Raw genomic sequence first — 72089 nt, 5'->3', positions numbered from 1 at the left:
ACGTGCCCTGTCTCTAACAATACTTCTACAGGTGTTGAGAGCTTTATGAACAGAAACAACAACCTGACTGTTTACAAACTGCTTTAGTTCCAGCAGACTGACAGATTGTTGGCTACGTAAACATTCAATCAAAAGAGAACCATTTTGTAAACGTGTGATGTTTTTACCTCTCCACAGATACCTTGGATGCCTTTGGAGACGATGTCCATCAGAACTTCCCATGAACAAAACCAGGAATCATTTCTTAAAGTAGATATCTCTTCATCGGATGAAGAAGACATATGGCGACGTTTGCCCGTTTTAGATAAACCAGAATGAGCGTTTTTTAGCCATGGTGTATTAGTGTAATTCAACAACCCTGTCCCCCACCCGCCATGGAGTGTCAACAAGGACGGTACCGCAGTGGAAACCAGAACGCAACACCAGGATTACACTGATGTTATACTTCAGAAAATACAGATTTGAAAAGCAAAGGAATCTTAAAGAATAAGACTGGTTCGGCCCATGACACTGTTCTGAAGAACACGGAATTCAGAGGTCTATACAACAGGGCCGCAACCCACGGCAAACGGGTTGGTGGAACAAATATCTCCCCGGGTCCACAACGGGGTGAACGGCTCTCAGCGTTACCCAGTCGGTACCACTATAGCTTCACGCCAAGAAATTTCCCGGAAGTCCAAATATCATCAAAAATATAAAAGAGCCTCTCTAAACAAGATTCTGGAAAGTGCTTCAAAAGTTGATAATGTATGTTATCAGCTCCTGTAGCAGTATCATGAGCTTGATCAAGAGCAGTATGGAGTTCATGAATAGAAAATGTTTCATTATAATCTTCCCCATTATCAGAATTGAAAGTAATAGTTTTCTTTTCTTGTTGTTTTTGATACTGCTGGAATTTAGGTACATAATTAGAAGAGGAAGATTGTTTAGCGAGGGTTTCACTCAGTTTATTCGCAATATCTCCATGTTTAATATGATGGATAGTAGATTTAGTACCTTTACCTTTAATTTTCTGGACCATGTTCCATACCTTGGGCATGGGTGTCCGAGAATTTATTTTGGATACATAATTCTGCCAAGATTGACGTTTGTTCTGTTTAAAAGTACGGCAGGCTTTAGCATTTAAATTTTTATAACTTATTTAAATTATGCACCATAGGATGGCGACGGAAATAATGTTGTGCTGTTTTCCTTGCCTTCCTAGCTTGTTTGCATTCATCGTTGAACCATGGTTTCCGAATATGTGGAAACTGGTATACACTCATCAGCTATGGAGTTTAGTTCATCCGAAAAACCTTTAGTAGCAACAGGAACGTCAATAAAACGTTCAGGTTTAAATGTTTCATATAAAGCCCAGTTAGCCCTCCTAAAATTCCGCCTTGATGATGGAGGAACATCAGATGGAGTTACAGATTTTAATATAGTAGGAAAATGGTCACTTCCACAAAGGTCATCGTGGACTGACCATTCGAATTCATTTAGTGGCTCTGAATTTGTGAGTGACAAGTCGAAAGCGGAATAGATCCCTGTACCAGGGTGTAAATGTGCGTTGGAACCATCATTATGAATACATAAATCATTATCAGAACAAAAGTCCTACAACAATTTACATTTACCGTTTGCAGTTACACTACCCCAGAGTGGGTTGTGCCCGTTTAAATCTCCCATTTTAATACAGGGCTGCAGGAGTTGATCGTATAGAGTTTGAAGATCAGTTTTGTAAAACGTTGAAGACGGAGAGATATAGAGAAAGCATAGTTTAATTGCTACATGTAAAGTAATTCGCACAACAACAGCCTGCAGATGAGTATTAAGTGAAACAGTGCTATGGATAAGCTTTTGTCTGACTAGAATGGATGATCCACCAGTGGCCCTATCACGAGGAGGGGAAAATAATGATATTCATTAAAATGAGGAAGGTCAAATGTATCTGTTTGTTTTAAATATGTCTTTTGGACACATAACGCTGAAGGTGTAAAATCCTGGACTAATAGCTGTAATTCATGTAAATTAGTCCTTAATCCTCTGCTGTTCCACTGTACAACATTATAGGAATAAAATTTTAGGGGGATTTATTGGGGATCTACCCCGCAATCTTTTGGAGGGCGACAAGCTATGTACCCTAGAATGGACGTTTTCAGAAACGTCCATGTCTTCAAGAGACCCATATTTATTAAACAATTGAATTCGATTTTGTGACCCTTTCAAGCATCAAAGCTTAGGCTAACGTTTACTTTTCACCGTTTGATGACTATCAGCTGTCGATTGAGATTTGAGTGTGATTGAGATGCTAATTTGTGATAAGAAGAAGGCTTGGATGTACTAGGAAGTGATTCCTCAGTCTGAGATGATATAAGTGAGTGAGTTAATATGTCACATCGGCATTATCTCAGCCATATCGTGACGAGAACGTTTAATACTGAAGTGAAATATATCGATACTATAAAAACCTGTCAACGAGGGACAGTAAAACAACTAGAATATCACAAGTATGATTAAAACTAGTGTGGAAAGTTAATACTAATATCACTATTCGGACAATACAACATAAAATCAGGCTATAGATTGCCAACAACCGAAGGTAGATCACCATACTAGGGACCATGGGGACTTACACTACCTTTGCTACCTGCATGGACCCTAGTTGGATTTACATCATCCCCTCTGCTGTTAGCAATTTAGACACATCTAGCCAAAAATTAAAAATACACATATATTACGATTAAAAACAGTGGCAGTCTAAACGTACAGGAAACGTTTTGGGACTATTTTACGGTACTTCAACCCCCTTTGAGGGTACAGCCACTAACAATTCAAGTTACTAATCTAAACTACCATGAATTAAAATGCAGCTATATACAGAACATAATAATCAAAATTCAAAGATGAAATCAATTTCTTTTAAAAATCCAAGAATGAAATGAGAACTTACGGTGTTAAAAAGATCCTTAATTGTTTTTACATTGAAATATTTATCCCTTATGATGGAGAATTCAACACAGTCAAGCAGGATATGCTTGATGAGATGATATAACAGGTATGATATGTTACTTTACAGCTAGACTCAAATGATGTTTTTGCTACTGTAGCATAACTTTCTGGAAGATCAGATCTCACTACCAGCTTTTTTGCCTCCAAAAAGGTGATATTTTGAGTACATTTTATTTTGCTGATCTCAATTTGCTCTTTCCAAAAAGGACACTGTTTAGAAAATGAAGAATGGTCGCCTGAACAGTTGGGAGCATTTTTTAAAATCACTAGTACAGTCTTCTGTTGTGTGTGTTTTCTCACCACAGTAAGCACACACAACAGACAATGTGCACTGTTTCCATATTTTTGGCATTTAAAACACGTAAGCGGGTTGGGGATGCAGGTGTCAACTTGAATGTGACACTAGCCTGCCTTTACTGATTTGGGCGCGTTTTTTGAGAGGAAAAAGTAAACAGGTATGTTTCGTTGTTTATATTTGTTCGTTCTCATTGTTTCATTGTTTTTCTGAGTTGAAAAGCACTTGACATAAAGTACACCTTGATCCTTCATTTATGATACTATATCAAGGTCTAACATATTATCATCATACAAACAATCGATCATCACGATCTCTCAGGATACCTTTGCTTGTGTTGAACAGGGCCAATATCAAGTGGACGTTTTGTTTTGTTTTGTTTTGTTGTTTTTTTTTGGGGGGGGGGATTTCATAAGCCATGATTATTGGAATATGGTTCATCATCCGAGCTCCCCACTCACCATGGAGTCTCACAAGGACACTGCTAAAAACAAGTGGGTCTCCAACTTGCAGCACCGATGATAATCGGCCCATGAGCCTTCTGGGCATATGACTCTAGGTAAAGTTCCGAACTTCCAAAATGCATTTCAAATCATATATATATCAGGTGTCTTTCTTGCATTGCCGGTTCCATGTCACCAACGCCAGTCTCTATGCAGTTTATATCCTAGGTCACTGTCACCTATACACACACAACATACAGCCTGTCTTGTAGTTTAGTAGTTTATCCCTGAATGTGTTTCAACATATAAGGCACAGATTCTGACAGGTTTATCAGCAGTCTGTGCGCTACTATTTACTGAACTGACTTCGAAGCTGTTTCGTTTGAAACAAGTTGGGAAGTCTTATCAAAACTGTATCTCGACGGTGTAAACACGACTTTTTCACACGAGAAATGTGCCCCAAATATATATATAAGTGTGTGTGTGTGTGTAATCCATGCCGTAGTGGTGAGTTAGGGAAACAGAACGTGTTTATATACCCGATTGCCCTCAAACACCAGGATCCCTTCCTCCACCGACACGGGTCTTAACCCACGGCAAACGGGTTTCCCATTTCGGCCGCTCCTTACAACCAGCAATGGGGTGCTATGGACCTTGCTTACCAGGGTCAACACTGTGGTTGGCGAGCTCTTGGCGTCACCCAGCACCTACCACGAGAATTTGGCTCTCCACAGGAAACTTAAGTGTCTTCATAGTAAAATATTTGTAATATAATTTACTAAGGACTAAATTTACTAATGTACCAGTGCCTCTGATTTGCCTGTATTCGTCTTGTTTGAACACTATGAATTCTTGAAGGTATTATTTTCACTTTCTTTCAGGGCATCCTGTTCTCCATTTTGAATGTCATTATGTCAGGCAGGAGTAATCAGATCTACATATTAGATGTAAATATCTTACCTAAATTATTCAGGTTCATCGGATTTGTTGTAACACGTCACTGAGTTAGATACTTTGTTATTCCTTGCCGTGAAAAATAGATGATATGTTCGCAAACCACTGCATAATCTAACTTAAATTGACAGACAATTGTTACGGTTAACATTTTGCTGTGACAAAATGTGTAAGAAATCCCCTCAGAACCAGCACAATATAACACTGACAAGTCTAAAATATTCAATACTATACATTGTCCAAAGAGCAAGATACATCGATTCACGATAAAGGCTTCCAGTACAATGCAGCTGATTCAAACTTAAAGTAATGGATCACAAATATACTAGGAGCACACCAAAGTCTTTCTGAGAAACAGTTCTATAAAATCTTTCACGGAGTGAGGTCAGTCTTGGATGTAGGTCCATGTTGACAATCATGCAAAGAGGCACACAAATGTAGATAGGCCGAATGGTGACACAACCCCAGTATTACTCCGAGTGTAATTCCGTGCGTGTGCCCGTTAACAAAACAACCAGCCTATATGTACACAGTCACTGATTCTTCAGCATTCCAGAAAAGAATGGATCCCTCGCGATCGACGTCATGTTGACCAACACAAAACACACAAAAGGGGGCAACTCTAAGGCCTTAAAGATGTACTGCTAAAACACTATTGCCGTGATACGAAATGATATCCATCATAACTATCACATAAAACTTTAAACATTGCGACCCAGTAATAACTATCACTTACAGTAACAATACAAATTAAAAACAAACAAAAACAAAACACTGTCGTAACACAATGTGCTCACGGAACTAGATTTAGCTCCCAGTATGGTCATATTGTGTCCTTTGTTTAGTAGCCCATTTCAGGTATTGAAAATACAGTTTAAGTTTACAGTGCACTGTTTGTTACCCAGTCATACATAGAAAAACAATACCTCTGCCTGACCGTCCAGAGGTATAAAACTTGACAAAGTTCTCGTTTGGTTTTCAGTCATTATGCTTATATCTAGATATGTATAACATGAGGTTATTTCTATTGGGTCTTCTTTTTCAGCCGAATACATAATGGAACTCTGTTTCCTGTCCGATGTTTGCTGAACAATATGTTGTCATTATCACACGTGAAGTTCAGTTAAACATTTTGGCCGAATTACCTTGTTTGCAATATCCCCAAACACAAAGAAACAGATCTGAAAAGACAGGACTAAAATTGGTGCCCACGGTGATATTACCAAATGACACATAGATAGCAAAGATGAGGGGGTGTGGTATTTCACAAATTGTGTCTTGAAAACCTTTGAAAAAAATCAGTTTTTTACATTGTTCCCCCAAAACGAGTCATTTCTGTAAATTGAGTACAGCAAATCATTTGAGAAACCACATGATGTTATCGAATGTGACGTGACAGGTGTTCCTATGCAACAGTGCTTTGGGTATAGTACATTAGTTCCATTGTCATTCAGAGGGTCAGGGCTATGCTATCTTAGTCAGCAGATTTCATGAGTGAGTGAGTGAGTGCGTGAGTGAGTGAGTTAGCATTTAACGTCACATCGGCAATATTGCAGCCATATCGTGACGAGAACAACCTAAATCACAATGCATACCAAAATTATCAGAAATTAAAACCATGTTGACGAAGAACACTAAAACAATATATCACAATTAAAACTAAAACCAGAGTGGAAAATTAAAACTCATATCATTATATACAATATAAAAATGGGCTATAGATTCCCAACAACTGAAGGTAGATCACCATACTAGGGACCATGGGGACTTATAGTACATTTACTTCCTACATGGAGCCTAGCTGGATTTACACCATCACTTCAGGTGTTAGCTATTTAGACACATTTAGCCAAAAAAATAAAAATACATATATAATTAAAAACAGTGGAGTGTTTAAATATACTTTAAATGTTTCGGGACTTACGTACAATCTCAGGAGGACAATAATTTTATGGTACTTCAACTCTCATAGAGGACACAGCCACTAACAATCTTAGTTACTAATTCAAACCTGCAACCATAAAGTATATATCTATTTACAAATCAGTTAATCTTTTTCTTTTAAGAATGCAATAATTAGATTAGGACTGTTATTGTTAACAAGATCCTCCATAGTTTTTTTATTTAAAATATGTATCCCTTGTGATGGAATATTTAACACAGTCAAGCAAGACATGCTTGACCGTGATTCTTTCATCACAAAGGATACAAAACGGAGGATCGTCACCCTTCAATAGGCATTCATCTCGTATGGCCACTACGAGGCCAATACCAATACATCGTCAGTTGATGACCTCTTCAAATCTGGACTGACAACCCAAGTGGGTATAACCAATGTAAGGTTTTAGTGCATGTAATTTAGTTACACCCTCTCGGGTATCCCACTTCTTTTGCATCAGATCACGGATATAAGATATAATAGTAAGTCGATATTTTTTGTTAACAGTGGATGTTTACAAGATATGTTATAATAGCCTGAAGACAAGAAAAAGATTATATTTTGTTTATACTTAGGATGTCTCTGAATATATTTAAGAGATGTTAGTATTGCGTTTGCTTCAGCTGTAAAAATAGAACTATTATCCGGTAATCGAGAAGATATTGTTCTGTATCCAACGACAGTGGCACAAGCCACTGCGCCATTATCCTTGGATCCATCTGTAATTGCTATACTTACTTTTTAATTGATTGTATTCTTGTTTATGTTGTAGTTCGTTAGTTTCTGATTTTTTAAAACTGTGTCATGGTTAGGTCAACTTCTGGCCTAACTAACTGCCAAGGAGGAGAAGAAAGAAGTATTGAGGGAGCTATACTTTCCAGCTCAATGCCGGCAGGAGGAATAAATGGGTTAATTGTGAGCCCAAGAGGCGGAACAACAGAAGATCTTTCGTCATACAAATCCTCATAAAGAGGACTAAACTCACAGTCAAATGAAGGATTAGACTTATTACAATATACTTTTGTAATATATTGTAAACAGAATTCTATTCGGCGTTGGTGAAGAGAAACCTCATCCGCCTCAATGTAAAGATCCAATACAGAGCCTCAGACCTTGATGGTGAACTGACTCTAACAGTTTTAAGTTGCTTTTACAGTCTCCACCATATACAATGGAACCATAATCAAGCTTCGAGCGAACAAGTGATCTGTATAGGTGGAGGAGGGTCAGTGGATCCCCTCCCCATTTTCAGTTGGAAACAACTTTTGATAATCCATTGCCTTCAAGCATTTATTTTTTAGATATTTAATACGCGGAAGAAAAGTTAAATGAGAGTAAAACATTATGCCCAAGAACTTAGCCTCCTTGACAACTTTGATGGCAGTGCTATTTAAAAACAGTTCTGGGTCCTTATGTGGCTTACATTTTCTACAAAAGTGGATGCAATTGGTTTTTTAATTTAAAGCCATTGCAGTTGCCGTTCAATAGTATGCATATTTTCGCCGCGACAAGAAATATTAAAATCATCCACGAAAAGCGATCCATCTATTGAATCATTAAAAACCTTGGATTGATCTTCATGCTAAACAGTGTAACAGACAAAATAATGCCTTGTGGGACATCCTCACTATAATGATCAGACAGGGTTGAACCCACTCGGACTTGAAATTGCCTGGCAGTCAAAAAGTTGGATATGAAACGGGGCAAACGTTAATCCCAAATCATGTAAATCTCTTAAAATACCATATTTCCACGTAGTATCAAATGCTCTCTTTAAATCGAAAAAGATTGACACTGCATGTTGTTTATTAATTATGGCATTTTAACCTAAAATTCTAAAGGCACAAAATGATCTACTGTACTTCTGTTTTTACGGAAACCACACAGTATATCGGTTATTAGGTTATTGGTTTCTAAGTACCAAACTAATGGATTATTGATCATGCGGTCCATGGTTTTGCAAACGCAGCTAATGAGTGAAACTGGTCGATAATTTGAAGGATCGGTAAGATCACGTCCGGGTTTAGAAACAGGAACAGGAACAATTATAGCATCACGCCATGAAGAAGGAAATTCCCCGGATGTCAAAATACTAACAAAGACATGTAAAAGTATCTCTAAACAGGATTCCGGTAACTGCCTCAGGAGTTGATAATGTATGTTATCAGCTCCTGCAGCAGTATCGTGAGCTTGGTCAAGAGCTTCATTAAGCTCATAAACAAAAATAATTCATTATAGTCTTACCCATTATCTGAATTAAAATTAATAGTTTTCTTTTCTTGTCGCTGTTGCTACGTTTGAAATTTAGGCACATAGCTAGAGGCCGAAGTGTGTTTAGCTAAAGTTTCACCTACTTTATTTGCAATTTCTGAAGTATCTGTTAATATTTCACTTCCATTTTTAAGTGGATGGATGCCGGGTTTAGAACGTTTACCTTTGATTCTTTGTACCATTGTCTATACCTTTGAAATAGGTGTTCGTGAACTTCGTAGTTTTGCCATGTTATTTTGTTTAAACGTGCAACGAGCTTTAGCATTTGAAATTTGAAATTGATTTAGGTTGTGAACTGTTGGATGGCGGCGGAAGTATATTCTTCCACCTTCTTTCTTGCTTTTCTAGCTTGTTTGCAATCCATGTTAAGCCATAGTTTATGAATATGTGGAACCGCAGAGGACTTTGGGATACACTCATCAGCAATTACGTTCAAATCATCAGAAAATATCTGAATAGGATCAAGGACATTCATAAATAAGTCCGGTTTCAATCTTTCACGACATAAGGTTTGAAATAAAGACCAATTGGCCTTTGTGAAGTTCCATCGTGAGGATGATGGAGAGCATCATAGGGGTTTATACCAGAAATAATAATGATCACCGCCACAAAGGTCGTCATGGACTGACCATTCAAATTCGTTACATAAAGTGGAAGCAGCTACAGAATAGTCCAGAGAAGAGTATGAGCTGGTTGCAGGATGAATATATGTGTTTGTGCCATCATTATAAATGCTTAAATCATTGTTTGAGATGAAATCATCAAGTGTCTTTCCTTTTGCATTGGTGCTATTACTACCCCAGAGAGGATTATGAACATTGAAGTCTCCCATGATAAAGAAAGGTTTGGGAAGTTGGTTATGGAGAGCCTGAAGATAAGACTGCCTTATAGAGGAGTGAGTGAGTGAGTTACTATTTAACGTCACATCGACAATGTTTCAGCCATATCGTGACGAGAACATTTAATACTAAAATGTAAGATATGTATTTCATAAATAAGCCTGTCGTCAAAGGACAGTAAAACAACTAGAATATCACAGTTACAATATGAAACGAGTGTGGAAAGTTAAAACTAATATAACTATCTGGACAAAACAATATAAAAACAGGCTATAGGTCTCCAAGAACTGAGGTAGATCACCATACTAGAGACCATGGCGACTTACAGTACTTATGCTACCTGCATGGACCCTAGCTGGATTTACGTCATCCCCTCAGCCGCTGGAATTTGTATGAAATGCTAGCCAAACTTAAAATAACGTGAATACTACGATTAAAAACCTGGTAGACTTATATTTACATCAAATGTTTTTGGACTTACGTACCCTCTCAGGAGGACAATATTTTTATAATGCTTCAACCCCCTTTGAGTGAGTGAGTGAGTGAGTTAATATTTAACGTCACATCGGCAATATTGCAGCCATAGCGTGACGAGAATGATTAATTATAAAAATACAAATGAATTGATAGAACATACAGTGTAAAACCCTGTCAACGAAGGACAGTAAACCTAAGTAGAATATCACAGAGTAGAAGGTAAAACTAGTGAATAGACCTAAAACAACGTATCTAGAGAGGACAGTACAATATAAAAATGAGCTATAGGTTGCCAACAAGTGAAGGTAGATCACCATACTAAGGACCATGGGGACTTACAGTACATTTGCTTCCTGCATGGACCCTAGTTGGATTTACATCATCCCTTCAGCTGTTAGCAATTTCGACAAATCTAGCCACAAAGTAAAAACACACTTATTCTACGATTAAAAAGATGGAAAACTGAAATTTACTTCAAATGTTTTTAGACTTACGTACCGTCTCAGGAGTACAATTATTTTACGGTACTTCAACCCCCTTTGAGGGTACAGCCACTAACGATTTGAGTTACTATTTTAATCTTCCAATTTTAAAATATTTATCTTTTTACAGTTCATTTAACAAATCTAATTCCTTTAAAAATGCAATAATTAAATGAGGACTAATATTGCTAAAAAGATCCTGCACAGACTGTGAATTAAAATGCTGATCCCTTGTGATGGAATACTCGACACAGTCAAGCAGGATATGCTTGACTGTGATTCTTTCATCACAAGGGATGCAGAACGGAGAATCCTCACCTTTCAAAAGGTATTCATGAGTATATCTCGTATGGCCAATACGACATCGTCGCATGATGACCTCCTCAAATCTGGACTGACAACCCAAGTAGGTGTAACCAATATACGGTTTTATTTCATGTAATTTATTGATACCCACTTGAGTGTCCAACTTCTTCTGCATCAGATCACGGCTATACGTTCTAATGCAAGCTTTGTAATCTGAATATGGAACAAAAAGTGGTGTCACAGATTTGTTGAGAGCCGCCTTGGCAGCAAGATCGGCCATCACATTTCCAGAAATACCTACGTGACTGGGTAACCAACAAAAGACGATGTCGTATTGGCCAGTAGCAAGAGTATTATACAATTCAATAATTTCAATTAAAAGCGGATGTTTACAAGAAATATTTTAATAGCCTGAAGACAAGAAAGAGAGTCGGAATATATCATATACTGCTTACGTTTAGGGTGTCTTTGAATATATTTAAGAGCTGTTGATATGGCGTTAGCTTCTGCTGTAAAAATAGAACTATTATCTGGTAATCTAGAAGATATTGTTCTCGATCCAATGACAGTAGCACTAGCAACTGCACCACCGTCCTTGGAACCATCTGTAAATAAGGATTTGTAATTGTTATATTTATGTTTCAATTGATTATATTCTTGTTTATACTGTAATTCATTAGTTTCTGATTTTTTAAATGTAGTTAATGTTAGGTCAACCTGTGGCCTAACCAAATGCCAAGGGGGAGATGAAAGAAGACGGAAAGGAGCTATATTGTCCAGCTCAATACCAGCAGCAGCAATAAACGGCTTTATTCTGAGCCCAAGAGGTGGAACAAAACAAGACTTTTTGCTATACAAATCCTCATAAAGGGGATTGAAGACACAGTTATATGCAGGGTTAGATTCGTTAGAGTATAGTTTTATGATATATTGTAAAGATAATTTGATACGGCGTTGTGCAAGAGATGGTTCATCGGCCTCAACGTAAAGACTGTCAACAGGTGAAGTTCTGAAGGACCCAAGACAAAGTCTTAGACCTTGATGATGGACAGGATCAAGAAGTTTAAGATTGCTTTTGCAGGCGCCACCATAGACGATGGAGCCATAATCAAGTTTAGAACGAATGAGTGATCGATATAAATGGAGAAGGGTGGCTTGATCCCCTCCCCATTTAGAATTTGAAACCACTTTCAACAAGTCAAGAGCTTTCAGGCATTTAGTTTTAAGTGATTTAATATGTGGTAAAAACGTTAAGTGTAAATCAAAGATTAGACCCAAGAATTTGGCTTCCTTCACAACTTTAATGGGCGTCCCATCTAGAGACAGTTCAGGGTCTTTATGTGGTTTGTATTTACGACAAAAATGTATGCAGTTAGTTTTTGATTTAGAAAATTTAAAGCCGTTTTCAAGACACCATTTATTAATCCTGTTTAAACACAACTGCAATTGCCGTTCAATGGTATGCATATTTTTACCACGACAAGAAATATTAAAATCATCCACAAATAATGATCCATCAATTGAATCGTTTAAAACTTTAGATAAACTGTTGATCTTGATGCTAAAACGAGTGACTGACAAAGTAATGCCTTGTGGAGTGAGTGAGTGAGTTTATATTTAACGTCACATCGGCAATATTTCAGCCATATCGTGACGAGAACATTTTGATATTGAAATGAAATATGTATATATTATACATATGGAAATTAATTAAGCAACACCAAATTCAAAGACACATAAAAACTTAACAAAGTTTAACGAAGTAATTTTGATGATTGATTATTCAATTTTGATGTATTGACATACAGCATGAGCTTTTCATGGGTTGATATGACGCGCGTGAAGCTTGCACAGCGCACGTGCATTGCTTTAACCTCAACTTTCGAAAAATGCACTTTTTCCCTGGGGTGTTTACAAGCGCAGGTTGTCGATTGCATTCGGTTTTTCATTCATTTCAATGTCATGGCACGTAGGAAATTATCAGAGGCCACTCATTGGCAAATAATCGGCATGAGGAATGCTGGTATGTCTCTAAGACAAATCGGGACTCAAATCGGACGACATCATTCCATAATTTCAAAACTTTTGAAAAAATACCGGGCCACTAATGAAGTTAAAGACCTGCCTAGACCAGGAAGACCCAGGAAGACCACAGTCCGGGAGGACAGAGCTTTACTGAGACTTGTACGGCGCAGGTCCTTCGACTCGAGCTCTCGGTTGAGACAGGAGTGGCTTCCAGGGAGACCCATCTCGAACAGGACTGTTCGGAATCGTCTGAAAGCTGCAGGATACCGGGCAAGGAGGCCAATCAAGCGACCCAGACTGTCTCCAGCCCATAAGGCAGCCCGACTGGCCTGGTGTAATGACCGTTTGCACTGGAACATTGCCTCTTGGAGGAAGGTCCATTTCTCAGATGAGAGCCGGTTCTTGCTGCACATGGTGGACGGTCGTACTCGGGTCTGGAGGCAGAGGAACACAGCAATGGCTCCACGGAACATCCAGGAGACTGTGGCCTTTGGGGGAGGTTCCGTTATGGTATGGGGGTGCATTTCCATGAACTGCAAGTTGGATATCATTACCATCCGTGGCAACCTTAACGGTGTTCGTTACCAACAGGAGGTTCTTGACAGGGCTGTGGTACCTCATTTTGAGAACCATCCTCTGGCAACGAGACCCATATTTATGGACGACAATGCTAGACCTCACAGGGCGCATGCTGTAAATGATTTTTTGCGGCAAAATGCAATTGACAGAATTCCATGGCCTGCCATGAGCCCTGACCTCAACCCCATTGAACATTTGTGGGACTTTATTGGCCGTCGTGTGAGGCAGAGAGACCCACCAGTCCATAATCTCAACGAATTGACGGCTGCCCTGCATGAGGAGTGGAACAGGATCCCCCAGAATCAGATCCGGAGACTCATCCAAGGAATGAGGAGGCGTCTGGAATCGGTGGTGCGTGCGCAGGGAGGACACACTAGATATTGATGAAAGTCGGTGTGCAGACTCTCAGATGACTGTTCTTTCTTTCCATGTGACATTTGTGTTAATACACCTGACAACAACGTCTGTGGATGAATAGTAAATTGTGTCCATTTTTTCATGAATTTAAGACAGTTTTAAGAATTTGGATTTCGTTGCAATAAAGCAAAGTCTTGATACTTTTTCCCTTTAAGTTGTTTGTCAGAGATCGTCTGTTGAATAAAAAAGTGTCAAACTATATCAACCCGGCATATTTTGATTGTCAGAACACTTCAAAGCTGCTCCAATAGAAAAAATTGGGGTGTTGCTTGATTAATTTCCAGGTGTATATAATCACCTGTCGTCAAAGGACAGTAAAGCAACTAGAATATCACAGTTACAATTAAAACTAGTGTGGAGAGTTAAAACAAATACCACTATTTTGACAATACAATGTAAAATACGGGCTGTAGATCGCCAACAACTGAAGGTAGATCACCATACTAGGGACCATGGGGACTTACATTACTTTTGCTACCTGCATGGACCCTAGCTGGATTTACACCATCCCCTCAGCCGTTGGTGATTGTAGGAAAATGTAGCCGAAGTTTAAAATGACAAAAATACTACGTTTAAAAAATTGGTCAGTTTAGATTTCACTTTGAAAGTTTTGGGACTTACGTATCCTCTCAGGGGGACAATAATTTTACGCTACTTTAACCCCCTTTGAGGGCACAGCCACCAACGATCGCAGTTGACAATTCTTACCACCATGGTTAAAATATCAGCTTTCTATTTACAAAACATATTATTCAAAATTTATGTAATAATTCTATTTCCTTTAAAAATTCAATGATTAAATGATAATTAACATTAAAAAGATCCTTCATTGTTTTGACATTAAAATATTTATCCCTTGTGATGGCAAAATCAATACAGTCAAGCAAGATATGCTTGACCGTGATTCCCTCATCACAAGGGATACAAAACGGAGGATCCTCACCTTTAAGTATATATTCGTGAGTATATCTAGTATGGCCAATGCGACATCGTCGCATAACAACCTCGTCAAATCTGGACTGACAACCCAAGTAGGTGTAACCAATATAGGGTTTTATTTCATGTAATTTATTAATACCCACTTGGGTGTCCCACTGCTTCTGCATTAGATCACGGATATAAGATCTAATTGTAGCTTTATAGTCTGAGTATGGAATCAGTAGTGGTGTCACAGATTTAATGAGTGCTGCCTTAACGGCAAGATCGGCCATTGTGTTGCCAGAAATGCCAACGTGGCTGGGTAACCAACAAAAGACGATGTCGCATTGGCCAGTAGCGAGAACATTATATAACTCAATAATTTCTGTTAAAAGTGGATGGTTACAAGATATGTTTTTAATAGCCTGAAGACAAGAAAGAGAGTCTGAAAAGATTATATACTGTTTATATTTAGGATGTCTTTGAATATATTTAAGAGCTGTTAGTATTGCGTTTGCTTCTGCTGTAAAAATAGAGCTATCATTAGGTATTCTAGAAGAGATTGTTCTAGATCCAATGACAGTGGCACACGCCACTGCGCCACCATCCTTGGACCCATCTGTAAAGAAGGATTTGTATGTATTATATTTATGTTTTAATTGAATGAATTCTTGTTTATATTGTAGTTCATTAGTATCTGATTTTTTAAACATTGTGAGTGTTAGGTCAACTTGTGGCCTCACCATTTGCCAAGGGGGAGAAGAAAAAAGCCGGGAAGGAGAAATATTCTTCAGCTCAATGCCAGCAGCAGAAATGAATTGTTGGATTCTGATCCCAAGAGGTGGAACAAGTGAAGTTTGTTTATTATACAAATCCTCATAAAGAGGATTGGATTCATTTGAATATAACTTTGTGATATATTGTAAAGACAATTTGATACGGCGAAGTTTTAGAGATGGTTCATCGGCCTCAACGTAGAGACTGTCAATGGGAGATGTTCTGAAAGATCCAAGACATAGCCTCAGACCTTGGTGATGTACAGAATCTAATAGCTTTAGGTTGCTTTTGCAGGCTCCACCATACACAATGGAACCGTAATCAAGTTTCGATCGAACCAGAGATCTATATAAGTGAAGGAGGGTAGTTTGGTCCCCTCCCCACTTTGAATTAGAAACAACTTTTAACAAATCGAGTGCCTTCAGACATTTGGCTTTGAGGTACTTAATGTGGGGCAGAAAGGTTAGATGCGAGTCAAAGATGAGACCAAGAAATTTAGCCTCCTTCACAACTTTGATGGGTGTGCCATTAAATGATAATTCGGGGTCTTTATGGGGTTTGTATTTCCTACAAAAATGTATACAATTGGTTTTAGTTTTTTAAAATTTAAACCCGTTTTCCAGACACCATTTATGAATTTTGTTTAGACAAATTTGTAACTGTCTCTCAATAGTTCGCATATTTTTACCACGGCAAGAAATATTAAAATCATCCACAAATAATGATCCATCAATTGAATCACTTAAAACCTTTGAAAGACTATTTATTTTAATACTAAACAGCGTGACCGACAAAATACTAGCTTGTGGGACACCCTGATCCTGATTATAATGAGCAGACAGGGTTGAACCCACTCGGACTTGAAACTGCCTGTCGGTTAAAAACTGTGATATAAAGAGAGGCAAACGACCTCGCAAACCAAAATCATGTAAATCCTTTAAAATGCCATGCTTCCACGTAGAATCGTATGCTTTCTCAAGATAAAAAAATATAGATACAGCGTGTTGTTTGGTGATAATCGCATTTTTGACGAAGGATTCTAAACGTACTAAATGATCAATAGTACTTCGATTCTTCCGAAAACCACATTGAATATTTGTAATGAGGTTATTAGTTTCCAAATACCAAATTAATCTGTTATTTACCATTCGTTCCATGGTTTTACAGACGCAGCTGGTTAAAGATATCGGTCTGTAATTTGATGGGTCCGTGTGATCCCGGCCAGGTTTTGGTATTGGCACTACAATGGCATTACGCCACGAAGGAGGAAAAATTCCAGACGTCCATATTTTGTCAAATATATCTAAAAGTGTGACCAGACATGGTTCAGGCAAGTGTTTCAATAGCTGGTAATGAACATTGTCATCACCTGCTGCAGTATCATGAGCTTGATCAAGAGCCGTATGGAGCTCATGTAACGAAAACACTTCATATAGTCTTCACCATTATTGGAATCGAAATTAACTTTTGTCTTTTCCTGGTGTTTCTGATACCTCTGAAACTCAGGAACATAATTTGCTGATGATGAGTTTTTGGCAAGAGTTTCGCCAATTCTATTTGCAATGTCTGCTTTGTTAGTTACTAATTTGTCACCATGTTTAAGGTGGTGAACTGCAGATTTTGAACCTTTGCCTTTTATTCGCTGAACCATGTTCCACACCTTAGACATGGGTGTACGTGAATTAATTTTTGAAACATAGTTCCTCCAAGATTGGCGCTTGTTTTGCTTATACGTCCGTCGTGCCTTAGCACTAGTAATTTTAACGTTGTTGAAGTTATGAACAGTAGGATGTCTGCGAAAATATTTTTCTGCTTTCTTCCTACGTTTTCTTGCCTGTTTGCATTCGTCAGTAAACCATGGTTTACGAATATGAGGAGTTGCAGAGGACTTAGGAATGGTTTGATCAGCAATTTCATTCAGTTGTGTTGAGAACATCAAGATGGGATCTGGTACATTACTGCAGTGATCAGGTGTTAATTTTTCAACGCATAATTGCTCATATACAGGCCAATTTGCCTTAGTGAAATTCCACCGGGATGAAGGTGGATTGTCACCTGGTGTTATAGATTTCATTAGCTTCCGCAAAGGTCATCATGTACAGACCATTCAAATTCATTGACAATGTTCGACTCTGTGAGAGTTAGATCAAGTGCAGAATACGTTCCAGTGGCTGGATGCAAGTAAGTATTGGAATCATCATTAAAAACACATAAATTATTATCGGAAATAAAATCTTCAATAACTTTCCCTTTATTGTTTGTATTTGTACTACCCCATAGAGGGTTGTGCCCATTTAAGTCGCCCATAATGATGCAGGGCTTTGGGAGCTGGTCATACAAACTTTGAAGGTCAGTTTGACGAAGAACTGATGAAGGTGGTACATACAGTGAGCACAAAGTAAGAGCAATGTGCAAGGTCAGCCGGATAGCAACAGCTTGAAGATTAGTATTCAGCGGAACGGCACTATGAATCATGTCCTGTCTGACAAGGATACTAGATCCTCCTGTAGCTTTGTCCCCATGGGGAGAAAATGAATGGTAGCAACTATATTGTCTTACGTTAAAAACATCAGTATGTTTCAGATACGTCTCCTGTAGACACAATGCTGAAGGTTTAAAGTCCTGTAACAATAGAAGAATCTCATTATAATTCTTCCTAAGTCCTCTGCAATTCCATTGCATTAGTGTATCCGTCATTTAGGATGTGTTATCGGCGATAGTTCACGACCCTTTTTCTTAGGAGAATGGCTCCGAGAGCGGGTTGTCAGAGGAGGTGACACCTCCATGTCATCTAACAGATCAAATCTGTTTACAAGTGACACAGAGCCTCTTTGTCCTTTAGGAAGACGGTCACTTGTATTTTGCTTCTTAGAGTAATCTACATTTACATTCTTCTTTTTGATAACCGGTGTAGGTGCTGTTTGAGTTTCAGAGGATTGTGAAGTTTTTCGTGAGGAAGAAACAGAAGGAAGATCCTGAATACTCATAGGTGTCTGAGCTGTCAGCCAAGTCAGGTCTGTTTGGCAGTCAATAGACTTAGTGGAAGGTCTCATCACCTCTGCATATGTTGACTTACCTCTCAATGCAGTGCTACCAGATGGTGTAGCTGAAGTTGCCAACTTCCTTGCTTCTGAAAAACTTATGTTCTTCTCAGTTTTAATACGTTGGACACTCATTTCAAACTGCCATATCGGACATTCTTTAGAAGATGACATGTGAGATCCAGAACAATTTACACATTTGATTTCAGACGAACACGTGCTGCTGTCGTGATCTTTACCAGCACAGCGTGAACAAGAAGCATGATTCTTACAAGTGTTCTGCCCATGGCCAAACTTCTGACAGTGAAAACATCTGAGTGGATTTGGAACATACATGTCAATTTTCATAGAGAAGCATCCTACTTTAATTGATTGAGGTAAACTGGGTACATCAAACGTAAGCAAGTAAGTATTTGTGGGTAGATATATTCCGTCCTTTTTAAAGCTGAATCGCTTAGCCTCGACCACTCCTTGCATACGCAGCTGACTAACAATGTCATCGGTTGACAGATCAGCAAGACTCTTATCTCTGTCTCGGATGATTCCTTTGCTAAAATTTAAAGATTTGTGAGCATAGCATTTTACAGAGATATTTGCAAATGATTTTGCTTCCAGAAGATTGGCCGCTTGCTCTCTCTTTAGACATTCTATGAGAATTGAACCAGATCGAGTTTTTGTAACATTCTTGACAGTCCCAGCAATTCCTTGTATTGCTTTCTCTAGCAGAAAGGGAGAACAAGATGTTAACTTTTTCTCACTTGATTCAGCGACAATGAATCGAGGCCATGTGTTACGTTCAGAGTAACAGAGTCTGGTAATGATATCATCCTCATCATCAGTATCATCAATGTGATAACGTTTTTGCTTTTGGGGGTTTTGGTTTGCCATGGTAATAGATTTGTGTTTCATCCTCCTGGCTCCCCACCCACCACGGAGTGTCAACAAGGACGATGCCTAATGCCTGTGGGCCTCCAGCATTCGGCACCAAGGATACCAGGAGGATATACTCAAGCAGTAGCATTAGAGATATGCACCACAAGATTGGCCCATGAGCCACCGCCCTGTGGGCATTAGACTCTAGGCAAAGTTCATGTAAACAAAATTATAGTTAAATAATATTACTTAAACCAAGGGCGCCAAGACCAAAATTTAAACAATTCCAAATCACAGTTTGTGCACATTTCAACATAAACTCCATGCACAGGGCTTGGCATGACCAGCCGATTGGTTGAACCGGGCCCATTCAACCACCCGTCTAGGTGAAGTAAGGGTCGAAGGGGTGTGTTGAGCAAAGGGAACACGATTACAGGCCCCCAGTGCCCTCAACCCCCAGACTCCCGTCCTCCACCGACACAGGGCCGCAACCCACGGCAAACGGGTTGGCGGACCAAATATCCCCCCGGGTCCACAACGGGGGTGTCGGCGAGCTCTTGGCATTACCCAGCACCCACCACGAGGAGGTGGCTCGCCACGGGTGCCACTGCCTTGTGGAACACCCTGATCCTGATTGTAATGATCAGACAGGGTAGAGCCCACGCGGACCTGGAATTGTCTGTTATTTAAAAACTTGGCAATAAATTCAGGCAAACGACCTCGCAACCCGAAGTCATGTAAATCTCGTAAAATGCCATATTTCCATTCTGTGTCATATGCTTTTTCAAGATCAAAAAGGATAGACACAGCGTGTTGTTTGTTAATCAGTGCGTTTTTTACAAATGATTCTAAACGCACTAAGTGATCGACAGTACTTCTGTTTTTCCGGAAACCACATTGTATATCTGTGATAAGGTTATTAGTTTCCAAGTACCAAACAAGTCGATTATTTATCATGCGTTCCATGGTCTTGCAAACACAGCTTGTTAATGAAATCGGACGATAATTGGACGGATCCGTATGATCACGTCCAGGTTTAGGTATTGGTACTACTATGGCGCCACGCCATGACGGAGGAAAGTTACCCGATGTCCAAATATCATCAAAAATATTTAGGAGAGTTTCTAGGCAGGATTCTGGTAAGTGCTTCAGGAGTTGATAATGTATGTTATCAGCTCCAGTAGCAGTGTCATGAGCCTGATCAAGAGCAGTATGGAGTTCATGAATAGAAAACGTTTCATTATAATCTTCCCCATTATCAGAATTGAAATTAATAGGTTTTTTTTCTTGTTGTTTTTGATACTGCTGGAATTTAGGTACATAATTAGAAGAGGAAGAGTGTTTAGCAAGGGTTTCGCCCAGTTTATTTGCGATATCTGAACTATCAGTAAGTAATTGATCTTCATGTTTAAGATGATGGACAGTAGATTTAGTACCTTTACCTTTGATTTTCTGGACCATGTTCCATACCTTGGACATGGGTGTCCGAGAATTTATTTTAGATACATAATTTTGCCAAGATTGGCGTTTGTTCTGTTTAAAAGTACGCCGTGCTTTAGCATGTAAAATTTTAAATTTATTTAAATTATGCACCATAGGATGGCGACGGAAATAATGTTCTGCTTTTTTCCTTGCCTTCCTAGCTTGTTTGCACTCATCGTTGAACCATGGTTTTTTTATGTGTGGAACTACAGAGGACTTTGGTATACACTCATCAGCTATGGAATTCAGTTCATCCGAATAGCATTTAATAACATCGGGAACGTCAATAAAACGTTCAGGTTTAAGTTTTTCAGCACACAGTGTTTCATATAAAGTCCAGTTAGCCTTTTTAAAATTTCGTCTTGATGATGGAGGAACATCGGATGGAGTTACAGCTTTTAACATAGTAGGAAAATGGTCACTTCCACAGAGGTCATCGTGGACTAACCATTCGAATTCATTTAGTAGTTCGGAAGTTGTCAGTGACAAGTCAAGAGCAGAATAGGTCCCTGTACCAGGGTGTAAATATGTGTTGGAACCATCATTATAAATACATAAATCATTATCAGAACAAAAGTCCTCTAACAATTTCCCTTTAGTGTTTGTAGTTACACTACCCCAGAGTGGGTTGTGCCCATTTAAATCTCCCATTATAATACAGGGCTTCGGGAGCTGATCATATAGAGCTTGAAGATCAGTTTTAGCAAACGTCGAAGACGGAGAAATATATAGAGAGCATAGCGTAAACGCTACATGTAACGTAATTCTCACTGCAACAGCCTGCATATTAGTATTAAGTGAAACAGGGCTTTGAATAACGTTTTGTTTCACTAGAATGGATGATCCGCCAGTGGCCCGATCACCCGGAGGTGCAAAACAATGATATGTATTAAACTGACGAAAATTAAATGTATCTGTTTGTTTTAAATATGTCTCTTGGAGACATATCGCTGAAGGTAAAAAATCTTGGACTAATAGCTGTAATTCATGTAAATTAGTCCTCGATCCTCTGCAGTTCCACTGTACAATATTAGTGGAATAAACTATCTTTTGGGGGGATTTATTGGGGATCTACCCCGCACTCTTTTGGAGGGCGACAAGCTATGTGCCCTAGAATGGACGTTTTCAGAAACGTCCATGTCTTCAAGAGACCCGTATTTATTGAACAATTGAATTTTGTTCTGTGACCCTTTTGGAGCTCTGCCACTTTGTTGTTTTGAAGCATCAGGCTTTGGCTTCGGTTTATTTTTCGCAGTTTGTTGACTATCAGCTGTGGATTGAGACTTTGAGTGTGACTGAGATGATGATTTGTGATCAGAAGACGACTTTGAGGTACTAGGAAGTGATTCCTCAGACTGTGATGATATAGCTGGGTACAAAGGCTGTGGAGAATCGCAATTTACCCAAGTCAACGTAGTTTGGCAGGCTGTGGTTGATGTAGTGTTAGATTTAGATCCCGATGATGTTTTTGCTACTGTAGCATAAGTTTGTGGAAGATCAGATGTCTTTACCAGTTTGTGGCCTCGGAAAAAGAGATATTTTGAGTAAATTTGATTTTATTGATTTCCATTTGCTCTTTCCAAATAGGATATTGCTTAGAAAATGAAGAATGGTCGCCTGAGCAATTGGTGCATTTTTTATAATGACTGTCACAATCTTCTGTTGTGTGTGTCTTCTCACCACAGTGAGCACACACAACAGACAATGTGCAAGTATTCACGCCATGTCCATATTTGTGGCATTTAAAACACCTGAGCGGGTTGGGGATGTAGGTATCAACTTGTATGTTACAATAGCCTGCCTTCACTGATTTAGGAGCATTTGGACATGAAAAAGTAAACAGATAGGTATTAGTTTGGAATGTTTCATTGTTTTTTCGGGTTGAAAAGCGCTTCACATAAAGCACACCTTGATCTTTCATTTCTGATCCTATGTCAATTTCGGACATATCAGCAAACTATCGATCACGATCTCTGATGATACCTTTACTAGTATTCAAGGTCTTGTGAGCAGATACCGTGACGGGAATGCCCACGAAAGATTTCATGTTCATCAGGTTCGTTGCTTGTTGCTTTTTCCCGCATTCGACTAGCAGGGCACCCGAACGCAAGCGTCTAATGTTTTTCACCTCTCCTGCAACACCTTGAATACCCTTGGATACAGCAAAGGGGTTCAACGTTAACGGTGTCTTCTCAGGAGTCTCAATAACAACGAAACGCGGCCAATATTCAATCGATGCAGACGGTCTATGGTCAGTATCAACAGGGTCAATATCAAGTGAACGTTTTGTCCTTTTGGTTGGGGTTTCATACGCCATAGTTAGTGTAATATGGTTCATCATCCGAGCTCCCCACCCACCACGGAGTATCACAAGGACAATGCTAAAGCAAGCGGGCCTCCAGCTTGCAGCACCAAGGATACCTGGATGACATACTCCAGTAGAAGAATTAGAAAGAATTAATCCACCAGATTGGCCCATGAGCCACCGCCTTCTGGGCATAAGACTCTAGGCAAAATTCAGAACTTCAAATACATTCCAAAACCAGAAAAGTCGATGAATAATTCAGCCAAGACCGAAATTAAAAGTCCAAATAAAATTTGTGCAATGACATATATATATAATTCATGCACAGGGCTTGGCATGACCAGCCGATTGGTTGAATCGGGCCAATTCAACCACCCGTCTAGGTGAAGTAAGGGCCAAGGTGGTGTGTTAGGCAAATGGAAAGTAGTTAAAAGCCCAAATGCCCTCAACCACCAGGTTCTCGTCCTCCACCGACACGGGACGCAACCCACGGCCAACAGGTTGCCCAATTTAGTCGCCTCTTACGACAAGCAATGGGGTGCTGTGGACACATTCTATCCCGGGTCCACACGGGAGAAGAGCACTTAGCATTACCCAGCACCCACCACGAGGAGGTGGCTCTTCATGGGTGCCTTATCAGATATGAAATCTTCAAATACTTTTCCTTTTTGATTCATGGTTGAACTTCCCCATAAAGGATTCTGCCCATTTAGATCACCCATAATGATAAAGGGCTTAGGGAGCTGATCGCATAATTGCTGAAGTTCAAGCTTTTGAAGATTTAGAGAAGGAGGAAGGTACAAGGAACAAAGTGTAAAGGTAATCTGCAAGGTAATACGAACGGCTACTGCTTGCATGTTTGTGTTAAGGGGAACAGGACTATAGATGACGCCCTGTCGTACCAAAACAGAAGCTCCACCAGTACCTTTATCGCCCGGGGGAGAATAAGAATGAAAGGAATTATAGCGTCTGAAGTCAAATTTATCGGTATATTTAAGGTAGGTTTCTTGTAAACACATTGCTGATGGATTTATATCCTGAGTTAAGAGCTGCAGTTCATGAGAGTTATGTTTAAGTCCTCTGCAGTTCCACTGAAGAAGATTCGAATGGCTCATGGGGGATCTATAGGTGATCGTTCACGTGAACGCGAGGAGTAGTGAGTACTACCAGGACGTTCACAGGATGGGGTGATATCCATCTCGAGAGGGTCAAAAAAGTAATGTAAGTCCACCGGTGTTTCTGTAGGAGTGGCAATCTTAGTTTTGATTTTCCTATGTTGTTTCTTCTTGTGGGGATTGGGCACATCATTTGTTGATTTTGTTGTACCTGATGGCTCAGGAGTTGGAGCACACTGAGATGCTGAAGGCATGTCATGTTGTTGACTATCTGTCGACGTTGTTTGACTTTCTGACGATTTAGAAACAGACTGAGGGTGTTGCGAGTTTGTCCATGTCAAGTCAGTTTGACATTCTGCGGATCTAGTAGAAGATGTGCGGGAGACAACTGCAGCATAAGTTTGTGGTGATGGAGGCGAACGGCTTGCAACAACTTTTTTAGCTTCCTGAAAGGAAATGTTGTATTGACATTTTACTGTCAAAATATCTTTTTCATGGATCCACGAAGGACAAGATTTAGAAGAAGCGTCATGTGCACCCTTGCAATTTACACAGTTCGGTGCAGCCCTACAACCAGTGTTTTCATGATGACCTCCGCATCGAGAGCACGCAGAAGGTCGATTGCAGAATTTAGAACCATGTCCAAATCTCTGACAATTGTAACACCGGAGTGGATTGGGTACATACACATCCACTCCGATGTTGAAATAGCCAGCTTTAATGCATTTAGGTATATCAGCCAGTGAAAATGTGAACAAATAGGTATTTGTTGGAATAGTGAGTGAGTGAGTTAATATTTAACGTCACATCGGCAATCTTGCAGCCATATCGTGACGAGAACAGTCTTGAAAAGAGAAATTTATATATATAGTAAACATCCTGTCAACGAAGGACAGTAAAACAACTAGAGTATCACAATAATAAATAAAACTAGCTTGGAAAGTTAAAACTAACATCACTATTCACACAATACCATAAAAACAGGCTCTATAGATCGCCAACAACTGAAGGTAGATCACCATACTAGGGACCATGGGGACTTACATTACTTTTGCTACCTGCATAGACCCTAGCTGGATTTACACCATCCCCTCAGCTGCTGGAGATTGTACGCAAGATCAGCCACAAATTAAAATGACAGAAATACTACAGCTACAAAAAAATGGAAGATTAAATTTGACCTCAAATGTTTTGGGACTTACGTACCCTCTCAGGAGGACAATTATTTTACGGTACTTCAACCTCCTTCGAGGATACAGCCACTAACGATCTCAGTTACTAATTCAACTTCCAATCATAAAATGTTTAGATATTTACAAGTCAGATAACAAATCTAATTCTTTTAAAAATGCAAAAATTAAATGAGAACTTACGTTACTAAAAAGGTCCATCATAGTTCTTGATTTGAAATAATTGTCCCTTGTGATGGAGTTGGAATAGTGAGTGAGTGAGTGAGTTAATATTTAACGTCACATCGGCAATATCTCAGCCATATCGTGACGAGAACATTTAATACTAAAATGAAATATATGTCTATTATAAAACCTGTCAGCGAAGGACAGTAAAACAACTAGGATATCACAGAGTAGAATATAAAACTAGTAACTATACCTAAAACAATTTATCTATACAGGACAATACAATGTAAAAATGGGCTATAGATTGCTAACAACTGAAGGTAGATCACCATACTAGGGACCATGGGGACTTACAGTACCTTTGCTACCTGCATGGACCCTAGCTGGATTTACATCATTCCCTCAGCCGTCAGCAATTTGTGAAATCTAGCCATACAATAAAGAGACGCATATTCTACGATTAAAAACCTGGAAATTTAGAATTGACTTTGACTGTTTGAGGACTTACATACCCTCTCAGGAGGACAATAATTTTACAATACTTCAACCCCCTTTGAGGGTACAGCCACTAACAATTCTAGTTACAAATCTAAACAACCAATAATTAAAATACATCTATTTACAGAACACGTTATTCAAAATTCTACCAAAAAATCAATTTCTTTTAAAAAACCAACGATTAAATGAGAATTAATGTTAGTAAAAAGATCCTTTACAGTTTTGACATTAAAATATTTATCCCTTGTGATGGAGAATTCGACACAGTCAAGCAGAATATGCTTGACCGTGACTCTCTCATCACAAGGGATACAAAACGGGGGATCCTCACCTTTCAATAGGTAAGCATGAGTATATCGTGTGTGGCCAACACGACATCGTCTTAAAATAACCTCTTCAAATCTGGAGTGACAGCCCAAGTAGGTGTAACCAATATACGGTTTTATTTCATGTAATTTATTGGTACCTACTTGGGTGTCCCACTTCTTCTGCATCAGATCACGGATGTAAGTTCTAATGCTAGCTTTGTAATCAGTGTAAGGAATAAGAAGTGGTGTCACAGATTTGTTGAGTGTGGCTTGGCAGCAAGATCAGCCATTGCGTTACCGGAAATACCTACGTGGCTGGGTAACCAACAGAATACGATGTCGTATTGGCCAGTAGCAAGATTATTATACAATTCAATAATTTCTATTAACAGTGGATGTTTACAAGAAATATTTTTAATCGCCTGAAGGCAAGAAAGAGAGTCTGAATAGATTATATATTGTTTACGTTTAGGGTGTCTCTGAATATACCTAAGAGCTGTCAATATGGCGTTTGCTTCTGCAGTAAAAATAGAACTGTTATCTGGAATTCTAGAAGATATTGTTCTGGATCCAATGACAGTGGCACAAGCCACTGCGCCACCGTCCTTGGATCCATCCGTAAATAAGGGTTTGTAATTGCTATATTTATGTTTTAATTGATGATATTCTTGTTTATATTGTAAGTCATTTGTTTCTCATTTTTTAAATGATGTTAATATTAGGTCAACTTGTGGCCTAACCAATTGCCAAGGAGGAGAAGAAAGAAGACGGAAAGGAGCTACGGTTTCCAGCTCAATGCTGGCCGAAGAAAGAAAGGGTTTAATTCTGTGTCCGAGAGGTGGAACAAGAGAACACTTTTTGTTGTATAAATCCTCGTAGAGAGGATTGAAAACACAGTTATATGCCGGGTTAGATTTGTTAGAGTATAGTTTTGTAGCATATTGTAAAGATAATTTTATACGTCGCTGAGTGAGAGATGGCTCATCTGCCTCGACATAGAGACTGTCAATGGGAGACGTTCGAAAAGATCCAAGACATAATCTTAGACCTTGATGATGGATAGAATCTAACATTTTGAGACTGCTTTTACAGGCTCCACCATATACAATGGAACCATAGTCAAGTTTGGAGCGAATGAGTGATCTGTATAAGTGAAGTAGGGTGGTTTGATCGCCTCCCCATTTTGAATTGGAAACAACTTTTAACAAGTCGAGTGCCTTCAAACATTTAACTTTAAGGGATTTAATATTTTGCAAGAACGTCATGTGGGAGTCAAATATAAGACCCAGAAACTTGGCCTCTTTAACAACTTTAATAGGTGTGCCGTTTAGATACAGTTCAGGGTCCTTATGTGGTTTGTATTTACTGCAGAAATGTATACAGTTAGTTTTAGACTTAGAAAATTTAAAGCCGTTTTCCAAATACCATTTATTTATCTTGTTCAGACACAACTGCATTTGCCGTTCAATAGTATGCATGTTTTTACCTCGACATGAAATGTTAAAATCATCCACAAAAAGTGATCCATCAATTGAATCGTTTAAAACCTTTGATAAACTGTTTATCTTGATGCTAAAAAGTGTAACAGACAAAATACTGCCTTGTGGTACACCCTGATCCTGACTGTAATGATCAGACAGGGTAGAGCCCACACGGACTTGAAATTGTCTATCATTTAAAAAGTTGGCTATAAATTGAGGCAATCGGCCTCGCAATCCGAAGTTATGTAAATCTTTTAAAATCCCATGTTTCCAAGTGGTGTCATATGCTTTTTCTAGATCAAAAAAGATCGACACTGCATGCTGTTTATTAATTATGGCATTCTTAACAAAAGATTCTAAACGCACTAAGTGATCGACAGTACTTCTGGTTTTGCGGAAACCACACTGAATATCTGCTATTAGGTTATTTGTTTCCAAGTACCAGACAAGTCGATTATTTATCATGCGTTCCATGGTCTTGCAAACACAGCTAGTAAGTGAAATTGGCCTATAATTGGAAGGGTCCGTATGATCACGTCCAGGTTTAGGAAGGGGAACAACGATAGCTTCACGCCACGACGAAGGAAATTGTCCAGATGTCGAAATATTATCAAAAATATGTAACAGCGTCTCTAAGCATGTATCTGGCAAGTGCTTCAGGAGTTGATAATGTATGTTATCAGCTCCTGAAGCAGTATCATGAGCCTGATCAAGAGCAGTATGAAGCTCATGTAACGAAAAAGTTTCATTATAGTCTTCCCCATTATCTGAATTAAAGTTAATAGTTTTCTTTTCTTGCTGTTTTTGACATGTTTGGAACTTATGTTCATAATTTGACGAGGAAGAATGTTTTGCCAAAGTTTCACCAAGTTTATTAGCAATATCGGTTGCATTAGTTAATAACTGGTTTCCATCTTTAAGGTGGTGAATACTAGATTTGGAGCCCTTACCTTTGATTTTTTGGATCATATTCCAGACTTTAGATATTGGTGTACGTGAATTAATGTTTGATACATATCGTTGCCAAGATTGGCGTTTGCTTTGTTTATAAGTACGCCGTGCTTTAGCATTTACAATCTTAAATTTATTCAAGTTATGCACCATGGGGTGTCGACGGAAATAGTGTTCTGCCTTTTTCCGCTCCTTTCTAGCTTGTTTACATTGATCATTGAACCATGGTTTGCGAATATGTGGAACTGCAGAGGACTTTGGTATACACTCATGAGCAATAACATTCATTTCATCACAAAAACGTTGAATAGCATCAGGAACATTATCAACAAGTTCAGGTTTAAGCCTGTCAACACACAGAGTTTCATATAAACGCCAGTTAGCCTTTTTGAAGTTCCATCTTGATGATGGAGGAACATCAGATGGATTCACAGGTTTTAGTAATGGTGGGAAATGGTCACTCCCACAGAGGTCATCATGAACTGACCATTCAAATTCGTTAAGAAGGCTTGAATCACAAACTGATAAATCAAGGGCTGAATATGTTCCTGTGCCAGGATGTAGATATGTGTTCGACCCATCATTGAAAATACATAAATCATTTTCGGAACAGAACTCCTCTAGTATTTTACCTTTAGCATTTGTAGTTGTACCACCCCAGAGTGGGTTGTGGCCATTTACGTCTCCCATAATAACACAGGGTTTCGGGAGTTGGTTATGCAAATTTTGTAGTTCGGTCTTCTGAAGTGTTGAAGACGGTGAGATATATAAAGAGCATAGTGTGAGTGCAACGTGTAAACTAAGTCTCACGGCAACAGCCTGGAGACCAGTATTAAGAATAATAGGGCTCTGAATAATATTCTGGTTTATAACGATAGAAGCTCCTCCAGTGGCCCTCTCGCCCGGGGGTGAAAAAGAATGGTAAGCATTGAAATGGCGTAGGTCAGAAGTATCCGTCTGCTTTAAATATGTCTCCTGCAGACAGACTGCTGATGGATTAAAGTCCTGGATCAATAGCTGTAAATCATTGAAATTATTTTTTAGCCCTCTGCAGTTCCACTGTATGATATTATAAGAAGAAACTATCTTTTGGGGGGATTTATTGGGGATCTACCCCGCACCTTTTTGGAGGGCGACAGGCTATGTGCCCTAGAATGGACGTTTTCAGATACGTCCATGTCCTCCAGAGATCCATATCTGTTGTGTAGCTGTATTTTATTTTCCGACCCTTTCGGGGCTCTTCCACTTTGTTTTTTATTTGAGGCCTCATGCTTCAGTTTACTTTTGCTTGATACTGCTGACTGAGTATCACATGACGATTTAGATTGTGAACGCGACTGAGAGGATCGCTTAAGATCAGATGAAGACTCTGACTGCTTTTGTGAATGACTAGGAAGTGACTCCGTAGTTTGAGACGATGTGGTAGGATATAACATCTGGGGAGAATCACATTTGACCCAAGTCAAATTTGTTTGACAGCTTGTGGATAAAGTAGATAGTTTATGGCTGGATTCAGTTGATGTTTTGATTACAGAAGCATAACTGTCTGGAAGCTCAGATCTTTTGACAAGTTTTTTGGCATCCGAGAAACTGATGTTTTGTGTAAATTTAATCCTGTTAATTTCCATGTGTTCTTTCCAAATCGGGCATTCTTTTGAAAACGATGAATGGTTTCCTGAACTGTTGGTGCACTTTTTAAAGGTACTTGTACAATCTTCCGTTGTGTGTGACTTCTCACCACAGTGAGCACACACAACGGACAATGTACAAGTATTTACGCCATGACCGTACTTCTGGCATTTAAAACATCTGAGTGGATTGGGAATGTACATGTCAACCTGGATGTTGCAGTAACCAGCCTTCAATGATTTTGGAGCTGTCGGAGACGAAAAGGAGAAGAGATAGGTATTGGTGGGAACACTTTCATTGTTTTTACGGGTCGAAAAGCGTTTGACATAGAGCACACCTTGATCTTTCATCTCATATGCAATGTCAATTTCTGACATTTCAGCAAATAGTCGATCGCGGTCCCTGATGATGCCTTTGCTTGTATTTAAGGTCTTATGACCAGAGACCGTAACTGGAACGCCAACGAATGATTCGGTACTCATAAGGTTGGCTGATTGCTGTCTTTTAGAGCATTCAACCAGCAGCGCACCTGAACGTAACTTTCGTATGTTTTTACTTCTCCAGCAATACCCTGAATACCCTTGGATATTGCAAATGGATTCAGCTTGAAAGGTGTCTTGTCAATAGTTTCTATCACTAGAAAACGTAGCCAAAACTCAATTGATTTGGACGGTCGGATGTCATCATCAATGGGATCAGTTTCAAGAGGACATTTGGTTTTCTTAGTTGGGGTTTCGTAAGCCATGTTTAATATTTATATTTTCATCACCCGAGCTCCCCACCCACCACGGAGTATCACAAGGACAATGCTAAAAACAAGTGGGTCTCCAGCTTGCAGCACCAAGGATACTCGGATGATATACTCCAGCAGAAGAGTTATAAATAACACATCCACCAGATTGGCCCATGAGCCACCGCCTTCTGGGTATAAGACTCTAGGCAAAGTTCCAAACATCATAATGATCTTTAACATTTTATATAAACAAATGTGCCAAGTCCAAAAGTAACTCTTTTCCAAATTAAAACTGTGTAATGACATAAGTCCATACACAGGGCTTGGCGTGACCAGCCGATTGATAGAATCGGGCCGATTCTACCACCCGTCTAGGTGAAGTCGGGGCCGAAGTGGTGTGTTGAGCAACAGGAACGCTGGTCCTGCTCCCATTGCCCTCAACCACCAGGATCCCCTCCTCCACCGACACAGGGACGCAACCCACGGCAAACAGGTTGGTGGACCAAATATCCCCCCGGGTCCACTACGGGGTGTCGGCGAGCTCTTAGCATTACCCAGCACCCACCACGAGGAGGTGGCTCGCCACGGGTGCCCTTTGTTGGAATAGAAGCATCACCATCTCTTCTCATAAAACGTTTCACTGAGGTGACATGCTGTCCAGAAAGTTCTCTCAAGATTTCTGCCTCTGTCATTTCCGCTAGACAACGGGCTCTGTCGTGGATGATCCCTCGACTGGAATTTAGAGTTCTGTGCTCAGAGACTGCAACTTCAGTGTTTGCAAATATAGAACATTTCAAAAGGTTGATAGCTTGCTGTCTCCGTGCACACTCAATTAAAAGGGAGCCGCCTCGGAGACGTGAAACATTCATCACATCACCACAAATACCTTCGATTGCTTTGGAAATAGCAAACGGGTTGATTTTTAAAGAAAGACCATTCTTAGATTCAACAACAATAAATCGTGCCCAAGAGTTAGAATTTGTTGCAAGAGAAACATCATCATCAGACGACAATATCTCGGCGTCCAAACGTCTCTTTTTTTCATTTGGAGTAGAACCAGAATGATTGCGAGCCATGATTATATCAAAAAGATTCGACAACCCTGCTCCCCACCCACCATGGAGTGTCAACAAGGACGGCATCTAATTGCATTGGGTCTCCAGAATGCAGACACCAGGGATACAGGGATGCTATACTCCAGCAAAGATGACATGAATAGCTATATTCGTTTATTAAGTGTATTGTCAGGCTGGTTCTGCCCATAACAATAACTTAAAACATATAGAATTCAGCGGTCAACATCACTAGATTGGCCCATGAGCCACCGCCTGCTGGCATAGGACTCTAGGCAATATAATATCTTGAAATAACTGGAGTTTCTGAAAGCCAAGATCAAATAACGTATCAAATATGTGCAATAATACCCACTATGCACAGTGCTTGGCATGACCAGCCGATTGGTAGAACCGGGCCCATCCTACCACCCGTCTAGGTGAAGTCAGGGCCAAAGAGGTGTGTTGAGCAATAGGAACAATGGTCCTGCTCCCATGCCCTCAACCACCAGGATCCCCTCCTCCACCGACACAGGGACGCAACCCACGGCAAACGGGTTGGTGGACCAAATATCCCCCCGGGTCCTCAACGGGGGTGTCGGCGAGCTCTTAGCACTACCCAGCACCCACCACGAGGAGGTGGCTCGCCACGGGTGCCAGTGATCTACATAAGTGAAGGAGGGTAGTCTGATCTCCTCCCCATTTTGAATTGGACACAACCTTTAATAAATCGAGAGCCTTCAAGCATTTGGCTTTTAGGGATTTAATATGGGGCACAAAGGTCAAATGTGAATCAAAAATAAGTCCCAAGAACTTAGCCTCCTTGACAACTTTGATAGGGGTGCCACTGAGAAATAGTTCTGGGTCTTTATGGGGTTTATATTTTCACCAAAAATGTATGCAATTAGTTTTGGACTTCGAAAATTTGAAGCCGTTCTCAAGACACCATTTATGTATTTTGTTTAAACACAACTGCAGTTGCCGTTCAATAGTATGCATATTTTTACCTCGGCAAGAAATATTAAAATCATCCACGAAAAGCGATCCATCTATTGAATCATTTAAAACCTTGGATAAACTATTGATCGTAATGCTAAAAAGTGAGACAGACAAAATACTGCCTTGAGGGACACCCTGATCCTGATTATAATGATCAGACAGTGTTGAACCCACTCGGACTTGAAATTGCCTGTCTTGTAAAAACTGTGATATAAAAAGAGGCAAACGGCCTCTTAAACCAAAATCATGTAGATCTTTCAAAATGACATGTTTCCAAGTGGTATCGTAAGCTTTCTCGAGATCAAAGAAAATTGATACTGCATGTTGTTTACTTACTATGGCATTTTTAACAGAGGATTCCAAACGTACCAAATGGTCAATGGTACTACGATTTCTCCTGAAACCACACTGGATATTTGTTATCAAATTGTTGTTTTCAAGATACCATGTTAATCTATTATTTACCATTCGTTCCATGGTTTTACAGACACAACTCGTTAACGAGATTGGTCTGTAATTAGAGGGATCAGTATGGTCCCGGCCAGGTTTGGGAATAGGGACTACAATGGCATTACGCCATGAAGCTGGGAAATTACCGGTAGTCCATATGGTATCAAATATATTTAACAGAGTTTCCAAAGACGATTTGGGCAAATGTTTCAAGAGCTGATAGTGGATATTATCAGCCCCTGTTGCTGTATCATGAGCCTGTTGAAGGGCAGTATGGAGCTCATGGAGTGAAAATAATTCATTATAATCTTCACCATTGTCTAAGGTAAAATGAATCTTTTTCTTTTCCTGTTCTTTCTGAAACTTTTGAAATTCAGGGATATAATTTGATGAAGATGAATGCTTGGCTAAAGTTTCACCAAGTTTGTTTGCAATGCCAGCTTTGTTAGTTAAAGGATTTTCACCATCCTTCAGATGGTGTACAGTAGATTTAGAACCTTTGCCCTTAATTCTTTGGACCATGTTCCACACCTTGGACAAAGGTGTGCGTGAGTTTATTTTAGAAACATAGTTTCTCCAAGACTGGCGCTTATTTTGTTTAAAAGCACGTCTAGCCTTAGCATTTAAAATGTTAACTTTGTCTAGATTATGTACAGTAGGATGTCGGCGGAAATACTTTTCAGCTTTCTTCCTACACTTTCTGGCCTGTTTACATTCCTTATTGAACCATGGTTTACAAATGTGTGGAATTGCAGAGGACTTTGGTATAGTTTGGTCAGCAATATTGTTGAGTATATCTGCAATTAACCGTATAGGGTCTTCGCTGTTCGCAAAAATGTCATGTTTTAAGTGATCACTACAGAGTGTCTGAAATAATGTCCAGTCAGCCTTGGCAAAGTTCCGTCTTGATAAAGGTGGATCATCACCAGGACTGACTGTTTTAAGAATGGTGGGGAAGTGATCACTCCCACACAGGTCATCATGTACAGCCCATTCAAATTCATTATATATGTTGGAATCAGCGAGTGATAGATCCAGAGACGAATATGTTCCAGTAGCAGGATGTACATATGTTGCAGAATCAGCATTGAGAATACATAGATTATTATCAGAAATAAATTCTTCAATGATTTTACCTTTAGTGTTAGTATGGTCACTTCCCCAAAGCGGGTTGTGGCCGTTCAAATCGCCCATGATGAGGCATGGCTTTGGAATCTGGTCATACAGATTTTTTAAATCTGATTGTGTAATATCAGAGGAGGGAGGAATATATAAACTGCACAGAGTCAGTGCAATATGCAGACTGATACGAACAGCAACAGTTTGAAGATTAGTACTAAGATGTACAGGACTGTGTATTATACCTTGCCGTACCAAGATGGAAGCACCTCCAGTTGCTTTATCTCCTCGAGGAGAAAAACAGTGGTAATCACTAAACTGTCATAGATTAAAGTTATCTGTATTTTTCAAATATGTCTCTTGGAGACATACAGCTGACGGTTAAAAGTCCTGTGTTAGTAATTGAACCTCACTGAAATTATTTTTGAGACCTCTGCAATTCCATTGAATAATATTGGACAATTGGGTCATGGTGCCTCAATTGGTGATCTTCCACGGGAATGTGAGTGAGTTAAGCTCCTTCATGTGTCCTGAGAGGACGGCGACACCTCCACATCTAGAGGTTCAAAGGGATTCTCAAAGGGAACCTCTGAAGGAATTGGGATATTTGGTAACTGTTTCTTATTCAATTTTCTACCTTTCTTCTTGGGTAATTGACCAGTGTTAGACTGTTTAGCCAACGTTTGTGATGTGTCTGGCTGAGTCTTTGTCTGAGAGTCTGATGAAGACTGGGAACCAGATGAAGTCTGAGAGGCAGATGTTGACTTAGATATCAATGGTAAGGATGGAGCAGACGTGATGGGCTTCTCTGACTTGACCCATGTCAGATCTGTTTGACAAGCAACAGAAGATGTCATTACAGGCCGAGTTACTGCAGCAGAGTACGACAGAGGCAATGGAATCGAATTAGCACTTTGAAAGAGCTTTTTAGCGTCAACGTATGATATATTCTTTTCGCACTTCAGCTTCATTATTTTTTATTCTGTTTGCCAAACGGGGCAGGATTTGGATGACGAATCATGTGGGTCAGAACAGTTTGCACATTTATACTCCTTGTCACATTCTGTATGTTCATGATTGTCACCGCAGCGATGTCACACGACGGAGCCACGACAAGAGTTGGACCCATGACCAAATTTTTGGCACTTATAACACCGGAGTGGACTGGGAACATACACGTCCACTCCAATATTAAAGTATCCTGCTTTTACGGACTGTGGCAAAGATGCACGGGCAAACGTTAAGAGATAGGTATTAGTTTTCACAACTGTACCCTTTCTCTTGACAGTGAAACGTTTTACAGCAGTTACCCCTTGATCTACAAGTTCTGCGGCAATATCTTCCTCTGACATGTCGAACAGACAACAAGCTATGTCACGAATGATTCCACGACATGAATTGTCGCTGGCGAGCGCTTAGCGTTACCCAGCACCCACCACAAGGAGGTGGCTCGCCACGGGTGCCGCCTTATAGAGGATGATGGCGGTATATAAAGTGAACACAAAGTAAGAACGATATGTAGGGTTAATCCTACCACAACTGCCTACAATGGGGTATGAAACAAAACAGGGCTGTGAAGTGTGCCCTGACTCACCAGACTAGATGATCCTCCTGTAGCTGTATCACGTGGGGGAGAAAAACAGTGATAGCAATCGTATCTTCTCAAGTCGAATTTATCTGTGGATTGTAGATAGGTTTCCTGTAAACAAAATGCTGATGGTTTTAAATCTTGAATCAACAGCTGTAAATCGTTAAAATTATTTGCGAGTCCTCTGCAGTTCCACTGAGCAATATGCAAAGACATTATCTTTTCTGGGGATTAATTGGGGATCTACCTCGCCCTTTCTTTGAGGGTGACAATCTATGTGTCTTCATGTCTTCAAGGGATCCATATTTATTATACAACTGGATTTTGTAATTGGATCCTTTTGACATTCTACCACTTGGAGGCTTTTTGGGCAAGTCTGTTCTTGGTCTGCTTTTGCTTCTTGAGATTTGTTTAACATTACTATCTGCTTGGGTATTTTGAGATAATGGTTGATCTTCAGAAATGATTGCTTGTGAACACGTAGTTGATATAGTTGTTGAAGCGAGGGGAATTATTTCCGGAAATTCTGTTTTCGTTCATGTGTAATCTGTTTGACATCCAACAGCTACCCATGAAACAAAAACACATTGTGAGACTGGCTGTGAAACACTTCTGGAAGCAGCATCTGCGTAAGAATTACGAGTAGATTCTTCCTCGTTCAGAACAATCTTCTTTGCATCCTGGAATGAAATGTTCCTTTCGTGTTTAAACTTAACGATCCTACATGAGGAGGCATGTTTACCGCTACAGTTCACACAAGATGGATCTTTAATACAGACAGCACTATCTGTACGTACCCACCAAAGCGATAACAAGCAGCTCCTTGAGCCATGGCCAAACTGCTGACATTTGTAACATCTCAGCGGATTTGGGATGCACATATCCACTTTGATGTTACAATATCCTGGTATTATGGAATCCGGAATTTTTGGAAGACCAAACGTAAACAAGTTCGTACTGGTCTTAATGACCTCGCCATTTCTTTTCAAAGTGAAACGTCTGACTGAGATAACATTTTGTCGTCCTCAGTCATATCACTCAGAAAACGACCTCTATCTCGAACTACCCCTATACAACTGTTCAATGATCGATGCGGTGTAACCGCAACCAGAATGTTTGAGAGCGTCTTGATGGACAGAAGACTAACAACGTGTGTGTGTCGCTTGCATTTAATCAATAAGAAACCACTGCGTAATCTTGTTGCATCTGCGACATCGCCAGCTGTGCCGTGAATTGCTTTTTCCACCGCAAATGGATTCAGCTTCAAAGGAGTGCCATCTGAAGCAGACACAACCAATAATCGGGGCCATTTTTCCAAAGTAACAGGAGTTGGCCTTAGACTGTCACTCTCATTGTCAAAATGAACTTGAGATTCGTGAGTTCGTTTTTTTCATTGGGGGTTCCATGTTGGTAGTGAAAAAGATTCATGCTCCTGACTCCCCACCCACCCCGGAGTGTCAACAAGGACAATGTCATATACCTGTGAGTGTCCAACAGGCGACACGAGGGATACCAGGAGGGTATATTCAAGTAGAATAACCAAGTAAATGTTCTACCAGATTGGCCCATGAGCCACCGCCTTCTGTGCATGTTAGCCTCTAGGCAGGTAATTTTATATTTGTTTACAGTAAACAAGTAATAAAGTTTTGCACAGTTTTTACCAAGTCCATAAACTATCAAATAAATCAACCACCAGGCTCCAGTCTTTCACCGACACAGAAACGCAACCCACGGCAAACGGGTGGCCCAATTTGGTTGCTTCTTACGACCAGCAATGGGGTGCTGTGGGCACATTCTGTCGTTACCCAGCACCCACCACGAGGAGGTGGCTCTACACGGATGCCCAGCAGATTTCAGGAATGCAATACAGGGTACTACAACCGCATCGAACTTTCCGACACAAACTCAACAAGAATACCACAAAGAACGCCATGATATTATTTCTCTAACTTCACTGCTGCCCGTATTGTATGTCTGAAATCTAAACGAGATCACGTCACTTCATCTCCCTTTTTCCAACATATGAATTTCAGAATCCTGTGGTTTGTATATAAATATCTCCACAGTCAAGCCACATAGTCTCTGTGTGAACTCCTAAACGACAGTGATGGTATAACTCCAGCAAGGGTCTATGCAGGTAGCTTCCCTGAGATGGTGACGGTGTGTGTGTCCAGTCTGTGGAGGTGGCCGCATAAGTGGCCCGCCAGTTATGGTGGTGACATGGTGTATAGCTTGCATGTTGGGATACTGATGGGCATGTTTTTGTACTGAATGCATGGCGTAGATAACAGGACTATTACTTGTGTTGGGACGTTAAGGGTGTTGAGGTAAGCAAGGGGCTTTAAACTGTAACAAATTGCCCAGCTACATAAAAACGGATATGTTTACTCTGATGCATCGCTCATGTCGTTGATGTAGACCTTTAAGCGGTTGAGTTAGGTACATAGTCTTGCTGATTTTAATTCAATGATTGCTGCCCATTCACTATTGTTCTATGGAAAATCTCGCGTTGGCACAGACTAAGTACTTCATTCTGTGATGATGTAAGTCCTACCATTTGTTTAGCTGCCTCCAGTCGGCTTAAGTCAGTGTGTAGCCACCCCCACTTGTCCTCCAATCAGCGTTTAGGTGCCTCCTGTTGTCCTCCAGTCAGGATGTACGTGCCTCCAGTAGTCTTCAAGTCAGTGTTTGGAGTCTGCCGTCTACTGGGTACACTTCATGATGTTGCTGTTGTGTTCAAGTGACGGCCGGAAGGCTATTTTAAGATCAACTGTTTACCTAATAGTTCTGATTTCCACGTGCAGCACAATGAAATGTGGACTTCAGTTGACAGAGAAGACGAAGAGCAGATCTGTCGTTGTCAGAAATGTTGACATGAAGTTGTGCCAATCTGAATGTATTGGAAACTCCTTCATATTTGCATCTTGTCTTCGAACATGTGAGGAATCCAAGAAGACCGAGGAGACGAGTGAATCCAGTACCAGTCCAAAGAATCATCAGAGTGTAAGTTATGTTTCTGTCATGCTGGTTTATAATTTTCGTCGGGATGGTTCCTGCATCTGTTTTGTGGCTATATGTTTCCTCCAAGATGGGGGTTTAATGTGGTTTTAATGAGAGAGAGAGAGAGTTCCTCTGTGTACACACGCATACTGAAAGTGTACAGGAACATATTGAAATAAAGTCCTTGTCTCACATTTGATACAGAAACTCTATATCTGAGTGTGTGGTTTGGGAAACCTAAAATAGCATTTTTATTTTGATATCTATTGTGATAAGGCCCATAGTATATCTGTATTAAACAGTTTCATTTGGCCCAAATTGGAAAAAAAACGTCCATGATATAAATGATCTAGTTATTATGTCTAGATTCGGCCAATACTATGCCGGGTGTAAACTATTCACCAATGGGTATCGGCCATGAAATGTTCTGTACTGACATATACTGAGATAGGTCCAAAAATACATGTTCGGAAAGTTTTCTTTTTCGCACCATGTTGAACTAATGGCCTTACAACAGCTTAGGTAAAGTTATACAGTAATACGATACGTATTGTATTGGTTCTTATATGAAGTGGGATTTTGGAAGTTGGTATTATGAGGATGAAAGCCATTACATCTCTACGGCTTACGATCAACTAATTGAACCTAATCAAGAATAGCCCACCCTTGCCTAATGGCTTCGTCATATCCTCTCACCACAAACTTCATGCCAACACACTATACATCAACCCCCTTTGTTGTATTATCTCAAATCCCTGCCATGTATAAAGTTCCCCTTCTGCATATGTTTATTATCTTTTACTTGGTAACGGTGAGTGAGTGAGTTAATATTTAACGTCACATCGGCAATATTTCAGCCATATCGGGACGAGAACATTTTGATATTGCAATGAAATATGCATACATTATAAAAAACCTGTCGTTAAAGTACAGTAACAGTTACAATTAAAACTAGTGTGGAGAGTTATAACAAATACCACTATTTGGACAATACAATATAAAATACGGGCTGTAGATCGCCAACAACTGAAGGTAGATCACCATACTGGGGATCATGGGGACTTACAGTACCTTTGCTACCTCCAGATGGATTTACGCCATCCCTCAGCCATTGGTGATAATACTGAAATTTAGTCAGTATTAAAAACAACAAATATACTGCGATTAAAAGTTTGGTCGTACTAAATTTACATAGAAAGTTTTGGACTTATGTTACCCTCTCAGGAGGACAATAATTTTACAATACTTCAACCCCCCTCGAAGGTACAGCCACTAACAATCTCAGTTATTAATCTAGACTACAATAATAAAATATTTACTTATTTACAAATCTAATTCTTTTAAGAAAACAATTATTAAATGAGAGCTGGTATTAGTAAAGAAGATCTTTCATAGTTCGTGAATTAAAATACTGATATACTCAACAAAAATACTCAACAAAGTGAAGTAGGACATGCTTGACTGTGATTATTTCATCACAAGGGATGCAAAAAGGAGGATCCTTTGGAGTAAATATTTATGTGTATATCTTGTGTGGCCAAATCTGGACTGACAGCCCAGTAGTTGCCGTTCAATAGTATGCATATTTTTCTGCCTTGTGGAACACCCTGATCCTGATTATAATGGTCAGACAGGGGTGTACCCACTCGGACTTGAAATTGACCGGTCTTATAGAAACTGTGATATAGAATGAGGCAAACGCCCTCTCAAACCAAGATCATGTAGATCCTTCAAAATGCCGTGCTTCCAGGTGGTATCATATGCTTTCTCAAGATCAAAAAAAAAATGATACATCATGTTGTTTATTGACTATAGCAATTTTAACAAAGGCTTTCTAAACGTACCAAATGATCAATGGTGCTACGGTTTTTCCTGGAACCACGTTGAATATTTGTGATAAGGTTATCGGTTAGGTGCACGTGAGTTTATTTTGGAAATATAGTTCCTCCAAGACTGACGCTTATTCTGTTTGAAGGTGCGTCGAGCCGTGGCATTTGATAAGGAAGAAGATTTATATGAGAACGTTGTGTTCTCATATAAAGAAGTTGACATCCATAAAATCTTCTTCCTTATGCATTTCACCTCTAAATGCCCTTCAAAGACTTGGCATTTGATATTTTAACACTGTCTAAATTATGGACTGTAGGATGTTTGCGGAAATATTTTCTGCTTTCCTCCTAAGCTTTCTGGGCTGTTTACATTCATTATTAAATCATGGTTTTCAAATATGTGGAACTGCAGTGGACTTTGGTATAGCTTGGTCAGCAATGGTGTTTAGTATGTCTGAAAATAAATGTATAGGATCTTCGCTGTTCGCTAAGACATCATGTTTAAGTGATCAGTACATATAGTCTTATATAATGACCAATCAGCCTTGGCATAGTTCTGTCGTGATATAGGTGGATTATCACCTGGGCTGATTGTTTTGAGAATGGAGGGAAAATGACCACTCCCACATAGGTCATCGTGGAGCATCCACTCAAATTACATGTATAAGCTGGAATCAGCAAGTGACAGATCCAGGGAAGAATATGTTCCCGTAGCTGGATCTAAATAAGTGGCTGAATCATTATTGAAAAGACATAAATTATTATCGGATATGAAGTCCTCAAGGATTTTACCTTTAGAATTAGTGCGGTCACTCCCCCAGTGCGGGTTGTGTCCGTTGAGGTCACCATACTTAGACATGGCTTAGGGAGCTGACCATATAGATTTTGAAGTTCCGATTGTCGAATATCAGAAAAAGGAGGGATATACAAACTGCATAGAGTCAATGCAATGTGCAGGGACAGACGGACAACGACGGTCTGAAGATTACTTTTAAGTGAGTGAGTTAATATTTAACGTCACATCGGCAATATCTCAGCCATATCGTGACGAGAACGTTAAAGACTGAAATGAAATATATGGATACTATACAAACCTGTCAACGAGGGACAGTAAAATAACTAGAATATCACAATTGGGATTAAAACTAGTGTGGAAAATTAAAACTAGTATCACTATTCGGACAATACAACATAAAATCAGGCTACAGATTGCCAACAACTGAAGGTAGATCACAATACTAGGGGCCGTGGGGACTTACATTACTTTTGCTACCTGCATGGACCGTAGTAGGATTTACACCATCCCCCCAGCTGTTAGCAATTTAGTCACATCTAGCCAAAAATTAAAAGTACACATATACTACGATTAAAAACAGTGGAAGTCTAAACGTACATGAAATGTTTTGGGACTTACATACCCTCTCAGGACAATAATTTTACGGTACTTCAACCCCCTTTGTACGGAAGCGCTGAAGGGACATGAGTATGAGAATTTTTGTTAATATATAGCGTGCGCATGATATAATGTAGCGTGCACACGATTTACGAAAGCGTGCGCACGTTATACGAAAACGTGCGCACGATATAATATAGCGTGCGCACGATATACCAAAGCGTGCGCACGATATGATAAAGCGTGCGCACGATATAATAAAGCGTGCGCACTATGTAACATAGCGTGCGCACAAAATGAAAGGAGACACGTGTTTTTAAATGTTAAATCGTGCGCACGAGATACTATACGGTATAGTATAGAGTGCGCACGATTTAACAAAACGTGCGCACGATTTAACAAAGCGTGCGCACGATTTTACATAGCGTGCGCACGATATGATATAGTGTGCGCACGCTTTAACAAAGCGTGCGCACGATATAGCATATTGTGCGCTCGATTTAGCAAAGCGTGCGCACGATATGTTATGTCGTGGGCACGACATATTAAATACCTTGTGCATGTGCATACGAGGTGGTTCATTCAAGGCATGATAAGGATACCAAAGTGCTTGATACAGGACACCAAAGTGAAGCACACCTGCGAACAGGCACGGGAGACATGGAGGATGTCAGGTCTGATATAATACGTGTATATTTTCATCTCGGTTTTACCTACCAGGAGATAACATCTCTCCTGGCCAAAAGGCACAGGATAATAATCTCTGAGCGACATTTGAAAAGGTTATTGACACAAATGGGATTGTTTCGGCGTAAACACTATACTGACATCCTGGATGTATATGACTTCATGGGGAACCAGTTACAGTTGTCTGGACAGATGCATGGCTATCGTTGGATGCATCAAAAATGCATCCAGTCAGGACTAGTTGTCAAACAAGCAACTGTGCGAACCTTGCAAAGGCTGATAGATCCTGAGGGTGTGGAGATACGTCGAAGAGGGAGACTCCGGAGACGTACATATTCCACACATGGCCCAAACTTCATGTGGCATTTGGATTCCTATGACAAATTAACACCTTATGATTTGTGCATTAATGCCTGTATTGATGGGTTTTCCCGTAAAATAATCTGGTTGGAAGTTGCTAAAACAAACAGTGACCCAAAGGTTATTGCCGGATATTACATAAATGCTGTTATTGAGGCCAATGGAGCTCCTGTATGCATCCGCAGTGACATGGGGACTGAAAATCGAACAGTTGCCGTTTTACAGAAATTCCTACGAGAAAATACAGGTGATCGTCACGTGAGCTACGTCTTTGGAACAAGCCAGCATAATCAAAGAATTGAGTGTTGGTGGGGCATTCTGAGAAGACAGAACATACAGTTTTGGATGAACCTGTTTGAAGAGATGAAAGCTGATGGGCATTTCACAGGAGATATGCTGGACAAGAGTTTGATCCAGTTCTGCTTTCTTCATATCCTGAAAGTAAATATTTGTAACATGATATTCATCCTGTACATGATAAACCTGGGAAATGTGTATCTGTATCTGACTAATATGGCAATGTTTGTAACGTAACATAATCTAAAACGCTAACTATAATATTACATGTGCCGGCATAGTTTACGTTCTATTGAGAAATGCATTACAACCTGAATAACTAGTCTTGCTTTGCCACTATCACTTTAAATGCAATGTTACTTTTGAGCAGGCTGAGTTGACGGAAGTCCAGAGAGTGTGGAACGCGCATCGCATACGTCCTTCCAGGAATGGTGTAGGTGGAAGGCCAGACATACTGTACTCCCTTCCCGAAATCTACTTCACAAGAGATTATATTTGTGAGGTCGAAACTGAACGTTTAGATGTCTGCCTAGATGTCTGCACTGCTCATAACCAAGTTCCATGTGATGGCGACGTCTACGAGCTGGCGAGGATATACATGCATGAACATGGCTTGGAACTTCAGGACGATCCATATAAAGCAGCAACCTTGTACACATTTCTTAGAGAGGCCATGAGACAGGATTTGCACCTGTAGTATAATGTGTTGAAGCCTACTGTTCAGTACCCATTGTTCAAAATATAGCCGCTTGATGCCAGCATCATCTCCAAAACAATTAAAAAAACATTTCTTTAGTTTCATGTTTATTATCAAACCTGAACTGACACACAAAACAGGTCAAAACTATTAGCATGCAAATTATCATGGTGGGTAAAGTGTCTTGGAAAAAGGTGTCACAGTATACCGAGGGAAAAATAAGGGATCACATGAAAGCATAGGTGTTTCTATTATTTTTCCAGGTTTCTTCAAACCTTTGCGATGCAAGTGCTTGTGCTCTCAAGTGATTCCTTATTTGTTTGCCTCAGTATATAACGACTTGCAGAGTCAAGGTTCCATACAGAGTCCTGGTTCCATGCAGAATCCAGGTTCCATACAGATTCTAGGTTCCATATGCAGAGTCAAGGTTTCATACAGAGTCAAGGTTCCATACAGGGTCAAGGTTCCAGGTTCCATACAGAGTCAAGGTTCCATACAGGGTCAAGGTTCCAGGTTCCATACAGAGTCAAGGTTCCATACAGAGTCAAGGTTCCATACAGGGTGAAGGTTCCATACAGGGTCAAGGTTCCAGGTTCCATACAGAGTCAAGGTTCCAGGTTCCATACAGAGTCAAGGTTCCATACAGAGTCAAGGTTCCATACAGGGTCAAGGTTCCATACAGAGTCAAGGTTCCATACAGAGTCAAGGTTCCATACAGAGTCAAGGTTCCATACAGGGTCAAGGTTCCATACAGAGTCAAGGTTCCATACAGGGTCAAGGTTCCATACAGAGTCAAGGTTCCATACAGGGTCAAGGTTCCAGGTTCCATACAGAGTCAAGGTTCCAGGTTCCATACAGAGTCAAGGTTCCATACAGGGTCAAGGTTCCAGGTTCCATACAGAGTCAAGGTTCCATACAGAGTCTTGGTTCCATATGCAGAGCCTGGGTCCCATGCAGAGTCAAGGTTCCATACAGACACACACACTATCTCGTGGCAACAGCCTCTTATCATATGATTTTTCAACATTATTATTTGAGCTTTGGGTAATGTAATAGTGGCGACAAGAACATCTAGTAACATCAAACAAACCCCAGCTATTTTTAACTTAATTTCTTTTTCTGTTACGCAAAGGTAAAATAACAAATTCTATTGTCACAAAACCAACGCGTTGATAAACAAAAACGAAACTAATTTCTGTGAGAAAGTGTAACATACAGATTATGACAGCTTATCAATCTGTAACACCATTAATCGGTGCAATGGCGGTATCTGCCATAACTGGAACACAACCTAAAAGTACGAAGGACGACATACTGGACGCCTAACGTATGCAAACCGACAGATACTGTGTCATTTCCAATGTAAGCAAACATAATACGAAACATATCAACAGAACATGGAGCACGTGTAGTGTGTCTATCACACATAGGAAACCAGAGACCAACTCGTCCTAGGCTATGTCCATGACCCAAACACCACTTGTGAGAATGTTTTTAAACTCTGATCTGAAGACGGTATAACTCTCGTAACGGGAGGGAAGTTCGAGGATGCGGCCACATGTACGTGCAACTGGACGCCTTGCTATCCCAGTCAGCTCGACAAAACGTATTTGAATAACATCCGGCGGCTGCAGCATAATGTTTGATCCTGTACAGTATCTGAGAAATCTTTCGACTTGATCAGAATTCATGTTCCGAACAAAACGCTTGAGATGAGACATTGTTTCCCTTTCAGTGTCTGACATCTCATCTGGAGGAACAAGGATTTTGGCAACTTTCCTGGGGGTTGGTAAAAGATCAGAGTAGATCTTGGTAAGGTCTTGTGGACTCATTACAGATCCCATGTCCCGGAGAATGTGTGTCCAACAGTCAATGACATACTTTGGCTTCTGCATCAGCTCTTTGTGAGCAATCTCTTGAACAATGTTGACAACATTTTCTTTAGAAACAAATGTTCTACATTGCAGGTTATCAAACACTTCCATTAACTCATCATTGTCAACAGATGAGAAGTTTTCCAAGGCTGTTTCGATGGTTTTTCGATCTGGAGGTGGAAGGGTTGTCAGAAAGGCTCTAGTTAGGTCGCAGAAATGTCCACCAAACATTGCTTCTTCGATTGCTACGGGACTCAGGTAAATTGGGAAGTAGTTAGCAGCTTGCCAGCCTTTATAAATAATTCTGGCAATAGCTCTCCATTCCTCAACTTGAAAATCATGTCGAACAGTAGGTACTTTAACTTCATGCCCTGTGCAACAAACTTCATAAAACTCATTCCAAAACTCAGACAAGCAGTCTTTGAGCATCCCATCGCCAGCACCCATTCTTCACTGCCATTCGGTAATATCATAACAACCGATAAATCGGTAGACAGGATGGATGGATCTTGGAAATGTGATATCATTTCCTTCAGACATTGTCCTCTGTGAATTTTCATGATCACTTTCTGCTGCGGGAATGTGTTGGCCAACGTGAATCCTGAGGCATCACCAAACTCTGGAGAGAATGGTCCAAACTGTATTTCACTATCATCATTAATGGCTACCTCGATGGGGTCTGAATTGCCATCCGAACTGAGTGTCTCGGTACAATGAAGATCAGGCAGGGGATCTACAGCAGGTGAACCACATGCTATCCCTTCAAAACTGTGACTGCCCAAAACACTTGTACATTCTATAATCATTTCAGTGCCCACCTCTGGCACGTTTTCTGCATCGTCTTTTCCCTTATCTTGTTTTGTGTTTGGCTCTCTCCTCTTCAGTTTCAAGTCTGGTAGTTCGTCTGATGAACTGGCCTCTTTGGCTGTGGTGGTCAAATAGAAGCGCAGTATTCGCATTTTGCTTCGCTCATACAATGTTTCGATGGTTGCATTTGGGTCAGCTTCTTCATATTTAAAGTCCCTGATACTAACATGAAAATCCACCAAAGACCCTCTCTTTGATTTTCCCTCGGGAAAGAACAAATCTATTGCCTGTTGCCGCAGTTCTCCGACTGTAGTCGTCTTGTGAACAATCAGATGTCGAGTACCACCTCCAGTTTGGGAACGAACCTGCTTATAGGTCTCATTTTTCTCGTCCAAATGTAACCATCCAAGTTCAATTCGTCTCGTGGACTTTGCAGCACTTCTGTTCCCAGACCATTTACTTCTAGACGTTGCCATGTGTACACTGCTCTCACTTTCGCTTTCACTTTCACTGTCGGAGGCTGGTAACGGCTTGTGTAGTCTCCTGTTTAGTTTCTTCAAAAGGTGCTTTTTTCTTTTACTTTTCCCACCTGTGCCACTTTGTCGAGTACAAAAGTTTTTCACCGCCAATCTATCGCCATACAGAGGTAAATGTTGTGAAAGATCCTCGTCACTCATTAAGAGCAACACTTTCTGATCAATCTGAAATATATAAGTGAATTAACTGTAACACAAACAAAAATGTATCAATGATCGTTGTTCAATAATCAATGTAAATTGGCCTGTAGCGATAAGATTTAGTGGGTGAGTTAAAAGTCATTGTCATCTTGGCAATATTTGAGCCATGCCATGACTTAAAAAGTTTTAAATTCATAATTTATACAATTAAATTATAAAAAAAATGTCAACGAAGGACGTTAGCACATTTAGAATAGTATTAAGAGTATAAACTAGCGTTTTAAGAATTTCCCACTTCGGGTACTTTTGTTTTGATATGCCTCAGGGTAGGCACGAACTGGCAAATGTATAAATCTTATAGTTAGCAGCCTCTCTCAGTACATGGTGAAAAGGTTACAGCACTGTAGTGGTATCACTACACTACACAACTTACTGCTGATTTACGCAGTTGCACAAAGTTGGTAAAATGTTAATGTGGGCCTCACCTGAGGTAGTGACTATTACACATATAACTAATATCAGATATGCATACCATATACATTATCTAACCTGTTTTAGTGCTTCGATTCAACTGTCGAAAATTTACGGTCTCGGTTCCTACCTTATTCTGTTTCATTCGCTGAATAACTTCTTCTGCAATATCCCGCTCCTTGAGGAATTCCCACAGCTTGGAATCTGAAAATTTGAAATTTGAAACAAACATGCACTAATGGTTATCTTGTTGAGGCTTATACTCACAACAGAGAACAAGCATGCATAGAATTGCGCATCTGTGTACTGTACGATATCCTCGGATGTAAGATGTGATGGTAGCGACATGAGAGTCCAATGTTACGATTGCTTTATTGATACCGTCGCTTTATGGATTGAACCCCTGTTAAGACAAACGAAAGTGTGTAAACATGGTATTGTAATGGATGTATATAGAAAGCAAAATAACATCATCACTTACTTACCTTGTTGACTCCCGTTTGAATCTTGCAACACTGACATGGTTTCAAATGGCTTTGACACGACACGAGGCATCAGTATTTCGTGCGCACAATTTAGTATATCGTGCGCACGCTATAGTATCTCGTGCGCACGATATATGATTTAAAAAATCTTCTCCCGTCATATCGTGCGCACGCTATATTATAACGTGCGCACGCTTTCGTATATCGTGCGCACGCTATATTATATCGTGCGCACATTTTAGTATCTCGTGCGCACGAAATATATATTAAAAAAATTCTCATACTCATGTCCCTTCAGCGCTTCCGTACCTTTGAGTATACAGCCACTAACAATTCACGTTACTAATCTAAACTACCATGAATTAAAATGCAGCTATCTTCAGAACATAATAATCAAAATTCAATGATGAAATCAATTTCTTTTAAAAATCCAAAAATTAAATGAGTACTAACTGTGCTAAAAAGATCCTTCATTGTTTTGACATTAAAATATTTATCCCTTGTGATGGACAATTCAACACAGTCAAGCAGGATATGCTTGACCGTGGTTCTCTCATCACAAGGGATACAAAACGGAGGATCATCGCCTTTTAGTAAATAACTGTGGGTGTAACGCATATGGCCAATGCGCCATCGTCGCATAATGACCTCTTCAAATCTGGACTGACAGCCCAGGTGAGTGTAACCAATATAAGGTTTTATTTCATGTAATTTATTTATACCCACTTGGGTGTCCCACTTCTTTTGCATCAGATCACGAATGTAAGTAATGACCTCTTCAAATCTGGACTGACAGCCCAAGTGAGTGTAACCAATGTAAGGTTTTATTTCATGTAATTTATTTATACCTATACCCACTTGGGTGTCCCACTTCTTTTGCATCAGATCACGAATGTAAGTTCTAATGCTAGCTTTATAGTCACTGTATGGAATAAGAAGTGGTGTCACAGATTTGTTGAGTGCAGCCTTAGCAGCAAGATCGGCCATTGCATTCCCAGAAATACCTACATGGCTGGGTAACCAACAAAAGACGATGTCGCACTGGCCAGTTGCAAGGTCATTATCCAATTCAATTATGTCAATTAAAAGTGGATGTTTACAAGACAAATTTTTAATAGCATGAAGGCAAGAAAGAGAGTCAGAAAAAAATATATACTGTACATGATTAGGATGTCTTTGAATATATTGAAGAGCCATTAATATTGCGTTTGCTTCTGCAGTGGAAATGGAGCTGTTATCAGGTAATCGAGAAGATATTGTTGTGGATCCAATGACAGTGGCACAAGCAACGGTGCCACCATCTTTGGACCCATCTGTAAATAAGGATTTAACTTTGTTAATGTGAGGTCAACTTGTGGCCTCACTAATTGCCAAGGAGGAGAAGAAAGAAGACAAAAAGGCGCTATACTTTTCAGCTCAATGCCGGCAGCAGAAATGAATGGTCTAATTCTGTGCCCAAGAGGCGGAACAAGAGAAGGCTTTTTGTTGTATAAATGCTCATAAAGAGGATCGAAAACACAGTTAAAAGCAGGGTTGGATTCGTTAGAGTATAGTTTTGTAATATATTGTAAAGCTAATTTGATACGGCGCTGTGTAAGAGATGGTTCATCGGCTTCGACATAGAGACTGTCAATAAGATAAGTTCGGAGCGACCCAAGACAAAGTCTCAGACCTTGATGGTGGATAGAATCAAGGAGTTTTAGATTGCTTTTACAGGCTCCACCATAAATGATGGAGCCATAATCAAGCTTCGAACGGACAAGTGAACGGTATAGGTGCAGGAGAGTAGCTTGATCCCCTCCCCATTTTGAGTTTGACACAACTTTCAATAGATCAAGTGCCTTCAGGCATTTAGTTTTCAAGGATTTGATATGCGGAAGAAAAGTTAAATGAGAGTCGAAAATCAAACCTAAGAACTTGGCCTCCTTAACAACTCTGATGGGAGTGGCATTTAAAAATAATTCTGGGTCCTTATGTGGTTTATACTTACGGCAGCAATGGATGCAATTGGTTTTTGTCTTAGAAAATTTAAAACCATTCTCAAGACACCATTTATTTATTTTGTTTAAACATAATTGCATTTGCCGTTCAATAGTATGCATATTCTTACCGCGACAGGAAATATCAAAATCATCCACGAAAAGTGATCCATCTATTGAATCGTTTAAAACCTTGGATAAACTGTTGATCTTGATACTAAATAAGGTCACAGACAAAATGCTGCCTTGCGGAACACCCTGATCCTGATTGTAATGATCAGACAGGGTAGAACCTACTCGGACTTGAAATTGCCTGCCTTGTAAAAACTGCGATATAAAAAGAGGTAAACGACCCCTTAAACCGTAACCATGTAAATCCTTTAAAATGCCATGCTTCCAGGTGGTATTGTATGCTTTCTCGAGATCAATAAAGATCGATACAGCATGTTGCTTATTGATAAATGCATTTTTTACAAAGGATTCTAAACGTACCAAATGATCAATGGTACTGCGATTCTTCCTGAAACCACACTGAATATTTGTGATAAGGTTGTTAGTTTCAAGAAACCATGTCAATCGACTGTTTACCATACGCTCCATGGTTTTACAGACACAACTCGTTAAAGAAATTGGTCTGTAATTCGACGGATCAGTATGATCCCAACCAGGTTTTGGAATAGGAACTACAATAGCATTACGCCAAGAAGACGGGAAATTTCCCGAAGTCCATATTGAATAAAAAATATTTAGCATTGTTTCCAAACATGATTTGGGCAAATGTTTCAGGAGCTGATAGTGAATACCATCAGCTCCTGACGCTGTATCATGAGCTTGCTCAAGGGCAGTGTGTAGCTCATGTAATGAAAATAATTCATTATAGCCTTCGCCATTGTCTGAGGTAAAATTATTCTCTTCTTCTCCTGCAGTTTCTGGTAGTGTTGAAATTCAGGTACGTAATTGGACGAAGAGGAATGTTTGGCGAGAATTTCACCAAGCTTGTTGGCAATATCAGATTTATCAGTTAATAACCGGTCACCATCCTTCAGATGATGCACAGTAACCTTTGCCCTTAATTCGTTGTATCATATTCCACACCTTAGACATAGGTGTACGGGAATTAATTTTGGAAACATAGTTCCTCCAAGACAGACGCTTACTCTGTTTAAAAGTGCGTCGAGCCTTGGCATTTAAAATTTTTACTCTATCTAAATTATGTACTGTAGGGTGGCGGCGAAAATACATTTCCGCTTTCCTCCTACTCTTTCGGGCCTGTTTACAGTCATTAATAAACCATGGTTTGCGAATGTGTGGAATTGCAGAGGACTTGGGGATAGTTTGGTCAGCAATGTTATTGATTATATCTGATAACAGCTGTATAGGATCTTCGCTGTTTACAAAACATCAGGTTTTAAATGATCAATACAAAGTGTTTTATAAAAGGACCAGTCAGCCTTCTTGAAGTTCTGTCTGGATAAGGGTGGATCATCCCCAGGGATAATGCCTTTAAGAATAGTTGGGAAGTGATCACTCCCACATAGGTCATCATGCACCTCCCATTCGAATTCATTACATAAATTTGAGTCGGCAAATGATATATCCAGGGAAGAATACGTTCCCGTAGCTGGATGTAGGTAAGTAGCTGAATCGTCATTGAAAATGCATAAATTATTATCGGAAATGAATCACAGCAAAAATAACCTGGTTTCCGCAGTGCGGAAACCTGATGGAAAGTGGACTGAAACTTAAGTTTCCACCAAGAATCCAGTGAGTTTCCGTTCTTTTACACTGAGTTTCCGCAATGACGGAAACTGTCAATTACCCACTTTCTAAGGGTTTCCGCACGGTATCCGTTACCCATGCTCCAACAAGTTTCCGTTGAGTTTCAGTTAAGTTAGAGATCCATCAGGTTTCCGCAGGGTTTCAGTCACCAAGACTCCATCAGGTTTCCGCAGAGTTTCAGTTACCAAGACTCCATCAGGTTTCCGCAGAGTTTCTGTTGCCAGAAAACTTTCCGCAGCATTTCATTTACTCGGGTTCACAGGAGTCATTCAATGTGTGTCATTGCATATAACATTCTTGTTACTCCTGGTTGGCAAAGACAATATAAGGAGTTTGTGTACAATCATCACGTATACATAAAGAAAAACAAAAGATACAATAAGATTCACTGCTTTATTTTCAGACAAATATGGATCAAACATATATCTAATAAATAATAAAAAGATATAGCACTAGATAACAGATCAATATTTGTCACTTATGACAAAAATATTTCTAAAAACATGCTATAACAGTTGCATCCCTTGACTCCTCCTGCACCTCCTCACGCTGACACAGAAAAACACACCCCAGTCAGTCAATGCTAAACATATAATAACACACACCATGCAATACAATACAACAATGAAATAAAATGCAATAAAGAACTTAGGTTACATTGAAAGTACAAAAAATGTATTTAAAGTAAACAAAGGTCTCTTGGAAAATAGATAAAAATTAAGATTGAATAAAATTGTATTAATTGAAATACAATCAGAATATCAAAACTATTAAAGTTTTACATTGAGAATAATTCAAATTTAATTGATCACAGATAAAATTACGTTCATGTGATCGATTAGCTATTTACTAGCCCACTTGGGCATCCTTGAGCGGATATCTCTGTCATTGTGGTTGGATGCCGCATCCTGGTCTTCATGTTGGCCTTAGCTTTGGTGGTGGCGTTGAAAATTGTGGCTGAGTCCAGTGCAGACATCTTGAGTTTAGATTCCCAGGTAAAGGGGTAAGAGAGCAATGAATTGGCATCTTCTTCATCACTCACAACTGGTGAAGTCATTTCCAAGGTAAGTATAGTTGAAACCCTTTCCTTTCGTCGATCTGGCCAGTCAATAGTTTTCAGGCTTTTCATGCGCAGTGCAATTTTCTGAAAATTAAACAAAAATCAATCAACAGATAAACCATAATGCCAAGATGGATTGCAAATTATTAAAAAGGAAGTGTCGTGAAAAATTATTTACTTCATTAATCACCCCAACACAAGTTAAGTAGTTCATCACATTTAATGACATATCCTATTTTCTTATGGACACACAATCTGTTGCTCTGAAGTGACATGAAGTCACTGAAGTGTAATAACATGTTTATATATCACCATTAACTGACTTGATTCTTATGTTATGATTTATGAAATTATGATCTGAATCATGTGTTACATATCTTAAGAATGTAAAAAGCAATAATCCATAAACATTTTAAATGTATATTTCCGGAACATAGAATCTGTCACACATTGTAATGAGAAGAATTGTTACATGTTATTATTCGAATAGATATACTTACGGATTTCATTCTTTTTGTTTTGTTTGCTTCTGTTCTGTGTGACACTTTCTTTCCGGTTTCTTGTCTACTGAGATCATCACGCCTGTTCCGCCACACTCTACAAAGCGCTTCTGAAAATAAATGTTTAAAGTACTATACAGCATGTTTCACACATTTTAGTTCATCTGTTACGCAAAGGTATTTATATATGCCATGCTGGCTTGGTTACTGAAGTTAACATCCATAAATCTGTCTTTACACTATTATTTAAATCATTAACTATTTATAATGACAGGCAGGTGAGTGAAAATTACCTTCACAAGATCCTATTGACCATCCTTGGTCGTGATATAGTCACTTGTTTCTTTGACTACTATATTCATAGAGTCCTCGTCATCGGCTTTACTGAAATAAAAAGCAAACGTCATTCTTCTTGCACTTCATTCAATCATGCATTCAACACAATGTCTATTAAAATTAACGATCGTCAGTGAAAATTATACAACCAAGTAAACTGCAGATTTATAACTTTGAATACATATATTGTTCTGAAAGTTTACCATTTTGTAGTTAAATGATTTAAAATAACTTCCAAAAAGGCTAACCATCCTTTGTGTTATTTCGTGCAAATTCTATGTACATCCTGTTTGCCAAAGTTATGCAACCGGTAAGTGAACAACTGACATAAAGATCATGATAAAAGAAGTTTAGTTATATCACATGACATAACCTTGCAGCAATTAAGCATTGTAAAATCAAGGGGTCAGTTTGATGGCAATTTCACACAGGTGTAATGTTAAACTGATTTAGTTTACCGGCTATTCAAATCCATTTGCAAATGATACTTTCATGTATTTTTCATTTTGAGAAAACGTACGTAGGGAAGTGAATTAATGAAATATTCAAAGTGAAATTACCTAGTAACATGAGCACATACCTTCGATAGACAAGGGTCATGTCCAGATTTTTCTCACAACAGCCTAAAAGATTAAATCAAATACGTTAAATATAACAGGTATATATATATTATTATGCTCAACACGTATGTATTAAATTATTGAAAAATTACATGAAATTTTAAATGTATCCTATGCAGAGCTAACAGTTTCTTATATGAATTTAGTGTTTGCCTCAAATAGTTCAGAAACACATCTGACCCCTCTGAGCGAATTTGGGGGTAAACAATTTCATTTCACTAATGATCCAGGATTGCATTTAATAAATTACACCGAAATGTTGCCATTGTAAAAGCCCATCATTTGTATCATTCTTTAAAATATATCTGAATTGGTGAAATACATCTTGCAATACCCAGTAAACCCATGAGTGAACCACTACACATGGCGGATCTTTTTGATGCAGATCGTAATTCATCCCCCCCCCCCCCCCCCCCACACACACACACACACCTTTTGTACAAGTGCTAACCGAGTTGCAACGCTAAAATTTGCAAACTATTAACAGGAGCACTAAAATCAAAAGTCTGCCCCTTTAAACTTAAATAAATACTTGTGGTTAGTACTAAGATAGTGATGTAAGAAGCTTGGTGTATTCTATACCATGTCGATCTATTGAAATGGAATATAAACAAACTTATTTTTCAGGCCTATTTTACTTAGATTTAACGATAACATTTAAAAATAATACCAGCGAAAATATACATTCGCGGGATAAACTTTATAATCTATCCGGATTTCTGTCATTAACGCAATATTTCTTTAAACGTTATTTACAATGAAATACCCTCGGTCTTACCTGACACATCCGAGGTACTCCGAGTTGCTCGCATCCGTTCTCTGCTTTCTTCTCCAAGTCGCGAATTCTTTCGTCGAGTGCTTTTGGGGAAAGTGAGGTGGCCATGGCAAAGTTTACACGACGCAGCCATCTTATGCTTAAAGTTTTGAAAAATAATTGCTAGGAAAACAAATTTGTTCCTACCCGCCAAACAAGATGGCGTCTCGCTAACACTCACGGGAAATAGACAGTTTTGTCATTGTGTTTTTTTAATAAATCTAATGTGACCATTTGACAGTAGATTTCCTCGTTCTACAACAAAAGAGGAAGGTACACCCTGTTGTGAGTTGTTTTGTTAACAATTAGATAGTCTCGCGTGGACGTGATCCTGTCGCCATTCGTTTATTTGTTTACATTGCCGACATCAAAGGGGAGTGTGAAAAGTGGAATTCAGCGGATTCAATGTAAGTACTCAAAGTGACAACAGTGAGCAGTTATGGTTTTAGCAGTCTTTTCATCGCATTAGCGTCACTGATTGCTTTTTCTCAGTGTCAAGCATCAATATGTAGACCTTGTTGTTATTAACAGTGATTAATTGTGAAAACATGTTCACCTTACTTTAACATGCCCGAGCGTCATGAGTCCTACTGATTTAGCACTCATGGGAAACTTTATTGTGGCAAATAAGTTATTTTCTAAAATCCTGTCAGGAGAAGGTAGTATCCGGATATATTTCTGCTGGATGGACCCCCCCCCTCCACCACATACCATGTAAGTAATTTACGCACTGTGCTCACAACATGCACGGGGGTTAGAAATATTAACATTGTTTGTTCTTTTCAGTTATACATCCAGATCTACTATCCCTATCTACCCTTTAAGTTAACTTTACTACTATTACTAATATAATTTGGTGATGTGTCACAATTTCTTTGAAACCTTAATTCATTTGTCAATGTGAATGAAGAATGAAGCACAATCCCACTGACCCTTTGGCTATGATTTGTACATGCATAATTTCTGTAGACTTTTCGTGGCACTTTCTGCTGCAGGGACACAGTTCTTTGTGGACATTGCGACAAGTAATTGTCAAGAAAAACAGCCTAAAATCACGAGAAATACGTTTCTGAAATATGGTTGGTTTCTACAATATTTGTTTTAACATGGGTACCCAGAGATATTCCGCGTATATGTCTTCGTTATATCTATTCATATAATCTGTACTCCAGAAATATTTCAACCAAGTCACATCATACATTTATTAGTTCATCAAATTATTTAGTATCTTATGTCCTGTGTCAGTTCTGTGTATCCAGTTGTACCAGTTAATCAGTTTCATGGTTTGATATTTGTTTTATAACCATTAAAACCTTGTCCATCAGTACATGTTGCATGTGTTAGCCCTACAATGCATTGACATTATCATCACACCTCAAGTTTCATATTTCTGAAAGAATCGTTGTGTCAGTTATTTGATTTACAGATATGGATTGTGGACCAACAAACTCGGAGAATGATGCCCGGTAAGGGAATCTCTTTTATAACAATATTATTCATATAGCTTTATAATGAAGCTGACACTATGTTAATACATACAACAAACCTTTTTGACCTCACTCAAAGTGTAACTGTACATGGATTCAAGCATAATATATACATATATTTTAAATTCCAGGAGAAATACGGCTTTTTTGTCCTCACTGCCAGACGTCTGTTTCAAGAAAAACACGTTATCTCCATCTCCGTAACAAGATGTTTGTTAGTTTGTAAAGATTTTTCGGGTGAATGACAAATGTTTCATCAGGTTAGTCATCAAAGAAGTTTTAGATTTCACTAAAAATCGAGTTTGCACTGTCACTTTGCTATCCATGTTTAATATATTTAATGTATGTATCATACATGTAACTGTAATAACTGAAAGTGAGCAAATGGTAATACGTATTTAATATTTGTAATACATGTTATCTGCATTATCATATATATTGCTGTGTTTCATTCATTGAATTGTCTCTCAGTTGAATTGATGATTCAAACTGAATGTCCTTTTCCTTTCCAGACACTGACAGTGACCAAGATATTAACAGCACATTCAAGGTTTGCGAGCTATTACCACCACAATGTGAGAGCCTGATTGATTCGGATTCAGATGTTTCGCCAGATATTAACCAGGACTCGCATACACCAACAAACATCTACAGAAGAACAAAGCACTTTGTGTACTGGCTAGCTCGTCTTCATTCAGTGTGCCTACTTCCTGAGCAATGCTTGTGTGCAGAGAATTCTGTTACTCTTCTCTGAGCGCCCCAGTTTCTTAATACAGCGAATTGTGTACTACTGCAACTGCCCTGTTGCATTAAAATGTGAGCTTTTCTAAGAAATGAAACAGTTGGATCATAATATTCCCAGCGTTTGTTTTTTGTTCAAATAAATATGTAATAAATATAACAAGATAATACAACATATTTCAGCTTTCTAAACTAAGCGAACTCTCATTGTCATCTTCCTTGTACAGAAACCTAGCGGAAACCTACATTACCCAAGATCCACAAGGTTTCCGCAAGACCAGAAACTTACCCACTCCAGCTATAAAGGTTTCAGTAAACTGAAACTAAATGGAAACTTCCAACTACAGTTTCAGTTGACGGAAACATGACGGAAACTAAGACTTGTTAGTTTCAGTTGTGGAAACTATGCGGAAACTCTCATTGCGCGTTTCCTGAAACTGAAACCTAGCGGAAACCTACATTACCCAGTATCCATCAGGTTTCCGCAAGAACGGAAACCAAGTTATTTTTGCTGTGAATTCCTCAAGGATTTTACCTTTAGTATTTGTGGTGACACTACCCCAAAGTGGGTTGTGCCCGTTAAGATCGCCCATGATAAGACATGGTTTCGGAAGCTGATCATATAAATTTTGAAGATCTAAATGTTGAATATTTGACGAGGGAGGTATATACAACATTATACAACAGTGCCATGTGCAGAGTAAGACGAACAGCAACAGTTTGTAAATGTGTATTCAGAGCGACAGGGCTATGGATGACGCTCTGATGAACCAAAATAGAAGTGCCTCCAGTAGCTTTATCTCCTGCAGGAGAAAAAGAGTGATAATCACTGTACTGTCTCAGATTAAAGTTATCTGTATTTTTAAGATATGTCTCTTGAAGACATAATGCTGACGGTTTAAGATCTTGTATGAGTAACTGGATTTCATTTAAGTTATTCTTCAATCCTCTGCAATTCCACTGAATCAAAGGCTGAGAAGTATTCATCTCTTGGGCGGGTTAACAGGAGATCTTGTTCGCCCATTACGTTTCGGCGATAAACTTGTTGTTCTCTGAGGGATGCTCTCTGAGACATCCATCACTTCAAGTGATCCAAACTTATTATAAAGTTTGATGGGATCATCAGAACCTTTTGATACTCTACCCGTTTCATTGTTACGAGAAGAGTCAGTTTTATATCTAGATAACGATTTTTCCCCTTCCTAGACTGTGAACTGGCTGAATCATTCTGTGCTCCTGTCGGCTGAACTGAAGTTACAGTAACAGCTGATAATGTAAAAGGAACTTGTTTAGCTGAAGAAGGCTCAACAGGCGTTTGTGTACTGGAATCTGACGTGCAGGTGGGCTCGGGATTGATAGCATGTGTCCATGTCAGATCTGTTTGACAGCCAATTGAAGATGTTACTACAGCTACTTTTCTAGTTACAGAAGCATATGAACCATTTGGATCACTGGATGGTACGAGTTTCCTAGCCTCATTATAACTAATGTTCTGAGCAACTTTGATTTTACTAATCTGCATATCCCTTTTCCATATAGGACAATGTTTAGATGAAGATGAGTGAGTGAGTGAGTTAATATTTAACGTCACATCGGCAATATTTCAGCCATATCGTGACGAGAACATTTCTATATTGAAATGAAATATGTATACATTATAAACACCTGTCGTCAAAGGACAGTAAAACAACTAGAATATCGCAGTTACAATTAAAACTAGTGTGCAGAGTTAAAACAAATACCACTATTTGGACAATACAATATAAAACACGGGCTGTAGATCGCCAACAACTGAAGGTAGATCACCATACTAGGGACCATGGGGACTTACATTACTTTTGCTACCTGCATGGACCCTAGCTGGATTTACACCATCCCCTCAGCCGTTGGTGATTGTAGGAAAATGTAGCCGAAATTTAAAATGACAAAAATACTACGATTAAAAAATTGGTCAGTTTTGATTTCACTTTGAAAGTTTTGGGACTTACGTATCCTCTCAGGGGGACAATAATTTTACGCTACTTTAACCCCCTTTGAGGGTACAGCCACGAACAATCGCAGTTGACAATTCTTACCACCATATCAGCTTTCTATTTACAAAACATATTCTTCAAAATTTATGTAATAATTCTATTTCCTTTAAAAATTCAATGATTAAATGATAATTAACATTAAAAAGATCCTTCATTGTTTTGACATTAAAATATTTATCCCTTGTGATGGCAAAATCAATACAGTCAAGCAAGATATGCTTGACCGTGATTCCTTCATCACAAGGGATACAAAACGGAGGATCCTCACCTTGAAGTATATATTCGTGAGTGTATCTAGTATGGCCAATGCGACATCGTAGCATAACAACCTCCTCAAATCTGGACTGACAACCGAAGTAGGTGTAACCAATATACGGTTTTATTTCATGTAATTTATTAACACCCATTTGGGTGTCCCACTTCTTCTGCATTAGATCACGGATATAAGATCTAATTGTAGCTTTATAGTCTGAGTATGGAATCAGAAGTGGTGTCACAGATTTGTTGAGTGCTGCCTTAGCAGCAAGATCGGCCATTGTGTTGCCAGAAATGCCAACGTGGCTTGGTAACCAACAAAAGAGGATGTCGCATTGGCCAGTAGCAAGATCATTATACAATTCAATAATGTCAATTAAAAGTGGATGTTTACAAGATAGGTTTTTAATAGCCTGAAGGCAAGAAAGAGAGTCGGAATAGATTATGTACTGTTTATGTTTAGGATGTCTTTGAATATATTTAAGAGCTGTTAATATGGCGTTTGCTTCTGCAGTAAAACTAGAACTGTTATCTGGTAGTCTAGAAGATATTGTTCTGGATCCAATGACAGTGGCACAAGCTACTGCGCCATCGTCCTTGGACCCATCTGTAAATATGGGTTTGTAATTGCTATATTTAATTTTTAATTGATTATATTCTTGTTTATATTGTAGTTCATTAGTTTCTGATTTTTTAAATGTGGTTAATGTTAGGTCAACTTGTGGCCTAACCAACTGCCAAGGGGGAGAAGAAAGAAGGCGGGAAGGAGCTATGATTTCCAGCTCAATGCCGGCCGAAGAAAGAAAGGGTTTAATTCTATGCCCTAGAGGCGGAACAAGAGAAGATTTCTTGTTGTATAAATCCTCATGAAGGGGATTGAACACACAATTATAGGCAGGGTTTAATTTATGAGCGTATAATTTGGAAATATATTGTAAAGACAATTTTATACGGCGTTGTGTAAGAGATGGTTCATCGGCCTCAACGTAGAGACTGTCAACAGGTGAGGTTCTGAACGACCCAAGACACAGTCTTAGACCTTGGTGGTGGATAGAATCAAGAAGTTTAAGGCTGCTTTTACAGGCTCCACCATATACGATGGAGCCATAATCGAGTTTTGAACGGACCAGTGATCGATATAAGTGTAAGAGAGTATTTTGATCCCCTCCCCACTTTGAATTGGAAACAACTTTCAACAAATCTATTGCCTTCAGGCATTTAGCTTTAAGGGATTTAATGTGTGGTAAGAAGGTTAAATGAGAATTTAAACCCAAGAACTTGGCCTCCTTTACAACTTTGATGGGTGTGCCATTTAAAGATAGTTCAGGGTCCTTATGCGGCTTATATTTTCTACAAAAGTGTATGCAATTAGTTTTGGACTTAGAAAATTTGAACCCGTTTTCAAGACACCATTTATTTATTTTATTTAAACACAGCTGTAGTTGCCGTTCAATAGTACGCATATTTTTACCACGACAAGAAATATTAAAATCATCCACAAAAAGTGATCCATCAATTGAATCATTTAAAACCTTGGATAAACTGTTGATTTTAATGCTAAATAAAGTGACAGACAAAATACTGCCTTGAGGGACACCCTGATCCTGGTTGTAATGGTCAGACAGGGTTGTACCCACGCGGACTTGAAATTGCCGGTCATGTAAAAACCGTGATATAGAAAGAGGCAAACGGCCTCGCAAACCTAAATCATGGAGATCCTTCAAAATGCCATGTTTCCAGGTTGTATCCTAAGCTTTTTCAAGATCAAAGAAAATTGATACAGCATGTTGTTTATTGACTAGAGCATTTTTAACAAAGGATTCTAGACGTACCAAATGATCAATGGTACTACGATTTTTCCTGAAACCACACTGAATATTTGTTATAAGGTTATTGGTTTCAAGATACCAGGTTAATCTGTTATTCACCATACGTTCCATGGTTTTACAGACACAACTCGTTAAAGAGATTGGTCTGTAATTAGACGGATCAGAATGATCCCGGCCAGGTTTTGGAATGGGAACTACAATGGCATTACGCCAAGACGCTGGGAAATTCCCCGAAGTCCATATGGTATCAAATATACTTAGCAGTGTTTCCAAACACGACTCGGGCAAATGCTTCAAGAGCTGATAGTGGATATCATCAGCTCCTGTTGCTGTATCATGAGCCTGCTCAAGGGCGGTATTGAGCTCATGGAGTGAAAATAATTCATTATAATCTTCACCATTGTCTGAGGTAAAATTGATTTTTTTCTTTTCCTGTTGTTTCTGATACTTTTGAAACTCAGGAACATAATTTGATGAAGATGAGTGTTTGGCTAAAGTTTCACCAAGTTTATTTGCAATGTCAGTTTTATCAGTTAAAAGATTATCACAATCCTTCAGATGATTAACAGTAGATGTTGATCCTTTGCCCTTAATTCTTTGGACCATGTTCCACACTTTGGACATAGGTGTGCGTGAGGTTATTTTGGAAATATAATTCCTCCAAGACTGACGTTTATTCTGTTTAAAGGCGCGTCGAGCCTTGGCATTTGATATTTTAACTTGATCCAAATTATGAACAGTAGGATGTTTGCGGAAATATTTTTCTGCTTTCTTCCTACACTTTCTGGCCTGTTTACATTCACTATTAAACCATGGCTTCCGAATATGTGGAATTGCAGAGGACTTTGGTATAGTTTGGTCAGCAATGGTGTTCAGTATATCTGAAAATAACTGTACAGGATTTTCGCTGTTCGCTAAAACATCATGTGTTAAGTGATCAGTACATAGAGTCTTATATAATGACCAATCAGCCCTGGCGAAGTTCCTTCTTGATACAGGTGGATCATCACCAGGGCTGATGAATTTGAGAATAGTGGGGAAGTGATCACTCCCACACAGGTCATCATGAACCATCCATTCGAATTCATTATATATGGTTGAATCACAGAGTGATAAATCCAGTGAAGAATATGTTCCCGTAGCTGGGTGTAAATAGGTGTTTGAATCATCATTGAAAATGCAGAGATTATTATCTGATGTAAATTCCTCAAGGATTTTACCTCTGTTGTTAGAATGAACACTTCCCCAAAGCGGATTGTGTCCATTCAAATCGCCCATGATGATACATGGCTTTGGTAGCTGGTCATACAGATTCTGTAGATCCGTGAGACGGATATCAGAAGATGGAGGTATATATAAGCTGCATAGAGTCAATGCAATATGCAGGGTCAGTCGAACAGCTACAGTTTGAAGATTGGTATGAAGTGGGACAGGGCTATGAATTATACCTTGTCGTACCAAAATAGAAGCACCTCCAGTTGCTTTATCTCCTGGAGGAGAAAAAGAGTGATAATCACTATATTGTCGTAGATGCAACGTATCTGTATTTTTCATATATGTCTCTTGAAGACATAGTGCTGACGGTTTAAAATCCTGTATCAACAAGTGGATCTCATTGAAGTTATTCTTCAATCCTCTGCAATTCCACTGGATTATATTGGTCAGTTGAGTCATGGTGCCTCAATGGGTGAACGTTCTCGTGAATGGGAGGAGTAGCTAGACTTTCGCCTGTCCTGCGGGGACAGAGTGATTTCCATATCGAGAGGTCCAAATGAATTTTGAAGAGGAACCTCTGAAGGAGAAGACACAGTAGATGGTACGTTTCTATTTAATTTTTTGCCTTTCTTCTTTTTGGATAGATCACTGGATGACTGTGAAATGGTACATTGTGAAGAAGTCGTTTCTGATGGCTCAGTTGGAATGTCTGTCTGAGATCCAGACGTCGACATAGTAACTGGGGCAGTAAGTTTTGGGGATGGAGAAGTTGATGACGAAACAGGTTTTTCAGACTTGACCCATGTCAAGTCTGTCTGACAAGAAACGGATGAAGTTATCACAGATCGAGATACTGTAGCAGAGTAGCTTTTAGTCAGTTTGGGTGTCGCCTGAATTTTTATCAATTTCTTTGCCTCCAAGTAAGAAATATTGTTTTGACATTTTATTTTCATAATTTGGGATTCCATTTGCCACACTGGACAAGACTTTGATGATGCAACATGTTTACCATCACAGTTGCAACATCTGAAATCCTCCTGACAGTTAGTGCCATCATGTTTGTCACCACAACGATGACATATTGCAGAGTTGCGACAAGAGTTGGAGCCATGCCCAAACTTTTGACATTTGTAACATCGAAGTGGAGTAGGGACATACACCTCCACCCCGATGTTGAAATAGCCTGCCTTTATCGACTCCGGAAGTGATGAACGAGCAAATGTCATCAGATATGTGTTTTTATTGATAACTGAACCATCTTTCCTTATCGTGAAACGTTTCACTGATGTTACCATCTGATCCTTTAACTCTGTAGCAATTTCTTCTTCAGACATGTCGGACAAGCAACGAGCCCTGTCACGAACAATGCCTCGACAAGAGTTTAGTGTTCTGTGCACAGACACAGCAACCTCAATATTAGCAAATGTTTTTATTGATAGCAAATTGAGAGATTGCTGTCTCCGGGCACACTCCACAAGAAGTGAACCACTGCGGAGACGGGTGACATTGTTTACTTCACCGCAAATGCCAGAAATGGCCTTTGAAATGGCAAACGGATTTAATTTTATTGGAAGGAAATTAGTAGCCTCAATGACTAGAAATCGTGGCCAGGAATCATTGTCAGAATTTTGTCCAGCTGAGGGATCCAAATCCTCAAAACGTCTTTTCTTGTCTGAACGAGATGAACCAGCATGTGATAGTGCCATGGCGAAAGTAAAGAATTCAGCACCTCTGCTCCCCACCCACCATGGAGTGTCAACAAGGACGGTGTCAAATAGCACCGGATCTCCGAGATGGAGACACCAGGGATACAGAGGTGTTATACTCCAGAGATAAAGACTTGAAATGCTATGAAAAACTAAAAGAAGAAATGCCAGGCTGGTTCGGCCCATGACATCATTCCCAAGAATCACAGATTTCAGAGGTCTAATATCACCAGATTGGCCCATGAGCCACCGCCTTCTGGCATAAGACTCTAGGCAAGATAATGTGATCAAAAATTAATACATTCTAGATCAGAAAAACAAGACCCATTGATAATGTATTCTGCAAGTATATTCACCATGCGCAGGGCTTGGCGTGACCAGCCGATTGATAGAATCGGGCCAATTCTATCACCCGTCTAGGTGAAATCAGGGCCAAAGTGGTGTGTTAGGCAACAGGCACACGGTTGCAGGCCCCTGTTGCCCTCAACCACCAGGATCCCTTCTTCCACCGACACAGGGCCGCAACCCACGGCAAACGGGTTGGTGGACCAAATATTCCCCCGGGTCCACAACGGGGGTATCAGCGAGCTCTTAGCATTACCCAGCACCCACCACGAGGAGGTGGCTCGCCACGGGTGCCTAGATGAAGATGAATGTTGACCAGAACAGTTAATGCATTTCTTAATGTTGCTGTCGCAATCTTCCGTAACATGTGTTTTCTCTGCACAGTGAGCACAAGTAATAACATTTTTGCATGAATGTACCCCATGACCAAACTTTTGGCATTTAAAACACCTCAGTGGGTTGGGGGTATATTGCTTAACTGCAAGGCTGCAATAACCTGCTTTGATACTTCTTGGTGGAGACGGAGACACGAAAGAAAACAAGTAAGTATTGGTTTGAATTACTTCCGAGTTTTTACGCCGAGTAAAGCGTTTCACATTTGTCACGCCTTGATCCATTAATTCACAAACAATATCAAGCTCAGACATGTCATCTAGGAGGTGATGTCGGTCCTTTACAATGCCTTTGCTTGAATTAAGTGACCTGTGAACTGACACTGAAACAGGGAGTCCCGCCAATGTATCAAGAGAGAGTAAGTTCGTAGCTTGCTGTCGCTTAGCACATTCAACTAGAAGTGATCCAGATCTCATACGCCTGATGTTCTTTACATCTCCTGCTATACCATATACAGCTTTTGAAATTGCAAATGGATTTAACTTTATAGGTTGTTTGTCCGGAGATTCTATGACAAGAAATCTCGGCCAGTACTCAATTTGTTTAGGAGTTTGACAACCATCATTGTCATCATGATCATTATCAAGTTGACGCTTCTTTTTCAAGGGGGTTTCAAGAGCCATGTTGAAGTTGTAAAAATTCATCACCCCAGCTCCCCACCCACCACAGAGTATCATAAAGACAATGCTATATACAAGTGGGTCTCCGACTTGCAGCCCCAAGGATACTGAGGTGATATACTCCAGCAGAAGGATTAAACAAGTAATCAGTCTACCAGATTGGCCCATGAGCCATCGCCTTCTGGGCACAAGACTCTAGGCAAATGAAAGAAGACATATTTCAAAACTGAATGACATTGTACAACCAAAAACACGAGCCAAGACCTAAGTCAAAATATAATTCATAAGATAAATTGTACAGATACAAGTAATACCACAGGGCTTGGCATGACCAGCCGATTGGTAGAATCGGGCCGATTCTACCACCCGTCTAGGTGAAGTAAGGGGCGAAGTGGTGTGTTGGACAAAGGAACGCTATTCCTGGAACCAATGTCCTCACCCACCAGCCTACCGTCCTCCACCGACACGGGACGCAACCCACGGCAAACAGATTGCCCAATTCGATCGCTCCTTGCGACCAGCAGTGGGGTGCTATGGACCAAATTGACCCGGGTCCACACGGGGGTTGGCAAGCTCTTAGCGTTACCCAGCACCCACCACGAGGAGGTGGCTTGCCACGGGTGCCTCTGACGGTTTACAATCGTGTATCAGCAAGTTATTATTCAGTCCTCCACAATTCCACTGCATTAAAGTAGACAAGTGAGTCATGATGCCTCAATTGGAGATCGTTCTAGTGAATGTGATGTTGAAGTATTCCTCCGCCTGCCTTGTGTAGAGAGGGTAACCTCCATATCGAGAGGCGAAAAAGAGTTTTCTGTAGGAACCTCTGGAGGGGAAGGGTTGGTTGGGGTTCGTTTTCTGTTTATTTTTTTTCTTTCCTTTTCATGGTACTGTCTTTTGAAGTTTGGGAATAAGGCTGCTGACACCAAGGGTACAGGGATGTTATACTTCAGAGAATATGACATGAACATATGCATTTATCTACCAATTTAATGTCAGACCGGTTTGGCCCTAGACACGAAATTGGAGACATACATCATTCAGAGGTCAAATTCAGCAGATTGGCCCATGAGCCACCGCCGTCTGGCATAGGACTCTAGGCAAACATGTATAATATAATTTGTAATACAAACATTTTTCTTCAGTAAACACAATAATGAACAATAATTACATAAGAATGTTGTCCATGAACAGGGCATGGCGTGATCAGCTGACTGATAGAACCGTGCCAGTTCTACCACCCGTGTAAGTGAAGTGAGGGTCAAAGGGGTGTGTTGAGCAAAGGGAACATGGTTGCAGGCTCCCAGTGCCTCAACCCCCAGACTCCCATCCTCCACTGACACAGGGCCGCAACCCACTGCAAACGGGTTGGTGGACCAAATATCCCCCCGGGTCCTCAACGGGGATGAACGGCTCTCAGCGTTACCCAGCACCCACCACGAGGAGGTGGCCGTTCACGGGTGCAGTAGCGGTGTGAGAATCTACACCAAAACGTCGCATCCACTGCAACAAACAAGTTGTCTATTCATGAGAGTATTCATTCCTTTTGATTGTTAAAATTCCTACCTTGACATGTGCTGAGTTTTAACCTTTGGCATGACGAACTTAAAGCATATATGCAGAAATGGTCAGCTGTACATGTGTCACTTGTTGACACATATTGGAAAAAGTCCTATGATACACCTGACATAAGACGTTAACATTTGCAATCTTTATAGATGTAGTTTTGGATCACATCACTTAAAAAAAATAAATAAATAAAAATAAAAAATCGATCTTGACACATGTTATGATTAATGCCTTTGGTGCATCCAAATGTTTTGTTCTTTTTAAGTGCGCTTGGTATGCCTGACGTAAACATTGACCCATTGTGACTTAAACCCCATGATATAAATTACATAATTCTATAACACTGCCACAAAGTTGTGGACGTAATACCTTATTACCCTTAAAATAAATCTGTCAAATTTTGATTGGAGAATAGCTAAAACATGGGAACCCGTTTTGGCGATTTTGCAATCTGTACACGCCATCAGATCTGTCACGTGATACTGTACCCAGGTTGCACTAGTGACCTTGACATCAGATTAAATACTGCTACCATCGCGCTAAATTCTTCGAACTTTTCGAGTTGACATTTACAAGAATGCACGTAAGCAGAATAATAAAAAATGTTGCCATAATTTCTTTTTTGTTTGTGTGAATTAAAAGTATGTAAAAAATCAATTGTGTCTGTATTTCACTGATTCGATCATTTTTACTATAAGCATAGCCATTCTGATTATCTCCCTTTATGACCAATCAGGATAAATCATGCCGAAACGGTTTGCGTCTCATTCTGCCAGTGATATCTGGTTTTAGAAGATAGTTTAAATAAAATGATGTTAAGGGTACTAAATAGTCGTCACAGGATGTAGGGGCATGTAAGGCTTTTGTAAATTGCATACTTTCTTATGGACAGCCCTGTACACCCTTTCAAAACACCGTGTAGCTAATAATGTTTAGATAAGATCCCTGCTACAAATGTTTTATGCGTACACATGTTGACAGAAGGCCTGTGGTAGGCATGACCTAAAAAGTTGTCTTCAAACTTCATATATCACCATGACGACGTCTTTGAATTATACTGACAGTAGAGGGATATATTTATTTCTCCCTAAAGGTCACCACTGCATCCTGTGGATCTGAGGTCTGCAGTGAGACTTCCGAATGTGTGAATGAAGGCTGTTGGAAGACCTGCATGAAAGGTAGGTGTATTAAGCAGAATATTCACGACATTCATTTCAATATTGTCTCACACAGTCTAGAGAACACACAGATCAGTCATACTATTTGAAATATAAGTGAGTGAGGGAGTTAAAATTTATCGTCACTTTGACAATATTTCAGCCTTACCACGATGAGAACAATTAATTTGATATATAATGATCAATGGTAATGTTTAAAAAAGGAAAGGACAGTAAAACAACTAGATTATCACCGATTGGAATGTAAAACTACCAACTAGATCTAAAACGTTTTAAGCATAGAGGACAATACAAGTAAAAAGCAAGCTATACATTGCCAACAACTGAAGGTAGATCACCACACTAAGTACTTACAGTACATTTGCTTCCTCCATACTCTTAGCCGATAGCAGCTGAGACACATCTGGCTATTAAATAAAACTTATACATATTCTACGATTAAAAAAGTGGAACGTTAAATTTACTTGGAATGTCCTGGAACTTACGTACCCTCTCAGGAGCACATTCATTTTATGGTACTTTCACCACCCTCGAGGATACAGCCACAAGCAATCTGAGTTACTAATTCAAACGGCACCCATGAAGAACCACCTCCTCGTGGTGGGTGCTGGGTAATGGTAAGTGCTCTTCTCCCGTGTGGACCCGAGACAGAATGTGTCCACAGCACCCCATTGTTTGTCGTAAGAGGCGACTAAATTGGGCAGCCTGTTTCCCGTGGTTTGCGTCGATGTGTCGGTGGAGGACGGAATCCTGGTGGTTGAGGGCAGTTGGGCTTTCAACTGCGTTCCATTTGCCCAACACACCACTTCGGTCCTCACTACACCTAGACGGGTGGTTGAATTGGGACGATTCAACCAATCGCCTGGTCATGCCAAGCCCTGTGCATAGACTACGTATGTGTCATTGCGCAAATCTGATTTGGAATTGTTTTGAATTTTGGTCTTAACACTATCGTTCATCTGTAACCTTTTGTATTGCGAATTATGATCATATGAACTTTGAATAGTGAGTGAGTTACGATTTAACGTCACATCGGCACAATTTCAGCCAGATCGTGCCGAGAACATTCAGCGATGAAAACAACTATTGTGTACATTATAAAATCTGTCAACGAAGGACAGTAAAACGACTAGGATATCACAATTAGCACTAAAACTAGTGTTGAAAGGTTAAACTGATATCGTTATATGGACAATACAGTATAAAAACAGGCTATAGATCGCCAACAACAGAAGGTAGATCACCACACTAGGGACCATGGGGACTTACAGTACCTTTGCTACCTGCATGGTCCCTAGTTGGATTTACACCATCCCCTCAGCCGCTGGCGATTGTAAGAAATTTTAACTAAAATTAAAATAACACAAATACTACACTTAAAAGTCCTGGAAAGTATATATTTACTTTGAGAATTTTGGAATTTTGGGACTTACGTACACTCTCAGGAGGACAATTATTTTACAATACTTCATACCCCGTTGAGGGTACAGCCACTAATGATCAATGTTCCTAATCTATACTACCAACCATTAAAATACAATTATCTACAGAACATATCAATTATAATTCAACAAGGAAATCAATTTCTCTTAAAAATGCAATAATTAAATGAATATTGACTGTGTTAAAAAGATCCGAAAGTGTTTTTACATTAAAATATTTATCCCTTATGATGGAGAATTCAACACAGTCAAGTAGAATATGCTTGACCGTGGTTCTCTCATCACAAGGGATGCAAAATGGAGGATCTTCACCTTTCAACAGGTATGCATACCTTGTATGACCAATACGACATCGTCGTAGTATGACCTCTTCAAATCTGGACTGACAACCCAAGTAAGTGTAACCAATATACGGTTTTATTTCATGTAATTTATTTATACCCACTTGGGTGTCCAAATTCTTCTGCATCAGATCATGGATTTAAGATCTAATTATAGTTTTATAATCACTTTATGGAATAAGAAGTGGAGTCACAGATTTGTTGAGTGCTGCCTTAGCAGCAATGTCAGCCAGTGTATTCCCTGAAATACCTACGTGAGTGAGTGAGTGAGTTCATATTTAACGTCACATCGGCAATATTGCAGCCATATCGTGACGAGAACGATTAATTATAAAAATACAAATGAATTACTAGCACGGACATTGTAAAACCCTGTCAACGAAGGACAGTAAAACTGACTAGAATATCACAGAATAGAATATAAAACTAGTGAATAGACCTAAAACAATGTATCAAAGAGGACAGTACAATATAAAAATGAGCTATAGGTTGCCAACAACTGAAGGTAGATCACCACACTAAGGACCATGGGGACTCACAGTACATTTGCTTCCTGCATGGACCCTAACTGGATT

The 72089-nt window shown here is 39.6% G+C and overlaps 1 protein-coding gene across 1 annotated transcript; it reads left to right on the top strand.

Moving 5' to 3' along the window:
• The first annotated feature begins 39503 nt into the window (after positions 1-39503).
• Positions 39504-45974, top strand: LOC137259586 (uncharacterized). The gene is made up of 2 exons (XM_067797206.1): positions 39504-39698; positions 45366-45974. Exons 1-2 carry the CDS (start codon positions 39504-39506, stop codon positions 45972-45974), a joined length of 804 nt encoding a protein of 267 aa, XP_067653307.1.
• Positions 45975-72089: the final 26115 nt, after the last annotated feature.

This window comes from Haliotis asinina, chromosome 13 (genome assembly GCF_037392515.1).
Source record: "Haliotis asinina isolate JCU_RB_2024 chromosome 13, JCU_Hal_asi_v2, whole genome shotgun sequence".
In the NCBI taxonomy this organism is placed as follows: domain Eukaryota; kingdom Metazoa; phylum Mollusca; class Gastropoda; order Lepetellida; family Haliotidae; genus Haliotis; species Haliotis asinina.
Note: the sequence above shows the minus strand (reverse complement) of the source record. Positions and strands in the feature narration are given on the sequence as shown.

What these genes read in the sequence shown, in the direction of transcription:
- LOC137259586 (XM_067797206.1), top strand. Translation starts at nt 39,504, where the DNA reads ATGAAATGTGGACTTCAGTTGACAGAGAAGACGAAGAGCAGATCTGTC. An exon ending in GTCCAAAGAATCATCAGAGT is followed by an intron (nt 39,699 to 45,365) that starts GTAAGTTATGTT and finishes TACAGATTCTAG; the next exon opens with GTTCCATATGCAGAGTCAAG.